Raw genomic sequence first — 61,573 nt, forward strand, 5'->3', positions numbered from 1 at the left:
CGACCCAGTCAACTGCCCAGTTGGTACAGTGCTGGAGTTCCTGCAGGCTTGACTCTCCACAGGGTTAACCCACTCCACCTTGAAGGTTTATGTGGCGGCGATTTCGGCCTACCACACCTCTCTTGGTGGACAGTCAGTGGGCAGACACCCCCTGGTTACACGTTTCCTCCGTGGTGCGCTGAGGCTGAGGCCTCCAGTACGGTCCTGTGTTCCTCCATGGGACCTGGCTGTGGTGTTGGATGCTCTCTGTAGGCCTCCTTTCGAGCCTATTGAGGAGATCTCTGATAGCCATCTCATTCTGAAGACTGTATTTCTTCTGGCGATTTCTTCTCTTAAGAGAGTTGGGGATCTGCAGGCCCTCTCAGTGGCCCCTACTCATTTGGACTTTGCGCCTGGTATGGCCAAAGCCTTTTTGTACCCTCGTGCAGGGTACGTCACCAAAGTTCCTTCTGTCACGCCACAGCCTGTCGTACTGCAGGCCTTCAGTCCTCCTCCCTTCAGGGAGCCAGACCAGCAGAAGCATAACTGTATGTGTCCAGTGCGAGCGCTGGATGCATACGTCCACAGAACTGCCCTGTGGAGAAGGGTGGACCAACTGCTGATTTGCTATGGCCCCCCTAAGAGAGGTTTTTCTGCTTCCATACAGACCCTCAGTCGGTGGATTGTGGAGGCCATTATCATGACCTATGAGTCCTCTGATTTCCCCTCGCCGATGGCCTTTTTCGCAGGTGTCCCATTACAGGACATCTGCAACGCTGCGGGATGGTCTACGCCCCTGACCTTTGTCAGGTTTTATGGCCTTGACATGGCCATGACGTCCTCTCGCCCTAGATGTGCTCCGCAGGGATACACACTGGGCAGGGACTTGGAAGCCTGGCGGCATGGGCATCTCGTTCCCCTAGCGTTTTCGGACGCAGCTCGAGTTCCTGAAGAGGAACGTCTCTAGGTTACGTATGTAACCCTAGTTCCTCGAGGGAGCGAGACGCTGCGTCTCGAGGCCACACTTCCGGCATCCGCGCTTGGTTTCACCGCACATGCTTTTATACCAGCTGGTCATTACGTCACCTCGCCCGTGACGTCTCGCCCATCTATTGGACAGATTACACTTGTATTCAGAGCCGGTCATGCTAAAGATGTTCTCCTAGCGTTTTCGGACACAGCGTCTCGTTCCCTCAAGGAACTAGGGTTACATACGTAACCTAGAGACGTTTTTCAGCAAAAAATCAAACCTCAAAGAGTATCAAAACTGGCTGTCATTTGCACATTGCTTGTCCAACACACATGACAGCATACCGTATTTCAGATACATATGCATCATGTTGTCTACAAGTAAATTTTTTTTTTTGATTTGTGCTTTTCAAGACTAATTTGTGTGTGTGTGTGTGTGTGTGTGCGTGTGTGTGTGTGTGTGTACTTCTTTATGCTACATTGTGGGGACCGAATGTCCCACAAGGATAGTAAAACCTGAAATTTTGGGAACCGGCCTGTGGTCCCCACAAGGGAAAAAAAAAATTATTAAAACTAGTGAATTATGTTTATCTGAAAGTGTAACAATGCAAACAGGTTTTCTGTAAAGGGTAGGTTTAGGGTTAGGGTTGGGGATAGAAAATATTGTTTGGTCTGTATAAAAGTAATAGTCTATGGAAAGTCCCCACAATTTACAGAAACAAACGTGTTTGTGTACTTACCTTCAGAATCACAAAGACTAAACAAATTATGCACAGTAACAAAATGACAGCACTCAAGATCTTCGCATGAGGAACATCTGGGCACACTTTTTTATCTCCTTCTCCTAGTCCTTCTACATTTCTTCTTGTTTTTTCCATGACAGAATAGAAAATCAAGGCCAGGGAATTAGATCTATCCTCTATTGGATCTTCATTCAATATTAATCAGAAAATGATTGTACTTCTCAATCTCTGCATCTGAATATAGGTTTCCTATTAATATAGTTTACTTAGTAATACATGTGTTACATTCATATAGACCACAATAAACCCATTATGTTTGATAATAAAATTATTTACATGAAGTGTAAGACACACTTACCTATCCATAACCATGTGACTGTGCCAACTGTAATTTTGTCTTCCAAATTAAATTCACACCAGTAAAGCCCAATGTCTGTGACATTCACATTTGAGAAGGTGACATTAAGGTTGGGAATTTTTCTATCTACATGGACTTTGGCTTTGTACATCGTTGATTTAGGGGTAAAACTGTCTTCTTTGTAATAGTAGAAGACTTCCTTTTTATTTGCTCCTTCTTGTTTGTACATGTATACCCCATCTCAGGGCCGTAGCTAGTGGGGTGAAAGGTGGTGACAATACTCACCGCCCAGGGGGCCCCACAAAATCCAGGAATTATACTATATAGGCCCATGTTCTGTGAATAATTCTAATATTTTATTAGTTGTATAACTGAGATATTATGAAAACCACAAAAAAGCATGCAATTTGTTTAAATAAATTTTCTAATATCTGCTCCTCTACCCTCCCGAAAAATGGTTTAGTCTGATACGAAGTATCCTCAGAAGTCCCACCCCAGATCGTGAACAAGACGACCAATCAGAGTTGAGACGTCAGATGAAGTTAGCGATGTACATTAGTGATGGGAAGTTCGGATCATTTTACTGACTCGGACCTTTGAGTCTCGTTCAGCAAAATGAACTAATCTTTTTTCGAGTCATTTCGTTAATTTTAGCAAAATATAATTAAAATGTTACATGCTACTTCCCTAACACATCTACTACTTATGCAAAAGTTGATCACACTACAAACAATACAAACTATAATGCTATAAGAAACATAAAAGATTAATTCATTGTTTATCTGGGTCTGTCTATTATTAGCTCACCTGACCTCTTATCTGACAAGTCTTCGGGTTTGAGTCGTTCGTTCATCACGTGACAGCCTCATAAGCTAAACCAATGCAGTCAGAGCCGGAAAGAGAATTGATTAGTTCAACGACTCAAACTCGAAGACTCGGGAGACGAACTAATCAATTCTCTTTCCGCTCTCACTGCATAGGTTATGCGATGGGGCTGTCACGTGATGAATGAACGACTCAAACCAAGACTCAAACAGGTGAACTAATTCAGTGCAGAACCTACAGGATGTTGCATGCACGACTGAACGAATCACTCTCCGAGACGACTCGTTCTTCCCGAGTCACATTAAAGATTCGTTCAAAAGAACGACCCATCACTAATGTACATGCTGACTAACAATGTCGGGAAAAGAAAATATAAATCAGGTTACCAGAAACAGAATGAAAAGAAGGAGAGAGGCCAGGAGAATTGCTGTATCCCAGTCTATCAAGACCTTCTTTAAGACAGGTTAGTATGTTGTCATGTAAACTATTGACCACTGCTGCCGCCACCACAATTTTATTTAGGCTACTGGCGCGTATCGGCCGCCGACCATATAGTGTAGTCGAGAAACTTGGTCAGATGGTAGTAGTCTGGCTCGCTACTCAGGCGTAAAGGCATTAGGCATTAGGTTCAGTAAAAAACCTTTATATGCATTTATTTGTTAACTGTTTTGTTATTTTGTAATAAACACCTATTAGGATATATGTGGGCCTCCATGCTTGTATATTGTACAGTATATGATATGTGTGTGTGTGGGGGGGGCCCACATCAATATTTTTTCAGGGGGCCCCCAATCCTCTAGCTATACGGCCCTGCCCCATCTTGAGGGGTTTTATCAGTAGCGCACTGGACGATGATCTCATTCCCAACAGCTCCGATTAAAGGTGTAACTGTGTTTAAGAAAAACTACGGTGACGCATTGCTGCTAGGGATGGGCGATATGGCCTAAAAAATGTATCACGATAATTTCAGGTATTTATTGCGATAACGATACCAATGACGATAATATATATATATATATATATATATATATATATATATATATATATACACACACTAACTGGGGGGAAATCCGGTCCTGTTCCACTCCCGGAAGAATTACTCCCATTCCCTCCCACTCCCATTTTTTTTTTTTTATTATTTATTTATTTTTTTAAATTAATTTATTTTTGGCCGAAATCTGTCAGTTACAGTCACAGCGTGCCCACCTTAGTTGAATAAAAACCCAAAATGTAGTTTTTTGTTATTATATTGAACTGAAAGCCAGTTTATGCAAAGTGTAGGCTACGTTGCACACATAAAATTTTATGTAAATCATCCATGCTAACACACACGTTTTGTATTTGAATTTTGTTCTTTCATTTGAAAGTAGACATTTCACTCTCTATAGATATATTTTTCAAAGACGGAAGTTTCTCGCTCAGAGACCTTAAAGCGCACCCTGTTTGCTTTAAAGCGCAACGTTTCGTTGTTATTCTGAGTGTACACAAATAAACGTAGAGTCTTTACAGATTCGAAAGATGTATTAGGCTACTTTTATCTGTATGACCAAAAATTACGGATATTTTAAGAGCAAGTGAGCGCACCGGCGCCTGTCCTGCAGCGAGCGCTACTGTTCAGCTCCACTCTCCACACAAACACTTCAGTAGCGCACATTTCTCTATATTAACATCATATTGAGCGGCCATGTAAAGTTGCTACTACATACATCTTTCAGATGAAAAGCCATATTTGAGGTCGATGAATGATAGTGTGTATTACCACACAGACCAGCCGTTAACGATCTGTCCGTCACGGACTGCGTCATTCACTTAACCAGCCACACCCAAGCAAACAGGAGGAGAGCGAGACAGGGCAACTAGTTCCGAATTAAAATATACAGTTTATAGTTTATTTATATAAAAGGTATATTTGTGTATAAAGTTGGGTATCATTACTATTCCCGGTCCCGCCCACTCCCGATGACATTTTTTCCTGTCCCGTCCCAATCACGTGATTCGTAGCGATTTTGTTTCCCATCCCGCGGGATTCCCGAAAAAATGTCAGCCTCTACTCCGCATCTGATTTTCTAAACCAGTTCCAAATTGTGGAGGTAGCTCCTTGCTTAACAACAAGCTCCTCCTCAGCCTCACGTCCGCCTTCCGCCATGCTTATTTTCACTCCGCACGTGAACAGTGAATCGGTCGCGCGCAAAACTACGTCATCAACTAGACTTATCGTTATTATCGCGAGGAGACACATTTTTATTGTGAGGAGAATTTTCAACGGTATATCGCAAACGATAAGATATCGCCCATCCCTAATTGCTGCCGCACACATATGATTTTTTCCACTCAATTATGTCGTAATAACGAGATCTTATGTCGTTTTAACGACATCTTTTCTCGTTTTAACGACATCTTTTCTCGTAATAACGAGATGTTTTCTCGTTAAAACGACATCTTTTCTCGTAAAAACGAGATGTCGTTAAAACGACATAATTATCTCGTTAAAACGACATAATTATCTCGTTAAAACGACATCTTTTCTCGTAAAAACGAGATGTTTTCTCGTTAAAACGACATAATTATCTTGTTAAAACGACATCTTTTCTCGTAAAAACGAGATGTTTTCTCGTAAAAACGACATAATTATATCGTTAAAACGACATCTTTTCTCGTAATAACGAGATGTTTTCTCGTTAAAACGACATCTTTTCTCGTTAAAACGACATCTTTTCTCGTTAAAACGACATCTTTTCTTCTCATAATAACGACATATTATGTCATAAATATTTTCCCGTTATAATAGATGGTAGCCTACATTATGTGAGCTGATTGTCCATGCTACTGTCCTGACATAATCTGCACGCTTCTGAAGTTATGAAATGTATTTTAATGTAATGGTTTTAATTTGTAGCGGCATGTTTATTAAGATTAATCTCCAATCTGTCTACAATATAGTGCTATCCAATAACTGCACTCAGACCCATGACTCATTTAGGCTATATGATCAGATCAAAACAGCTATTTTTGAATATCCACTCTGAACTTGGAATATTTCTTTATTTTAATGACTGAAGTTTGATTTAACAACAAATCGAAATACGAACAAAAAGAAATAAAGACATTTTCTAATAGGCTAATAATAATAATAATTATTATTATTATTATTATTATTATTATTATTATTTCGTTCTGTTTGGCAAACGGGAAAACGAAAATTAACGGTCTTGATACTTTACTCTGATTATATATGTCTTAATGATATTATTAAATTATATATTTAGCTGAATCAAGCCTCGCATCGCATCGCGTTCCTCTTCTGGGTTAAATTCCATGCTTCGCTTTAGGCCGCGTGTGCACCAAAGCGTTTTTTTGCCAGCTGAAAACGCTCGGCTGTGAGCCCTTGACAGCGCAGCGTTTTTTTCCGTATAGACTATACCCAGACAGCAAGGAGTGTCGGCTCAGATCCGGCCCACAACTGGCCCGCATGGATTTCACACGGGCCAGGGCTGCGTTTCTCGATATTGATTTTAGCGCTTAGCGTTTTCTGCGAGTCATTTTACGAACGTTCGTTCCCCGCTAGAAATTTTACGTTCCCAGAACGTCCTCAGAACGTCCCCGCTGGTGTCAAGGACGTCATCTAGTAACATCCCCAGAACGTTCTGAGAAGGTCACGATGTCGAGTTCTTTAAAGGGTTGGGGGACGTTATTTGGAGGACCTTCATAGAACATTCAGGACGTTCTCGGGACGTTTAGGGCACCATATTTTATTTGAAAATTTGGCGTTCCCAGAACGTCCCGCTGGTGTCAAGGGCGTCATCTAGTAACATCCCCAGAACGTTCTAAGACGGTCACGATGTCGTTCTTTAAAGGGTTGGGGGACGTTATTTGGAGGACCTTCATAGAACATTCAGGACGTTCTCGGGACGTTTAGGGCACCATATTTTATTTGAAAATTTGACGTTCCCAGAACGTCCCCGCTGGTGTCAAGGACGTCATCTAGTAACATCCCCAGAACGTTCTAAGACGGTCACGATGTCGTTCTTTAAAGGGTTGGGGTACGTTATTTGGAGGACCTTCATAGAACATTCAGGACGTTCTCGGGACGTTTAGGGCACCATATTTCATTTGAAAATTTGACGTTCCCAAAACGTTTTCAGAACGTCCCCGCTGCTGTCAAGGACGTCGTCAAGTAACGTTCCCAGAACGTGGATGTGGAGTACTTTAAAGGTTTGGGGGACATTATTTAGAGGACCTTCACAGAACATTCAGGACGTTTTGGGAACGTTAAGTGGACCATTACTATAGGACATTCATTATTGGTCTCTATACTACATTCAACCTTTGCAGGACAAACCTACAATGTTTTTGTTGTTGTTGTTGTTTTGGTCCTATTTAGGTACTTCCATCATATGAATGTTTTCAGAAGATTTAGTAACATTACAGAAAACTATAGGGGATCAGACAAAACTATCTTGGTCTACAGAACCTTAATAAGGCACTGTGTTCACGCTTAACACATTCAAACATAAAATACAAAGCAGGAAAGCATCATTAATTTATTTTGAGAACAAAAACGGATTATAAATGAATATTAAATATGGTCATGCATAGGAAGGGTGGTAGAGAGGGGGGAACTCGGACAATTCGATTCAGTTCAAATTGGCTTTATTGCCATGATAATTTCCACAGTAAAGCATCAAAATGTGTCCAAATAATGGAAACAGTAACAAGAACATAATTTATAGTAATTATATATTTAGTGTGTGTGCGTGTGTCAGTCACTGTCTCCATCTTCAGGAGGTGCCCCAAGTTGTTCTTCCGCTGCCTGAAAAATGAACACATTAATTACTAATGTAAAAACATTACTACTACTGCTGCTAATAATAATAATAATAATAATAATATCCAGCTGGTTTATCTGAGTTCTATCTAATGCTCACAGTTCTTTGTTAATCCGCAGACAGTTTTATTTATTTAACGGTGCTGCTAGTGGTGACGAGTTTACAAAATTTGCAGAATTTGTTGTTTGATGAGCATGTGCTCACTAGGAAAATGTACCATATTTAAGTGCTGAATGAGGGATTGACAGTCTAAAGTTTCACCAGTGAAATGCTGACCAAAAATAAATCAACATTGATTCAATATTTGTCTTTTCAACACTGAAAAGCATTGAATTATCAACATTGATCCAATATTATTTAGCATTGAATTTTCAACCTCAACCAAATGATGATTCTGATGGATTTTTTTTATTTTTTATAATATTTTTAATAATTTTATATAATATTTTCTTTTTTAATATAATATATTATAATTTAATATTTAATATTTTTTGTATTATTTGGCTTTTTAAAATTTAATTTATTTGATAGTTATGTATACATTATTTTATTAACAGGAAGAAAAACCTGTTTTTGACCTCAGAATAAAGCACTTTCCCGTTGTACATGGCTGTGGGGACGAGCAGTTTTGTGGTGCTTGGAATTCTTTATAATTAATTAAAAACAAATACTGCCACATTGATGGCTCAAGAAGGTGTAATTATTCAAAAAACACATTGTCATATTGGGAACGTTATTATATGACTAAAAGAGGACCATATGGGAACGTTCTGTTAACGTCCCAAATGTCCTCTTTGTAACGTTGCTATATGTGACCATAGAAAAACCAATATAGAACGTCCTCCTAAAGTCATATCTGGAACGTTATAATATGACTAAAACAGGACCTTATGGGAACGTTCTGTTAACGTCCCAAACGTCCTCTTTGTAACGTTGTTATGTGACCATAGAATAACCAAAATAGAACGTCCTCCTAAAGTCATATTGGGAACGTTATTATATAACTAAAAGAGGACCATGTGAGAACGTTCTGGTAACGTCCCAAATGTCCTCTTTGTAACGTTGCTATATGTGACCATAGAAAAACCAATATAGAACGTCCTCCTAAAGTCATATCTGGAACGTTATAATATGACTAAAACAGGACCTTATGGGAACGTTCTGTTAACGTCCCAAACGTCCTCTTTGTAACGTTGTTATGTGACCATAGAATAACCAAAATAGAACGTCCTCCTAAAGTCATATTGGGAACGTTATTATATAACTAAAAGAGGACCATGTGAGAACGTTCTGTTAACGTCCCAAATGTCCTCTTTGTAACGTTCTTATGTGACCAAAAAATAACCAAAATAGAACGTCCTCCTAAAGTCATATCTGGAACGTTATAATATGACTAAAACAGGACCTTATGGGAACGTTCTGTTAACGTCCCAAACGTCTTCTTTGTAACGTTGTTATGTGACCATAGAATAACCAATATAGAACGTCCTCCTAAAGTCATATTGGGAACGTTATTATATGACTAAAGAGGACCATGTGAGAACGTTCTGTTAACGTCCCAAACGTCCTCTTTGTAACGTTGTTATGTGACCATAGAATAACCAATATAGAACGTCCTCCTAAAGTCATATTGGGAACGTTATTATATGACTAAAAGAGGACCATGTGAGAACGTTCTGTTAACGTCCCAAATGTCCTCTTTGTAACGTTCTTATGTGACCAAAAAATAACCAATATAGAACGTCCTCCTAATGTCATATTGGGAACGTTATTATATGACTAAAAGAGGACCATGTGAGAACGTTCTGTTAACGTCCTCTTTGTAACGTTCTTATGTGACCAAAAAATAACCAAAATAGAACGTCCCCCTTAAGTCACGTAAGTAACATTGAGCACCAGCACTTTCATAACCAAACGAGGACGTTTTAGGAACATCCCTAATGTTCTGTAGAGGTTCGGGACTTTCGTCACCTTTAGGGAACTTTTAGGGAACGTTGCGCAAGGTTGCGAGAACGTCCCCTCCTACGTGGGTTATTGTTTCACGTGCGTTTCCCAAAAATGCACTTAACACAATCGCACGTAGCCGTGCTTTAAGTGCTACTTAGGAGTCGTTATCCGATGGTCAAGTGCTGAAATGTCAATTTATAGAATGGCTTGTATTTGTAGTACACGCTCGTTTATTGAAATGTTAACCTAATGCTGCGTTCCAGACAGCTCGGATAATATAATATAATATAATTTACATTTACATTTAGTCATTTAGCAGACGCTTTTATCCAAAACGACTTACAAATGAGGACAATATAGAAGCAATCAAAACCAACAAAAGAGCAACAACATGGAAGTGCTATGACAAGTCTCGGTTAGCCTAACACAGTACACGTAGCAATTTTATTTTTTTAAAGAAAACGAGAAGATAGAATATCGAAAAAAGTAACCTAATGTTTTTTTTTTGTTTTTTTTATTATTATTTTTTTTTATTTATTTATAAGAAACAAGTAGATAGAATAGAAAAAAAAGAAAGCTAGTGTTAGTTTTTCAAGAAAAGCAAGCAGAATAAATATGCAATTGATAGAGGGTCAAGTGTCTGTGTGTGTGTTTTTTGTTTGTTTGTTTGTTTTTTATAAAAATAAGACAGATAAAATAGAATTAGAATAGAGAGTGCTAGAGTATATAATATAATTTAATATAATATAAGTAAATATAATAAATATATAAGTGATAAGTATAATATTAATCTACTTTATATATTAATATTGTATTATATATTATATACATATAGTACATTAATATTATATTTGTAAATTAATATTATTCTATATAGTATATAATATCTGTAGAGACATTATTTGGTTTTCGTGCATGTCATCAAGCCATTGACAGATTTTTATGAGTTTATGAGTCTTTGAAGCATTTCCTACATTACTTCTTTTATTCTTTCTTTTTTGTTGTTGTTCAGTCATTTAATTTAGATGCGTTGTTTTTTTGTTTATCTGCCCTTTTTAATTATTTTTCCTAATTTCATTTTATATATATATATATATATATATAATTTATTTATTTTTATTTTTTAAAACATTATAAAGTGTGCAATAAAGTACAATCAAAAGCTTTAATTATAATCGCATTGCACAATAAAGTTAAAAGTCTGCCGATTGTCCTGCAGGTGACCTCATAATTCTGTCTTCTTACGATGCACGTAGGGCTTTACGATTACTCCAGAGTACTCGTAGATCTACGATGATTTTCAAGTGCTAATTAAGTTACGATGCTTTTGGGAAACGGACCGTAATATTAAGATCAGTCGTACGATCGTTTTTACGAACTTAGGCTTCTGTCTGGGTAGACTGTACTCTTTGGTTGCTTAGATACGGAATCCGCTGAAGTAATGGCAGACACATCGCGAATGAAATGTTTCTCCAAATATTATATTTCATAACAGATTAACTCTTCTGTGTGATGGGATAGACATGACTAAGTTGAAAAGTGGCGTTTTTAGGCTGGCCCACGCACAAATAGCCTATAGCTCTTTTTTTAACCCACGAACAAAAAATACGAAAAATTTTTCCCGTTTGCCAAACAGAACGAAATAATAATAATAATTATTATTATTATTATTATTATTATTATTATTATTAGCCTATTAGAAAATGCCTTTATTTCTTTTTGTTCGTATTTCGATTTGTTGTTAAATCAAACTTCAGTCAATAAAATAAAGAAATATTCCAAGCCCAGAGTGGATATTCAAAAATAGCTGTTTTGATCTGATCATATAGCCTAAATGAGTCATGGGTCTGAGTGCAGTTATTGGATAGCACTATATTGTAGACAGATTGGAGATTAATCCTAATAAACATGCCGCTACAAATTAAAACCATTACATTAAAATACATTTAAAACAGTGTATTTCATAACTTCAGCAGCGTGCAGATTATGTCAGGACAGTAGCACGGATAATCAGCTTGCTCACATAATGTAGGCTACCATCTATTATAACGGGAAAATATTTATGACATAATATGTCGTTATTATGAGAAAAAAAGATGTCGTTTTAACGACATAACATCTCGTTTTTACGAGAAAAGATGTCGTTTTAACGACATAACATCTCGTTTTTACGAGAAAAGATGTCGTTTTAACGAGAAAACATCTCGTTATTACGAGAAAAGATGTCGTTAAAACGAGATAAGATCTCGTTATTACGACATAATTGAGTGGGGAAAAATATGTGCGGCAGCAATGCGTCACCGTAAAAAACAACTAATGAGACTTTTTTCCTTAAATACATTGATTAATTTGCAGGCTATCTTGCATCTGAAATAATTTTTGTAGCAATAAGTACAGACTTAATTAAGAAAACACAAATAAAGCATACTTTACAGCATTTCATTTACATACACTTGGTGTTTTCTTAATGAATGCAGACTACAACATTTTCTACTACAGGGTCTAGCGTAGAAATATAATCAATGAAAGTAACATTTTTAATGTTGAAATGGAAAGCAAAATGTAGCTACAAATACATATTCGTACCTTGCACCATTGTGTCTGCCCATGAGGTGCTTCTTAAACAGATACTGATCAATAGAAAACTGTATCTCACAACACACGCCATCTTTGCAGCTCTCTGTGAGTGGAAGGTGGAAGTGGTGGTCACATGCAGTGCTTATCTAAAGGAAGCTGAAAATCAAAGATTGACATTGTAAATACAGTATGTCAACCTAAGCCTATACATTCATACATTAAGCAACTCTGCAACTGAACCTGCATTACAACCAAACCCCATGCTCCGATGTAGTAATGAATGACAGGAACACATATTGTAGTGTATTTGCAGTATTTTTTGTCATTCTGGTCACAAGTTTTAGCCTACAAAACATATATACCATTTTTGGTTGTCAGAAGGTGTCATTGCTGACCTCAGTATGAAGACAAGGGCTCAGTTTCCCTTAGTTCCCCTTTCCAAACATCTTTGGAAGGGATTATTGAACATTTAACCATTTGAGTAAAAGTTTTTAGTGTTTATTTAAAACGAGACAAATCCGATATTACTTTAATCTCAAATATGTTATTTAGCAGTTTAGATCTTAGTCAAGTCAAGTCAAGTCACCTTTATTTATATAGCGCTTTTAACAATACAGATTGTGTCAAAGCACTTAACAGTATCAAATTGGAGGATAGAGTGTCAGTAATGTATAATGATAAGATTAAACACTCAATTTTCAGTTAAAGACATTTCATTATTGAATTCAGAGATATGTCATTGTCTAGCTCAGTTTAGTTGAAATAGTATCTGTGCAATCAAATCAACGATAATCGCTAGAAATTAAGTGTCCCCAACTGAGCAAGCCAGAGGCGACAGCGCAAGGAACCAAAACTCCCTCTGTGACAGAATGGAGAAAAACCTTGGGAGAAACCAGGCTCAGTCGAGGGGCCAGTTCTCCTCTGACCAGACGAAACCCGCAGTTCAAAAGTTTATATTTCTATTTTAATTTTGTTGCAATTTCTAACAATAGTAGTATTATGTAGTTAGGTATTTTATTATATTTTTAGTTTTATTGTATTTTAATCGAGGTCTTCACTGGGGATATGTCTCTGGGGGTCATCTGGGTGTCCTGGTCTCCGCTGACGATCAGGGCTGTAGACATCATCTCTTGGTGCTGATCCACCATCTGATCGGATACGGACTGAGAAACAGAATAGGAAAGAAACAGACAAATATTAGCGTATATGTCATTCTACTTACGATGTAACGAGTACATCGTGTGTTATGGGGAGTGTTCCCGGTTCCGGTTGATCTAATTAATGCAGCCTAACAACCCTTTAACGGATTTGAATAATAGAAGCGTATTAGTGTGTTATGTGTAAGCCAGGCTAAAGACATGGGTCTTTAATCTAGATTTAAACTGACAGAGTGTGTCTGCCTCCCGAACAGTGTTAGGTAGATTGTTCCAGAGTTTGGGTGCTAAATAGAAATAGGATCTGCCGCCCGCAGTCGATTTTGATATTCTAGGTATTATCAAACGGCCAGAGTTTGAGAGTTAGTCCTTTATTGCTTAGCTAACTAGCAATAATTCTATTGAGAAACAGATTAATAAAAACTGAGAGGTAGCACTAAATGTTCAGAAAATATTTCACTAAATGTTGTAGCATTCTTACCCTTTCGTTTTTTTTTTCACCTTTGAGAGAGCTGTGTGGAGAGAGGTGTCCAACTATGTTTTCCCAGCCCCGTATAAGCAGCTAGCCTAATTTTAACCCCAACCATAATGCTAACCCTCACCAATAGCAGGTCTCTGCAGGAAAGTAATGGGAATTACCAGATCAGTGGGCGAGGCCACAACAGAGGGGCGTTTTCAACCATGTTAACTGATTGGCTCACGTCACAGTGATGGGTATGCTTAGGGGTGGGGTCAGGTAAGGGGCATCATTTTTATTGCATAATAGAAACACCCACCAGTTTGAAAACACCCACAAAGTTAGAAACGGGTACTTTTGTTCTGCAGAGACCTCATTCATAGCAAAAGCATAAATTATTTCTTGACAATTAAAAGTACTATAGCCTATTCAATTAATCTTAGACTTAAAAGAATAGTTCACTTCAAAAATGAAACTTCTGTCATCATCACCCTCATGTCGTTCCAAACCTGTATGAGTTTCTTTATCTCCAACACAAAAGAAGATATTTTGAAGAACCAAGCAGTTTTTACTATGGAAGTCAATGGGGGCCATCAACTGTTTGATTAGCCTACCAGCATTCTTCAAAATATGTTATTTTATGTTCAACATAAGAAAGGAACTCACACAGGTTTGGAATGACATGAAGGTGAGTAAATGATAACAGAATTTTCATTTTTGAGGTGAACTATTTATTTAATGCTGACAGTAACCGTACCACTTGTGAGACAAATGTCAGAAGACTTATTTCTTTGCACAAATAATGGCATATGTTACATCTATGAGGCCATGAGGATTACGTTGTTGTAATTGTGAAAATAGTAGCAAAAGTAATACACAAATGCAGCTTGTCAGAATCAGAATCAGAAAGAGCTTTATTGCCAAGTGTGCTTACACACACACGGAATTTGTCTTGGCGACAGAAGCTTCCAGGTCACAGACAGGATGACATGTGACAAAACACAGATAACAAAATAAAGAAGTGAAAACAATAGATAGACAAAAAGACAATAGGGAGCTAAATTAGTCAAGCTTTCATTTTCAGATAAGAACAGGAAAATGGCAGACAAGTGTTTCAAAGCTGGCAAAAGCTATGAGCTGAGTGACTGTTTCATCTAACACAGTCAGACCCAGCAGTGAAATGTTTTTTGTTTTTGTTTTGTTTTTATACGGGAAGTACCTGTGAACAAATCAAAAGAAATGTATTCAGCCTTTTCTAAAGCTCATATTAACAAAATGAAGTTTCTGAAAAATCCACAGTCTGGTCTCATGAAGCCAAGTCAATCATTTTGGATCTAACAGCACCCAGGGGAGCAGTACAGTCAGAAGTTCCCGGTTCCCACAGTGAAGTCCGGTGGTAGTAAAGTTCTTATAAAGGCATTTCTGAGTCCAGAAAGTGTGGGGGAATTGTGCTTTACCAATGGTTAATGGATTCACAGATGTAATGCACAATTTTAAAACAGAAGATGCTACCCTCATCTCATTTTCTGAATTGTTTGTCACTTTTTTCAACATGTCTTGAGAAGTTATTCTGGTGCAGCTTCACAAAACCAACAAGGTACATTGGAAAATTAAAAGTACTTAGCTAGCAACACTTGTGGAACAGAGAAATAAAAGAGTAAAAAGGAAAACCAGTCCTTTATTATGCCAACACGTTTGTAAACATACCTTTATCAGGACTGAAAAAATACATAAGCTCCATTCAAATACAAACAAAGACATGTTGCATTGAATCGAGGGTGTAACTCATCTTTGCAACCCTTCATTTAAGCAAAATTGCCTAATTTACTTAATTCGAAAATTATGATATTTCTCTTTTTATTAAGTATGTTTAAAATATTTAAATGTTGATCGGCCCACAAATTGTAGGGTAACAGTGATAATTAAGAAATAGAAATGCAGTATGTGTTTATATTCAGAAAGGGTGTACTCATTTACGCTGTTCTGTATTATTAACTCTTAGTATTATCAATAGACAATGCATTAATTTAAGTTAACATATGAGACCTTATTTGTCAAGGGGTTACCAAATAACCATTAAAAAACTAGGTCTAAAAAGAAACTAGGTCAGTTAGTTATACTGTAAAACTACTAGAATGTTATAAATTGTTCCATGGAAGATACCCCACTGCCTCATGTTTTTAACAAGATAGCAAGAAGACAAAATGTCTTTTTTTTTTTTATTACAGTAAGGTTAAAAACAAAACAAGAAATACAAAAGTGCTCAAAGATTCAAGCTCTCGCCGCAGGTTACATTTTACAAACATGCATATCTTTCTTAGTTTTATTCCAAATCAAGAGAGAAAACACACACATCCTTGATCCTGACCCCTCCTACTTCAAAACCACAGCATTCCTTGTATTAACAGAAACTGTTCCTCTTATTTGTACATAGTTTTATTCACAGTTGCTGTACTTGCTGAAAAATCTCCACACTAGAAATCATGCATCATTCACTTCACTTTTAAATGAATAGAATCTGAAAATTAAAGGTGAATTATCATTGAGGTGAAGCGTTAGTGACCAGTGATCCAATCGCAGCAGTACAGACACAATTGCATAAAATTTTATGTGCATTAACATTATGAATGTTTGATGTAGAAAGCTGAGAAGCTAAATTTAATTCAGATATATTTGTATAATGCTTACTTAATAAGCATTAATATTGTTACTAATATTGACAGACATTTCCCAGTAACAAAACAGTTTTTATAAAAGTAGATTTAGATTTGGATATTATTCCTATTGCTGGAAATTATAGCTGTCATTTTGTTAAATTTGTTAAAGTAACCTTGAATAATGATTTGTGATTTCTGACCAGGTTTAAGAAAAAAGAAACAGTAATAACATTGCTTGTTATTGTTTGTATAAGCTGGTTACTGTTATAAAGTCATTGACATATTTAACCAATTTTACATTAACCTTGACAGCCAAAAAAAAAAAAGAAATTTTTCCTATTTTCAGTGACTCTCCAAGTAACTCTTTAATAAATCTCTGTGTAGATAAATGTAATAAAACATTGATGTAGACATCAATTTGACAGTTATTAGTGTACATTATCTCTAAACCCACATTTGATTGTAAATGCAAAGAGAACTGATTAAGTCAGTCATTACTCCAACAGCTGCCATTTTCCTCATGGCTTCACTTTTGTTTCAGTCAAATGGCTGCTGCACTGACCTCAGTATGAAAATCAAGGCTTATAGTTTCAGTTTCTACTGCTGAGGCTTCTCAAGACTAAAATAAAAAGACAAACAGAAAGTGAAAATTTCAGTCATATAACTGAACTTAAAGGCCATAACAAATAAACACACTATTAAGTAATATTAAACCATGTGCAGTATTGTTTTGATCTAAGCCTAAACACAAATGTGAACTGTGGGCCTACCTGCTGTCACCATTTTCCAGATCATCCTCATCAGGCCTTCCTGATTCATAACCTATTTAATAACAACATTTCATATATTAATCATTGATAAGAACATTTTAAATGTATTAGCTCAGTCTATACAGCTGCATTTGTTTCCAGTCACAGGGGTTGCACAAGTTACAGCACTTTAAGTGCCAGGTGCAAGCCCAGAAAAAGAGAGTCGCGTCAGAAAGGATAATTAGCTTAAAACCTGTTCCAGATAAACTATGCAGATAATCCACTCCAGCATTCCTTCATATGAGCAGCCGAAAAAGAGTAAGAGTGAGAGTGATAGTAAGAGAGAGAGAGAGAGAGAGTTTCCCATGTGTATCAGAACGACCCAGACTTTCTGTACTTTCCCACAAAATATGCTTTCAGATAAATCTAAATAGATTGTAACTCATATTAAACATCTGGCTGGAAAAGCGAAACAAATTATCCCCATGGAGAAACAATTCCAATGTGCAACTAACAGGCCCAGTTGAAACAGAAACAAAAAAGTCTTACAGAAAAGATGTTTAACCAAACACCACTTTTAAGAATAAAAAAAATCACACAATTTTAACATACTTAAAATAGGCTGGGCAGAAGGTCGTCTACCATCTATGAATAAATATAGGGCAAAATCATGATATCACTTCTGAATGACAAACCTATATTTATAAATAGCTTTAAAGGGGATGTTTAATGTTATTTCATGCATTCTGACTTATTTACACTATTGGATTCTCATGCTAAACATGACCAAAGTCTCAAAAAACGAGTTAGTCGTGCTGTGCCAAAGACACTCCTTCAGGCTTTGTATAAGTTTTTTTTTTATTTTATTTTTTATATGACATCATAAAGGGCAGAATTCCTTATATGGGCATTTCTCCCAGAAGAGCGCATACACACATCAACCAGAGCGAGAGCAAGAGCACGTCCATCATAGTTAATTTAAGTCCATAAAGTTTTTGTGCCTCTTTTAGTTATGTCCACGTCACAGCATGCAGATGATCGCTTCACAAAAGTTGCACTTGCTCGTGACTCTTTTCGGACACTTTTCGTAGAGAAGTGGTACAACTTTATCCGTCTTTTATAAATCTGATAAAACTAAAGACTCTTGGGAGATATGAAGGATTCAATACTACTCTATAGGTACTCAAGATTAACATGAGATTGGCAGAAACTGTGTTCATAAGTAAAGAATTGTAGAGAAGTGAAAAGATCACATCACAAAATCTAAGTCAAGAAACATAGAGAAGTGAAAAGATCACTTCACAAAACGTAGTTGACTGCAGTTTAACCAAAACAAACTCATGGCAGTCATACTGTGTCTAAATACATTTAGCAAATCATGATAAGGAAGTAAGACTGTGCTATTTGATGTCTTTCAGTAACACAAGCATTCCCTGATACAAGCACTGCTGAGGCTTGTTCTTTCTAAATTTAAGCATGGCCACACTTCCTCTTTGACAGCCATATAAGTAAGCAAATAAAAAGCCTGTGTTACAGAAATCCCTCCTGCGCACTTAAGTACTGAAATGTGTATGTAATATAAAATAAGAGTAAATATAAGTAGTTAGTTTGTTACCCTTAGAATGAATGTTAAAGGTATACTCACCTTTAGCTCTTCCTTTTCTGAAACACAACAGAGCAAACAGCAGGCCGACAATAAGCGATCCAATGACCATCACACCAGCGACAATGTTTGTTGTATTAGATCCGGAAGAATGCTCGTTAACATCACCTGGAAAAACAAAATACATACAATTCAGACCAGCACAGATTCTCCCTGACAGTGTTGTAAAAATATACTACTTACTACAAGATTATCTTCAGTACAACTGGCAGTTTTAGAACTTAGCAACCTGAGATACCTCTAGTAGACTATTGTGTTGCAGTGTCAGTCCTTTATTGCACTACTGTAAATTGCATTGCTAAGAAAAATATAGACTCCAATGATACCAGTGAAATTGTACAATATAATACAATACAATTCCAATCTCAGTGTGCTTTTTCTCAAAACTTTCATTTTGAGAATACATTTCTTCACACCCGAAATATAATTATGTAAACACTCCTTAAATGGTGCTACTGCCAACTCTGAGTTGGCATACGTCTAGACATAATAGTAGATCTTTTCAGCAGATCATCTTTGTTGCACAAACTGCTTGCTATGTAAAATAAGCACTAATAGAGATAATAAGAAAATTAAGCTTAATTACTTCTTGCAGATGTGATCTCCAGTGTGTTGTCTCCATCTTGTTCGTATTTGCTATTAAAGACGATGCATCTAAATGGTGCCAGGTCCAAGTTGATAGTCTTGAAAGCCAGTTTGCTAGACAAAGCCACAGATTTTACACCGCTGATGTCCTTGGGGGCTTTTGTCAGCTCTGAATTCACTGTCCAGTTGGTTCCAGAACGGTCAAACCAATGGATGAAGCCTTCTGGGTATCCGTCAGTAGCATTGCAGTAAAGGCTGACAGGTCCTCCATCTGTTACATGTTCAGGCCATGTGCTTGTGACGGGATTTTTGTACTTCGCTTTATTGAGAAAGAACAAAACAATGAGTACCAAGATTCTTGCAGGGCAGTCTGCTTGTATGTATTTTTAGTCATATGTATAGTTTTATATGTTAGTTTTATAGTTTTATATGACTAAAGAAATTGAATCTCACCTTCGACACTGATGCTAAGTTGTACTTCTTTATCACCACTGTTCGTTAAAACACGGTACACGTATTTGCCCTCATCAGAAAACATTGTGTTTGAGATTGTCAGAGATGGACCCGCTTTGAAGTTTTCAAGTCTAAAGCGTGGCTCTCCTGATCTTCTTGATTTTTCTTCAGTAAAACATGTCTTGTTCTGTTCAGCTTTTCTTAAAGAAACTGCAACCATGTTAATATTGCTGATGTCTTTGAAAACGCATTTGATAGTTGTGGTCTGAGCAAAAATTCCAACTGTAGGTAGACATTCCAATTCAAACAAATCTGTTGAACACAAAATTACAAACATAAAATTTGGATTGTGGTACTTCAGAGGAAGCAGAACAAATTTCATACAGTTTACATATTTGTAATTAAACAAATGGTCATGGTTTTATACAGGTAAAGTTCTGTTGACAGAATCTGTGACATGCTGTTGATTTACCACAGACAATAATTAACAGTATAATGCACTTTACTTGTATTGAGCCTGGAACATAAACTGCTGTAAGCACAACAGTCATAATCTCTAGTAACATGGGCACAAACATTATTGTGAAAATTATATTGTGTTCCTATTCCTTAAACCCAAAAGTTCCTTTTAACACTCAACAACAGCAAACGCAATTAATCTGTGTATTAAAGCATGTACCTGAATTGAGCCTCACAGCAGGGATGAAGAGAGAAACTACAAGCATAACCTTCACTGAAGACATGATTACTCTGCAATGAAAAGTAAAAAAATAGACTTAACAATAACGATTTGTGTGTGTGTGTGTGTGTGTGTGTGTGAGTGTGTGTAAAAGTTGTATAATGACAAGGGTATACAAGGAGAAGGTGACTTTTCAGGATATTACCCCATGTCCCCACTTTTCAAAACGCTTATAAATCACACAGAATGGAGTGTATTGAAAATCTGAAATAGCACAACGTTTCCTGTAAGGGGTAGGGTTAGGTTGGTGTAGGGCAATAGCAAATACAGTTTGTACAGTATAAAAACCATTACACCTATGGCATGTCCCCATTTTTCACAAAAACAACGTGTGTGTGTGTACTTGTTGAGATTGAACCCTATCTGTAAATTCCTATTGTAAAATTTTGGACTGGGTTTCAGGAAGCATGTACAATGATGTTTACAATAAAACCAAAAAATTAAAATTAAAATTAAAATTCACAGAGGGTAGACAACCTTCCATAAAATTACAGATTACCATCTTAGATTAGATGGTAGAAAATGTCCATAAGTAACTGATTAAAGTTGAAAAGATATAGAAAGATATATTCTTACTGCTGATAGTGATTTCAAAACAAACAAAAAAAAGGATCTGCAAATGTTTCTTTGTGAATTTACATCAATAGCCACATTAAATGAAACATTGCATTTACAGAATTGGTCATTCTCCATAAACTACGGTAGTCTGTTCTGCAGCTTCATTCTAAGTTTTGGCCATATTCTTTGTATTTTCTTAACACATTGTATGTTGTAACATATATAACATCCCAAAACCAAAAGTTGTATATAAAGCTGCCTTGATAATCCTATTGTTTCTTAGCAGAGAACGTTTTGTTTCCTTGTAGCTATAATTCTACTGTTTACAAAGTACTGACTTTATACCACTAAATGACAAATAAGAATAAACAATAGTTCACCGAGCCAGAGTTAAGCCAACTTGTTGAATTTTAGTGTGTTAAAGTGTACTGTTCTCATGAATATGTATTTAAACGCATGCGCACAAACAGGTTTTAGGATATACGTGAACAGTTCCGTGTTTGCATTGATAGAAATTATACCAAATATGTTAAGAGCCATTGCTCACGACAAATAAGCATAAGAGAGAGATACACTTCCTAATGTGCCCAAATCTGCCGCTGTCTTTTGGTTAGCATATTCTAAGCGGTATTTGACCTCATTGTTTATATCAGATTTTACGTAAGGTAAACCATTGCTTATAAAGAGTTCATGCTAACAAATATTAAAATATAACACAATCGGATTTAGACCAAAACAGTAGAGAAAACTTACTGTGTAAATGCTCTTCAAATGGACAAGGAGAGGGAAACACAACCGAACGAAGCATGAAGGACAGGCTTCGTGTAAAACTGAGCTGCTTTCACTTTCAATTTGAATGTTTTAACCACACCTATAGGCTGCTACATAAATTATAGCTACATAGTTTTACATGCAACCCTTTATTATTCCTTTTCAATTCGTTCTTAATAAAATACTGGCGCTATTTCCCCAAAAACACAAATTATATAACCTAGCTATATACAATAAAACCAAATAACAAGTATAATTTTGATGGCAAGTTGCATGGGGCTGTCAATGTTTATTCGTTTGAAGTTCAAAAAATAAGGAGACTTGCCTTAGCATTTTTATTATTAATTAACTCTAACAACTCTGCAATATCGCATAGGTTTTCTTTTCCCTTTACTGTCATCTAAAGGTCGCTTAGAATTAAAGAATTAACTTTTAAGGGTGCTATATAAAAATAAATGTATTATTATTATCATTATTATTATTAAAATATGAGCTATAATAATAATAATAATAATCAACTGAAATAATATATATATATATATATATATATTAAAAATGTAACTGTTAACTGCTTGTGCATATTTGTGCTATTGTTTTATTTTCTCATCTGTGTGGCCCTAGGATGACCCAGAGCTGTACTTTTTCACTAAATATGTTTTGAGTTAAAATCCGAATGATTGTAACAATCAAAAAGATTGCAATTCGTAGAAAACATCTGGCCGGAAGCGTGGGAAACTGGATAGAAAAAAAAAACACATTCCATGCAGCATCTATTCAAAGTCCTTTCAAACTGGCTGTTGAGCTGGGTGTAAAAAGTAATGTTATGTTATATTATATTATATAATGTTATAAATGAAGAGTCCAGATGCAAAAGGCTCTAAGTGCCATCTGAAATTTTCTTCTAAAATGAACATTTTTTCTAAGGTTCCTATATTTATGTTCAGTTATTTCACTTTAATGGCAATGAAAAGAACCTATTCATTGCCACTAAAGTTAAATTACTGAACCTACACATGAGAGCCTGAGAAAAATGCTCATTTTAGAAGAAAATTTCAGATGGAACTTAGAGGCTTTTGCATCTGAACTCTTCAAATATTGTTATATTGTCCTTATCTCCTTACTGAAGTAAACTACAAAACTCTATCTGATCTCAGAAAGCCTAACTTATTTTAGTAGATATAATTAGACTGATTTCTTCATAATATTGTGTACAAAAAGTGCATTGTGCCCAAAATATCTTTAGCACACACATATCTAGATTTTCCAGGTTTAAAAATGACTGATGATTGTAGCCTGGCTGTGACACATATTGCACTTTATTTAATAACTTTGTTTCCTCTTTTGACAGCCTGTAATACAGCCTTTTAACTTTTTTTTTTTTTTTTTAACTAACCTTAATTACATTTGATTGTGAACTGTAACTCCATTTTTCATTTCTGGACATATTAGGACAGTGCTTATACTAGAATACCAGAATTGAACATTGACAAACAAAGCCATAGATTTTCTTAGATTATCTTATAGCCATATAAGATCTTTAGCTTTTTTCATGATTGAATTAACAGCCCAAATAGTTTGATCGGTCAGCCAATGGATGGTACAGCAGCACTGTAAAGGTCAATCTGTTACTTTCAAGCTGTAAGTTTGTAATAGGATCTTTGTACTAGGTTTTAATTGAATGATTTTCAGCCACTCATTTTGAAAGCAAAACTAAGTCTTAAACAACTGACATTTGAATATGAATGTTGTATGAAACTGAAACATAAAGACATTATAAAATTGTCAATTGTTTTACTGTTAGTAGAAATAAAAGTGAAAATTCATTAAGAATGAATCGTGCCCACTGATACCACAGTTTACCGTCAGTGTGAATGTTTGCTTTTGTAAATAAGACCCATCTAAAGGATGTCTGTTCGGGCTGAAAATAATACAATACTCCATACAAATGCATAAGTCTGTATCAAATCAGATTAGACTGTTGCTGCACCCACTCCAGTTTTGTTCATAGCAAAACTGAAACATGTAGACATGGGTGGTTTTGGCTTTTTAACAACACCCATAAAATAAAAATGCCAGATATTAAAATTTTAGTTGGAAGTACTTCTATATGTGCTCTGTTTCCCTGCAAAAAGACAATCCATATGATATTTTACGGGGTTTTAGGGCACCCCCAACAATAAGCAAGCTATGAAATAATTTGACACAGAATAAATAATTGAGAGTATTTGCAGTGGAGGATTCATTCAAGACTTAAACATGAATCTCATTATGGTGTGCTATACGTTAAATGTTTAAAATCTTTATTTGTTGTTGTTGTTGTTGTCATCTTTCGCTTTTGTTAAAGACACTTTTAATCTTAATCTATTTATCTTGATATATATACAAATATAAAGGCATGCTTATAATGTTCTGCAATTAAAATTAAAACGTGGTCCTGAGGGATGCACAGGGAATCTACTGAAAGGAACACAGCCATACATTCAAAATAAAATTACTTGTAGGATTTACTTGATAAAATCTTCATAACATAGCATAGCACTAATACATTTTAAGCAGCCTGGTTTAAGTTTTACTGCTACTGCTCTGTATAATTTACCTGTTATTGTGAAGTGAAATACACTTACAAAGAAAATAAGTAACTTTAGCTTGGCTAGTAAAAGTTCAAGTATTTTTTACTTAATTGGCAATACTTTGATTTTACTCAATATAGCACTGAATTAATGTTACGTGTTTGCCCTTCTAGTTTCCTGTTTGCCCTTATTTGGTTTTGTTCAAATAATCATCGTTTATCATTCCCACCTGATTTGCATTTATTATCTTGTTTGCTCCTTTGTTCCTTTTCCTTTATAAGTCCTGAGTTTTCTTTAGTCCTTGTCTGAGCTTAATGTTGTTAAATGGAATAAGTGTGTTGAAGCGTATTAAAAAAAAAAAATCTGTTTCATTACTCCTTCGTCGTGCATCCCTTTTATCTACAACCACAACCGGTAGCAATTAAACCAAATGACCGTGATTTTAATGGTAAAAAACTGTGAAAAAGCTACGGTAAAAACCTGTTAAATAGTTAACGGTAAGTTCGCCTAATATATACGGTGAAATACTGCTTTTGGAAGTGAAAAAGAATGTAAAATTTACAGGGAAAAACCGTAAATTGACGTTCCCAGAATTCTCTGCGTTTCAAATTTTGTTTGAATTTGATGTATTTCTTTGAAATAACTAGGTTTCCCTTTCGAGGGAACTTCGAACTGTGTCCTTTAAGGGTCGCTATGGGGAACGCCGTCAGCGTGACCCGTGTCTGAAGCATATATACAAAAACACCACGGCTGTATCCGAAATCGCCCCCTATACGCTCATTCACTATTCCCTACATTAGTCCACTCATACAGTTCACTTGAAGGAGTGAATGAAAACGAGTGAGTGAATTCGGACACTCGGTGCACCGGAAGGACTGCCGCTTTTGCATAGTTTGCTTGCTGTTTAATAATCATTTGAAACAGGCAGCTCCAGTAGTAAGATTGAAGGATTTATCTTGAACTCTGTCATGGAAATTATGTATAAACCCTAATAGTCAATTTACAATTAATTTGTACCTTTGTTGTATTACGCCGTGGACGAGCGCTTCTAAAATTAATGAATGGATGATTCAGCTGCGGGCGCCATCTTTTGGCGAGACGCGGGAATTCATTCGGCGCGACTCTCACAGTACATTATGGGGATTCTCTAGCCGTTGAGTGTACATCGGTTGTACACTCATTTTTGCGGTGCATTGTGGGATTGAATGAGTGCAATCAAGAACATCCACTATGGTTTCGAATACCACTTAAAATGGCTGTCCACTCAAATAGTGCACTATTTGAGGGTATAGGGGACGATTTCGGATACAGCCCACATGTTGGCCAGCGACAGCCTATGACGACACTACCGGCAGGACCACAGTATAAAGGGGCGCCGGGAAAATACGTCATTCTCTTCTTCATCTTCATTGACTGTTTTGTTTGAAGCGTGTATTCTACAGGTAGGAAACGATTTTCTGCTATGGCGAGCACTAGCAAGGCGTTTAAGAGATGTGTGCGTCCGTGTCCTCGTTATTTGACACCTGATGACACACACGATCTTTGCGTCTTTTTGTTTGGGTGAGGAGCACGCACGCGATGTCCTCAAGGGGCAATCTGCGTGCACTGTGAGCTTTTTTCTATGAGAAAGCTCCCCTCTCGTCTGTCTCTCTTTTCGAGGAAGGAGGGACAGCTGTCTGCTTCCCGCGGCTCAAGACCCACTACTGCTGAGGCACGGAGGAGAATGAGCTCATGGGGCACGCAGGCGGAGCTGGCTCATGAGTTAGAGAGGGGGCTTTCCTTCTCGCGCTCGTCGGCCGCGAACGAGAGTGAGTCGCTGGATGATGATGATGTGATCTCTCTGACATCATCTGATCCAGCGGCTAGTGCTTGGCTGGGTTATGCCCAGGAAGAGCAGGAGATGTCTGAGGGTGAAGAAGTTGAGACTGAGCCCTCTCAATCCTCCTGCCCTGAGTATGACGAGCTGTTGGAGGTTATGGAACGTGCCAAGCGGGCCAAGATGGTGGCGCTTTCTGGCCATAGCCCCCCAGCTCGAGTGAGCCTTCCATTTCTTCCTGATCTCCATGCGGAGGTTGAGAGGGAATGGAAAAAGCCCTTTTCCTCTTGCGTTCATAGGTTTCAGCATACCAGTTATGCTAACATTGAGGGGATGCGTGAAAACCACTATGAGGGGATGCCCCCTGTGGAAGAGACGCTGGCCAGCTATCTCTCTGTGGGCGAGACATCCTCTCTCAAGGCTCCCTCCTTGCCATCTAGGCCCTTCAGGAAACATCTCACTTAAATGGCAGGGCATACGCAGCAACAGGTCAGGCTGTTGCTTCGTTGCACACGATGCCGGTGCTTCAGGCATACCAGGCTAATCTGTTGAAGGACCTGGATAAGTGTCAGGGCTTGTCACCTGATGAAGTTGCTGAGCTGCGCCGCACCATGGATTTGGCTCTCCGTGCAACTAAGCAGGCCGCCACTGCTACAGAATGGGCACGTCTATGGCGGCCATGGTGGTAACGGAGAGACATCTGTGGGTGAATCTGGCAGATGTTGGGAAGAAAGAGAAGGGCTTTCTTCTCGATGCACCAGTCTCGCCTTCCGAGCTTTTCGGTACCTCCGCCGAGACGGTGGTCGAGAAATTTAGGAAGGCGAAGGCTTCCAAGAAGGTCCAGGTCTGATCCCGAACAACACAGGGGTCCTGGCCCATCTCCATCTGGGGATCAGAGATGGGCACAGAAGGCTAGTGTCGTGACTCGTGCCCCTCCCCCGCCTGCGGGCAGGGCTAGAGGGAGGCGCGGGTCAAAGAGAGGTAGGCAAGACCTGAGGGAGGTGATCCAGACAAGGCGTTCTCAATGCTCTCGTCCGGACTAGAGTAAGAATTGAACATCTACTCCCTTCCCTCGGGGGGCCTGTCATCAGCCCTTATCTTCCCCTCTCTAATTCCCCTGCAACCACCATATTATTACACCTGACCGAGGTTGGGTGGGGACCAAAATAGAAACCTGCACTTTAAAATCATTGCAGTCTCCATGCTGAACTTATGATGTTTTGGTTAAGTTCTATGTTTCATAGAAACTACCTTACTGATGGTCTGGACCTGACTCTTCGGATTTCGCCTCCGGGACTGATCTCATGCGCAGGAACCATGGATGGGTGAGTACGAATCCAGTTCTACGGTTCACTGGTATTTATGTGTTCCACTCTTGCAACACTGCAGTTCCAGGACCTGCGGGTCTTTTTACTTCAGTTTCTATGGTTTGAGAAGGTGCATGGCTATCTGAGGATATCTATGTGCTAGCTTAGGGACTGCTCCCCTTCCAAGGGTTTTTAAGTAGCAATCTCCCTGAGCCCTTGCCTAGAGTGTGCGTCTCCCCTGTCTGAGTTTCCTCTCTTTCTGAGAGCTGAGTTCTCTGCTCCTTAGAGCTCTGTGATAGAACCCCCCACCCCCCCACTATTGAGGGTCACCTATGAGCATGCCGCCCCCTTCTGAGCGTCTGAGATCCCTCTCATGCTGAGAGTTGAGTTCTCTGCTCTCCAGAGCTATGTTGTTGGTCGAGCTAGCATCTCTACCCTCACCACTGAGGGTCACCTATGAGCATGCCGCTCCCATCTGAGCGTCTGAGATCCCTCTCATGCTGAGAGTTGAGTTCTCCGCTCTCCAGAACGGTGTTTCAAATCCATGTTATGGTAAGTGCGCACGCTAGTCTCTGTGCACTTTCTGAAAGCCACGTTGTGGTAAGATCGCACACCAAGTGTTTTGCGATCTTTCTAAAATCCTGTATGGTATGGGTTACACGCTGCGGCTGCGTGCCCTTTCTTTGAGTCGGTCAGGTCCCGGTTTTCACCTTGGGCCCCACTCTACCTATGTATCCCCAGTGATACTGACTTGCACAGGGTGTTGCTACCAAGGATCTGTTGAGGCAATTCCTTCAGCGAACTTATGCAGAGCAAGCAGTAGCCCCTGGGTGGCAGGCCAAGACCTAGTTACTATCCTAGGCGCTTTGGTCGTATCCCCTTAAAGGAATCTCTGCTTCTGATTCTGATTCTGGGGTATGCAGCTCAGGTTTTGGCCGAAGGGGATAATGTCACTGACAGCCGTCGAACCGTCCCAGGGGCAACTCCCTTAGCCGGGTAGAGTTGGTACTTAGTGCTTGCCTTTTGTGCTTGGCTTGCACACCCCTCAGCATGGTGGCATGGATATTCCGTTCCCCATAGCGATCCCTAGAGGACGCAGTTCGAAGTTCCCTTGAAAGGGAATGTCTCAGGTTACATATGTAACCATGGTTCCCTGAGTAGGGAACGAGACACTGCGTCCTCTAGGCTTGGTGCCATGCTTCAGACGAAGAAGTAAATGACGTATTTTCCCGGCACCCCTTTATACTGTGGTCGTGCTGGTAGTGTCGTCATAGGCTGTCACCGGCCAACATGTGGTGTTTTTGTATATATGCTTCAGACACAGGTCACACTGACAGCGTTCCCCATAGCGACCCCTAGAGGACGCAGTGTCTTGTTCTCTACTCAGGGAACTATGGTTACATATGTAACCTGAGACGTTCTTCTTAGTTTTTTCTTATCAGTTATGTTTATTAGGGTTGTATGTTACATCTAATGTTGTTAAATTAATGTGTATTGCATATTTCAGTTTAATGAGTCTCACCATGATGATGTTTAGTGCTTGTGTGAATGACACTGCACCTTCTATATTTGTTATTATTTAAAAGCTGCTTGTGATGGGCTTTGGTTCATGTGATTCATCACCTTCTGCATTTGGTGGTTATAAGTGTATTTAAAAGCTACAAAACAGATTTCAGTACTTCAATAGGTCGGTATATTAACATTACATCAGTTAATGAAATTACGGTATTTAACTGTAAATTTAAGTTAAAACCTAAAATGTTTCTACCGTATATTTTATGATAGAATTCCAGCAACCACAGCTGCCAGTTTTTTTTACCCGTAAATTTTACAGAATTGTTTTTTACAGTGAGCGCTTTAAAGTGTATGTGTTCTAAGCAAACATCTAAGCAAATAATACAATAGATATCATGTAGACGCCATATCTGCATAATCATTGTAGCAATGCGGCACTGACTCAAACACAGAGACTTCAATATTTGGTACACAATACACAATGACAATTTACTTCACCACAGAATCTTTTTTATCAGTATAAAGCAATGTGGTGACATGCTTAATTTAATAAAATAAAACAAGCTTATTTTTCTTGCTAAATATCCTTGCAATTAATGTTCAGTAAATTAAGCATTTATTTCACAGGGCACTTCCATAGCAGAAGAGACTGACAAATGGTTTATGCCTCTGTTTAATGCACTTTTGACACTCTCTATAGTATGTATTTGTTTCTTTGGACCAGTTCCTCACAAAGCCACGAGAATGTACTCTCACAGCTGCAAATTTACATTTGGGGGTGGACTGAGAAGGATTCATTCATTCCAAGAATTCTGAAGGCAAATTATGACATTTTCATATGGGGATTGACATTTGGGATTTGTGAACTTCTACACATAAACTTGCAGAATAATGATCTTTTCACTGATGTTATGTCCTCACTGGTTTTCACTCTTACTCTCCTGGGCTTCTAATCACTTCCATCCATCTTCATCCTGCCTTCTGCTTTGAGTGCTCTTGTTTGCCCTTTCTGGTGTTGATCACTGTGCTCTTGTTTATATTTTCCATGTTGTTTCATTGTATTTTTTTTTGTAAGTCCAGCAGCTGGGTTCATCATAACAACTTGTGTTTTACGCCTACCTGACAGAAGACTAGATCAACAAATTAAACCCAGCAGTATCTGAGTTCCAACAGTCCCCTGGTTTCTCATAACGTGTTTGCAAATTGACAAATGCCTTTATTCCATGGCAGTAAATAGAGGCAAAGTCTTAAAATAAGTGCTGTATAAAGCATACATTGGTTTTTAACCAGATTCTCAACCAACAATTGTTTTGTTTTTGTTTTTGCTCCCACTGTCTGGAAAAACTAAAAAACAACCACAGAACCACACAAACTACAAATATTATACCTGGCTAGGAAAAATGTCCTCAACATTTACAGGTGCTGGTCATATAATTAGAATATCATCAAAAAGTTGATTTATTTCACTAATTCCATTCAAAAAGTGAAACTTGTATATTATATTCATTCATTACACACAGACTGATATATTTCAAATGTTTATTTTTTATTTTATTTTGATGATTAGAGCTTACAGCTCATGAAAGTCAAAAATCAGTATCTCAAAATATTAGAATATTACTTAAGACCAATACAAAGAAAGGATTTTTAGAAATCTTGGCCAACTGAAAAGTATGAAAATGAAAAGTATGAGCATGTACAGCACTCAATACTTAGTTGGGGCTCCTTTTGCCTGAATTACTGCAGCAATGCGGCGTGGCATGGAGTCGATCAGTCTGTGGCACTGCTCAGGTGTTATGAGAGCCTAAGTTGCTCTGATAGTGGCCTTCAGCTCATCTGCATTGTTGGGTCTGGTGTCTCTCATCTTCCTCTTGACAATACCCCACAGATTCTCTATGGGGTTCAGGTCAGGCGAGTTTGCTGGCCAATCAAGCACAGTAACACTATGGTCATTGAACCAGCTTTTGGTACCTTTGGCAGTGTGGGCAGGTGCCAAGTCCTGCTGGAAAATGAAATCAGCATCTCCATAAAGCTTGTCAACAGAAGGAAGCATGAAGTGCTCTAAAATTTCCTGGTAGATGGCTGCGTTGACTGTGGACATCAGAAAACACAGTGGACCAACACCAGCAGATGACATGGCAGCCCAAATCATCACTGACTGTGGAAACTTCACACTGGACTTCAAGCAACATGGATTCTGTGCCTCTCCACTCTTCCTTCAGACTCTGGGACCTTGATTTCCAAATGAAATTTAAAATTGACTTTCATCTGAAAAGAGGACTTTGGACCACTGAGCAACAGTCCAGTTCTTTTTCTCCACAGCCCAGTTAAGATGCTTCTGACGTTGGCTCTGGTTCAGAATTGGCTTGGTAGCCCTTTTGCTGAAGACGTCTGAGCGTGGTGACTCTTGATGCACTGACTCCAGCTTCAGTTCTCTCCTTGTGAAGCTCTCCCAAGTGTTTGAATTGGCTTTGCTTGATTGTATTCTCAAGCTTGCGGTCATCCCTGTTGCTTGTGCACCTTTTCCTACCCAAATTCTTCCTTCCAGTCAACTTTGCATTTAATATGCTTTGATACAGCACTCTGTAAACAGCCACACCTTTCAGTAATGACCTTCTGTGACTTACCCTCTTTATGGAGGGTGTCAATGTTCGTCTTCTGGATCATTGCCAAGTCAGCAGTCTTCCCCATTATTGTGGTTTCAAAGAACAAGAGATACCCAGAATTTATATTGTACACTGTAAAAAATTTTCCTGTAAAAAAACGGTAATGTGCTGGCAGCAGAGTCGCCAGCAATCTACTGTAATTTTACAGTATTCGTACTGTGAAATTATTTTACAGTTTATTACCATAAGAATTAAATACAGTATAATTGTTTTTTTTTTAATTTACAGTAAAATACTGGCAGCAGAGTCGCCAGCAATCTACTGTAATTCTACAGTATTCATACTGTAAATTATTTAACAGCTTTTTTCTGTAATAATTAAATGCAGTACATTTCTGTGATTATTTCAATTTACAACATCATTATGGTTACTTTTAATTCACTCTTTATTGTACAAAGGCATAAAATGGATAGAAATAATTGGACTGGAGATTCATTACTTAATTTATTTCAAATTTTTTTAAAATATATTTTTAAATCTAATGCTATTTTATGCCTTTGTAAAGAGTGAATTTAAAGTAACCAATGATGTTGTAATTAGATTTTTCAGTCGAACATTATTGTTCTGTGGGCTACACACATCTACTTAAAATACATTATATTGAAAGATCTAAAAAAGCAAACACTTAAAGGATATATATATATATATATATATCAAAATAAAGTTTTATTTAGAAGAGCAGTCAACAATTTAACAAGGATTCAAAACTAAAAAAGGTAAAAAAAACAGAAGAAAACAGATTTTGGCTAACAAAAAAAAAAAAAAAACGTATAAATAAAAACAAATGGCAATAAAAAATAAATAACAGACACAAACATAAAATAAGTTCCAAACATGACAACCTGAGGTCAAACACATTAAACATTTAACATGTTTTGAACATTTTTGGATCTGCACTAACATGCAACAAATTTTGTGAAACATTTTAGTGAAAAAAAACATTTGTTCAGGGTTTTTTCAGCACTTTTTTAAACATTCCAGTGAGGAGGCTCGTGTACCTTTTGAAAGAGTTCTAGTCCTAGGTGAATGACTTTGTCATTTTACACCCACTTAACCATGACGACCTGGCTGCATGTTGTCTCCTGAGGTATTCCAACTGGTACCCCTGTAAAACATCAGCAAACAAAATATTTTATCAAAATAACTCTAGAATTGTCAATGTAGAACACAACATAACAAGGAGATTGCTGATAGTGTTGACTAACAAAACGCTTCCTGCATGTCTCAAGTCAACTCATTTTTCCATAACACTGACTATTTTTCTTTTTTTTTACACATTTCTACTGTTCAGATTCACTGAATGGTCCATGTTTATATTACAGCACAAAATTATTCCTAAGATGTTGCCTTTTGTATAGATGGTAATGAAACTGAATAACTAACACCCAGACAAATGTTCAGCTACAAAAGAATCAACTGTTGTTGGTCTAATTCAGTGGTTCTCAAACCTGTCCTAGAGTACCCCAGCACTGCACATTTTGTATGTCTCCCTATATCTGACACACTTCAGGTCTTGCATTCTCTACTAATGAGCTGATGAGTTGAATCAGGTGTGATAGATTAGGGAGACATGCAAAATGTGCAGGGCTGGTGGTTCTCCAGGACAGATTTGAGAACCACTGGTCTATTGATTTGATAGCATTTAATTTTTTTGATTTTCATTCCTTTACTCTCCTGAAACATTTTTTAAAGGTTGTATTGCTTTTGTTCTTTTTAGCACACTTTTACTTTTTTAAATGAACTTTGTGGTTTAATGTGGAAACATCAGTCTGTCAAAACAACACAGACAGAAACAAGAGGAGAGCTCACTGACCTATATGAAGTCCCACTGAAAGTCGATTAGGTTCTTCAATAGTGTGGAGACATGTGCATTCACTGTGGAGAATTTTTTCGGGACAACCTTTCCCCGGGTGGCCTTTGTGCCTTTTTCGGGATTGATGCCAATGAAGCACCTGCAATTACAAGCGTCAGAGACTGAATGAAAAACTATAAGGGACACCTTGTAAGCTTAAAAGGGTAGTTTGGGTTTTGCACATTATGTTAATAACTAGTACTGACATCATGAGGTATTTTGTCAAATTTTGCTGCCTGTTTTTCAATATCTTGGAAGTAATTTACTTGTTAAAAATTACAAGTGTATTACTATGCACAGGAGACAGTATTATGCCTCTATTCAAGCTTATAAGCAGTGTGATTTGAAAATCAGCTCCACTGCAGTAATAATCTAGCATAAAAAATAAATAAATATAAATAAAGATGCAGTGAGATCAGACAAAGGCATAAAGCAGCTCATGTATTTCATTTGTATTGTTCTTTTAACGTTTTTGTTGTGTTGTGGCTTGCAAAGTTTTTGTTATCTGACCCCCTGTTCTGCTACTCATTTTTGCCCAGCAATTACCTAGCTGGCAGGGAGATTTTTGATCACAAGCCTGACATTAACTAAGGCAGGCCTGTGATCAGAAATCTCCTAGTCAGCGGGTTAAATGTTGGGCAAACAAATAGTAGCAGAACATGGGGTCAGGTAACAAAAACTTTGCAAGCCACAATAAGCAACATAAGATGATTTTTAACATAAGATGGTATCGCTCACAGGTATTTACTCAAAATAGGAAATACCATCTTGGTATAAATGCAAACTATCCCTTTAGGCAAAGTAATGGTTTCTGGTGATGCAGGTTTTAGCAATTATAACTCAAGAAAAGCTATAATGACGAAAAGGAAATTCAAGCAGTCTCACCTCTAAATGAATTCCAGAGTACAGGCTGCTTCTTCTTGATATTGGAGGTTAAGCATATAGTATATTGCAAATACAGCAGCAAGTCCCATCAAAAAGGTTGATGTGATGCCTTCAGATATGACACGACCCTCAAGCGTGATCATCCAGCGCCCAAAAGTGACTTGCCCAGTTCCACCTGAAAATTCAAGTAATAGCAACATGCATCTCACCTTGCATAAACATCTGTACATTCAAAGAAAAATAGAAATGTAATATGTCAATCAATTAAATGTATACCAAGTAGAATCAGGCGAGGACTTGCGGGTACAGTCAGGGTTGTCTCAACGTCAGCTGCAGTGGCACACACCTGTAGGGAACAGACATTTTTAAAGAGGTTTTTAAAGGGTTAGTTCACCCAAAAATGAAATTTCAGTCATTAATTACTCACTCTCATGTCGTTCCATACCCATAAGACCTTCGTTCATCTTCGGAACACAAATTAAGATATTTTTGATGAAATCTGAGAGGTATCTGAACCGCACATAGGCAGCAAAGTCATTGCACTTTTAAAGGCCCAGAAAGTTAGTAAAGACATAGTTAAAATTGTCAGCGTGACTACAGTGGTTCAGCTTTAATGTTATGAAGCGACAAGAATACTTTTGTGCGCAAAAACAAAACGGCGTTCTGGCGTTAAAATACGTCAGAAAAAGACAAGTATAATGGCTGATTTTGGTTACAACCCGTATCAATCTTTGCACCTAAATTTCTAATCGCAAATCAAGTTATCAAAATATATGTTTTTGCTGTGGATATTAAACACTAAAACTATTCTCATTTTAAACATATGTCACCTTTAAACTAACTTTAAATAATCGACATTTCATACATCAAGTTTGTTTAGTGATTTTCTGTGGAATTTGAAGACATTAACAATGAGCAACAGATTGTTAACTGGCCAGTTTTCAACAACGACGTCTTAGTTTAGAGATGATCTAAAACAAACTTGATAAAACCTGGTGACTAAAATGCGTGTATATGTTTGAATTATTCACACATTTTAGCGTGAAGAGACGCTTTACAACCTCGTGACTGTAAATGTGTGTAAATATGTATGAAATGTTCACATTTCAGCACTGAAGGGCCATTTTAAAACCATACACTCACTAGCTCGACAGCTTGCTGAGCATCGATGTCATAACATTACTTCTGGTAATAATACCTGAATAAAATACTGGTGAGGAATATAAGAAAATGCTTTTAATTACCGTGTAGGTACAGATGCAGATGCAGGTCAGTGCAGTTGAAGGACTTCGGATGGCGAATGGCGATGTAAAGCAGATGTCCTTCGAACTTTCCTCTTCGTGAAAAAAGTGCTTTACAAATGACGTTTGTAAAAAAATGTCATCACAAGTAGGCTACCTGACTGAAAATTATTTTGGATGCTAGAAAATTGCAAATTAACCAAACTGACAAAACATAACGCACTTTGACCAAACTTGTACTCGCAGTTGTACACCCAATTAAAAAAAAAATATATATATATAAAAATACTGCATTGTACTGTATTTAACACAGCCCATAAAGCACTGCAAACAGCAAAAAAACGTATTACTTAAATACAGTAGAGTACTGTTAAAAATTGGCTGTAAATTAACAGCAATTTCTTAAACTGAAAAATATTGCCCATAATGCATTGTTTTCTACAGAACATTACTGTTTTAATGGAAAACAGTATGTTACTGTCAGATTTTGGCTGTTTTTTTACAACAATTTTTTACAGTGTAGGGATGGTCATTTATTCAAACTCAAATGTAAATATTCTAATATTTTGAGATACTGATTTTTGACTTTCATGAGCTGTAAGCTCTAATCATCAAAATTAAAAGAAATAAACATTTGAAATATATCAGTCTGTGTGTAATGAATGAATATAATATACAAGTTTCACTTTTTGAATGGAATTAGTGAAATAAATCAACTTTTTGATGATTTTCTAATTATATGACCAGCACCTGTATAAAAAGGGACTCAAAATGGGGGGATGGGGGGGATCATTTAAAAAAAAAAAAGACACATACGTCATCTCATTTATAAATTAACTTTTTACATTCCCTCTCAGTGGAATCAGCTCTATCCTTTGGAGTGGACGCTCGAATCAAATAATCTATTCTTTTGAAACTGTCTCTCAGCCTTATAATTACTCCAAAAATACATTTACAAAAATTGCTCAGTGTTCCAGTCAGATGGAAAGCAAAACTGAGCCTTGAAGATGAACATTTTAGTAACATGAGGATGTAACTAAAACATAACTACAAAGATAACGTCAGAGACTAAATCTTGCATAAAGTGGGGTGTAAACTAGCTTTTCCTGTTTAACTGTAATGCAACCTGACACTATTTATTAACTTAAGGTTGTTGTAAAGATATTTTTGATAAGCCATCTGGTAACATGTCTGAACAGCAGTTCCTACTGTAGGTTGACATTCAAGCTTGCAAATGTTAGGCCCTAGTAACCATTCAAAGCTGGATTTTTGTTCTTTAGTGAAGAGGGAACATATGCTTTAAATAATCTTAAGTTATTTTTGACAGTATGTTTAAATGCAAACATAAATGTGCCTGTTTCTGTTAATTAATTTGAACAGCAATATGATTATAATATGAGCCTGTATATCTCAAACATAGGCTCAGCAACCCTTACAGATACATGGCGACACTTGAAGAGTCCACCAATTATTAAAAGGTGAAAATATACATTAAAACAATTTAGATTTAATCAAACTAGATTTAATCTAACTTTCAGCTAAATGTTCCATTTGTCATGGTTATGTTTCATCTCTGGATTATGCATTACTTTTATTTTAAAGTTTAGTTTCGTTATTACAGAGGTTTTTGTTGATAGTGTTTAAATTTTTTCTTGTTCTCCCAGTTTGGCCTCATGTTACAAGTCTTAACACAAGGCAAGAAGAAAAGGCAAAGAAAAGGCTCATAGGCAGGGGCTGTTTCTTTGTCCTTTTGTAAGTGTTGAAACTACATGGTTCCCAATGCATAATAAAAGTGCACTTGTACTTGCAATATTAGGGCCTATAAAATATATTTGCTTATAATTAATATTAATTAAATAAATGGTCACTTAGGTGTAGCTACATAAAGAGCGTACACTTTCATGATTGTTTCTTAAAGTACACTTTGTCAATTTCATAATGTCAATTTAAGGGTGTTTTCACATATAGTTTGTTGTATAAGAACTATAAGTAACTGTAATTTAATTACATATTTTTCTCAGTAACTGTAACTGATTACAGTTACTTTTATTTTGTAATTAAATTACGTAATTCCGTTACATGTAACTAGTTACTTCCCAACACTGCTCGTCTCGTCTCGTGAACTAAATGTCTCATCTCGCAGTGAGGATTCTAAATTAAACACCTCTGATTTCGTCTCATGGTGACGAAACCCGATCAAAATCAACCCACCTTCTTGAACCTAAAACCTCAGTGTGCCCAGACTAAACACACACACAGAACATTCTGGACCTTTGTCATCTTCTGGACCTTGTGATGATGACTGCCTCTGTGTGCTTTTCCAAACAAGCCTCAATGACTGCGCTAGGGACACTTGGAGTATGTGGAGTGGGTACTCCTCCACAACAATTCCCCCTTTACCATTTGTGAGAGTGAGGAGCAAGTTAGCGCTCCAGCCACTACTACCAGAACCGCAACAGCAAAGTTTGAGCCCACCGCAGACCATGAGACTGAGCCTGCCACGATACGTGAGCCAGAGCCAACAACAGAGATTCTGTGTTTCTGCCCAGCCCTGAATCTCCTTTGTGTCTGCTAGTTCTGCCTAGTCCTGAATCTCCTGTGTCTCTGCTGGTTCCAGCCAGTACAAAGTCTGTGTCGTCGTTGATGCTTCCGCCCAGACTCCCTCTCCCGCCTCCTTTTCCAAAACCACCCAGTCTTTTGGCTCTGCCTCCAATGGTTCCCTCTGGCTCATCGGCTCCTCCTCTATGTTCGCCCCTTTGCGATGTGGATGAGCCTCAGATCTTCTTGTCTCCATCGCTGTCCTGGGGTGTCAATCCCATGGCTCCATCTCAGTCCTCCGAGCCCTGGACTCCACACCTCCAACACCTCAGCCTTCTGACCCTTCAGCACCTCATTGACTTTACACTCCGGCTTCACCTTTGTCAGTCGTTGACCTGCCTCCACTATGGTCTCCACCAACTCCTCTGGACATCTCATTCCTCCATCCCTCTGGCTCTGTCAGGCTTATCCTTACCTCCAGCTCCTCATTGGTCCTCACTCCCTCTGTCTCCACCCTGTCTGCCAAGCCCCCATCTCCACCATGGTGCTCCAGGCCTTCACCGTCACCCTGGGTGTCTGACTCCTTGGGTTCGCCTGGGTCTCCACCGCCTTTGGCTCCATCTCAGTCCATAGTCTCCTTGATTTCGCCTGGCAAGGCTCCACCATGGCTCCTCCCTCCCTTGAGTCGGGAATAAATATTTTTCTTAGGATTGTTCTTAAGACAAAATCTAAGAAGAATTTAAATTCTAGAAAAGAATCTTCTTAAAAATCATTGTAAATAACTTCTTAAAGTTAGGATAGCCCCAGACAAGAGACTGCCTTTCCGGCGGTTGCCGCCGGACATAGGCATAGCGCATGAACGTGTGAGTCTCGCGAAAACCAACGTTTGTTTACAGGAGCAAGGAAGCAAAGTTTGTGCATTATATGCACGTCAAACACAGGGAGTGAATGTACAGTGCTCTTCTAACCCTCAATACCACAACTGAGGTGCCCTTGAGCAAGGCACCGAACCCCCGACTGCTCCCTGGGCGCTGCAGCATAAATGGCTGTCCACTGCTCTGGGTGTGTATTCGCGGTTTGTGTGTTCAATGCTGCATGTGTATGTGAGACCAGGCTCAAAAAATATTCTTGTATTCTCATATAACATTACGTTTGAACCACTGATGTCACATGGACTATTTTAACGATGTCCTTACTACATTTCTGGACCTTGAACCCGGTAGTTCCATTGCGGTCTATGCAAGGTCAGAAAGCTCTCAGAATTCATCAAAAATATCGAAATTTGTGTTCCGAAGATGAACGTAGGTCTTATGGGTTTGGAAAGACATAAGGGTGAGTAATTAATGGCAGAATTTTCATTTTGGGTTAACTATCCCTTTAAGCTATGGAAATAGACCTCATGACAGAGAGGGCATCGGCCACCTCCGACAGCATCGGCCATTCAAAACACTGGGTCTGAAAGGTGCCAAAATGCAAATCCCTCCTAAGATTAAGGGATTGTAAGGAGAAACAAAGAAGTTCTGAAAGAAGTGAATGTGGGGAGTTTGGAAACAGCAACAGAAACGACGACCAAACTTAGTGCCCCCAATCTTCTGCAACAACTTCAGAACCTACACCTTCAAGGCTCCTCCTGCTGCGGGTTCTAGACCAAGGACCTTCTTGGAGCTCAGAAGTTCATCGTTCACGACTGTGAAACGGATCCCACTCCTTTCTTCACTGTGACGTGGCCCAGATGCACAAGTGGAAGACATCTTTGATTTATAAGACATCTCCATGATTTGTTTATTGAATCTAGGATATGGTTTACCTTATTACTTTCCAATAACTACTAAATGGTTTCAGAGAAAACATTTCAAGTGACTCAAAAAGTTCGGGCGCCAGACAGGAATAAGCCTGTCAAAAAGGAATTTAACCCAGATAGCCTTGAAAAAGCCACCGGTTACATACAATACACACAACTGCAAGGAATAAAAATGAATGGATAAAGTGCAAAAGATGGATAAATGCAAGTGTTTGATTTGGATGTTACTATTGGCATTATCTTATGAAAAGACGGATACAACAGGAAGCATAATAAAATTCTTTACCACACCAACTGAACCGCACCCAACCAAAATACACACACATGCGCTCAAGCATCCTCCCGTACTCTGAAAACCTGGACAGGGACTGGTTTCCGATTTACAAACGACTGACAATGCATTAAAGAAGCTGTAGCCTATTAATTACTCATCAATTATGTCATTAATTATGGGTTTCCGTTTGGGGATGCTGCAGTCAATTGAGGCCGTGTCACAAAGCCTTGCGAGTTGCCTGCCTAGACAGCATTTTGGAGCATTATAATACACATCGAGCTGACTTGAAAAGCGACAGTGATGCCTCAAAAATGCAGCACGCGCTTCTGGCATCCCCCAAAAAGATGTCTAGATAGCTAGCTAACCAGATTTTCAGACACTGCCGGAGGGATGCACATGTTAGTACAATAGAACAGGCATTTTATAAACCAGAAAATGCTGCTTTGATGGGCTTTTAAAATCCAACAAACTTTTTCCTTTAAGCTAGTGCCTACCATTTTTATTCCGAAATGCAGTGTTTGTACCCAAGATGGTGTTCATTTCTCATCAGCATCGCCACCCGTTTTTACGCCAATATCGTTTAGCTAGAGAGTAATTTCGTCTTTTGTCAGAAATATTACATTTCAGATAACGTATTTAGACATCACAACGGTTAAATAATTGGCCGGTTTACTACAGCCTAAAGCGCTTGAGCATTATCTTCCTATAGACATCTATCAGCACCTGGAGCTGCTCCTCGCGGTCGGGTCCATGCCTTGGTAAGTGGTGGTGGTCGTCATCTTGAACACTCAAAGCTTCTGTTCGCGGCTTTCCCAAACTATATTCGACAGATTATTGTCATCAAGCCACAAAGAGCGTCTCCTGCTCAGGTCATCAGTCTCTTGGTGCTGAATCTGCGCTCCTGTACACGCCCATTAGACGCGATTAGTGCTGCACTTCTGCAGATCCGCCACTGAGGCGGCGCCAGACAGCAAACTGTCTTTGTGAAAAGTTTAGAAGATTCTAGTTTAGATTCTAAACTACTTTAGATAACTACACTGGAGTCCTTCACTTGTCGACAGGTTTTATTCTAAACTTTAGAATAAAACCTGCAGAGGTGTAAGATAGGCTACTTTTACTTGATTGCTGTACTTAAGTATTATTTTGGGGGATTTTTACTTTATTCGTACAATTTAAACTGACTACTTGTCCTTTTCCTTGATTACATTTCTGAAGGAAAAAACAGTACTTTTTACTCCTTACAATTTTATTTCAACTTAAAAAGTACATTACATTTTTATTTTATCTTATACACATTAAATATGGGAAACGGAAGCTCAAACGCGCGTGCTTGACGTGAGAACCAATGTCTGGTCTGGATTCAAAAGCTCACCATCAAATCTGAGGAAGCATGTTGAGGTAGCAAAGTTGCGTTTTCCCCCTAAAAAATGTATTCATTCTTTATTTTGATAGAGCCATTAGTTGTGTAATATATTGGCTGAATGCACAAGACTGAGTGCAAATAAAATCAGTCGTAAAAAGTTAAATATAATTAATATTTTTGGTGAAATTATGTTTTTTAAACTAAATGTTACAAATCTCCAAAAAAAAGTGAATAAGTGAACATCGTATGTTTGCTTAATTGTAATTCATGTTTAGTGAAGTTCTTACCAGATAGGTTGTATTAATAATATATCATTATATAACACATTGAGTAGGAATTTGGACTTTCAATGAATATTTTTTTAAATCTTTAATAATTACATGATTTAATTCATATTAGTCGCAAATAATTATGTAGCAATATTTGCTGAGAAAAAGCCCCCACAAAAATGCCCCAAATAAACAATTAAAAGATTCATTATCATTTTAGACAGTGATGTAGACAACACAAAGTGGGCTTTAAAAACGTTAATGTTGTATGTTTTGATTCTATGACTCTCCTCGTTAATTCAACCCATTCTTGCATTCTGTCGGGAATATGTTTCTAACCTCTGCATCACATTGTTATTAAAAGTGATAGTTCACCCAAAAATTAAGATTCTCATGTCGTCCCATATGTTAATGACTTTCTTTCTTCAGATGAACACAAGCAAAGATTTTTAGTCCGTAATGCAAGGGGACAGGACCACTTCAGAAACCACACAAAGTAAACACGACGGTCAAGTTTAAAATGTTAGTATTTGTAATTTTCATTGTTTCACTTTAGACGACACTGATTCATTAACAGGGGTTGTATGAGTTACTGTCATATTCACTTTGTGTAGTTCTTGAAGTGTCATTTTTGGACGTCTTATTTTTTTTAATACTTGAGTACAATTTTAAGTTGTACTTTTTTACTTTTACTCAAGCATGTTTTTGGCCAGATACTTGTACTTTTAATTGAGTAAAATTTTCACTCAGTATCTTTACTTTCACTTGAGTAAAATGTTTGAGTACTTTTTACACCTCTGAAAACCTGTCGACAACTGAAGGACTCATACAAAACTATACAAAATGTGCAAACATTCACTATTGCTCAAGATGGCAAACACGATCATGGTATTTATTCTATCTTCTGGGTAATATTGAAGTATTTAATGCAGAATCAAACTCTGCTGGGAAGAGAAAAAAAGAAGTCAAACAATATGCCGTACCTGGAGGATTTTTTCCTGAAGAGCAGCGAGCGATTTAAACTGCTCAGGACAAACACGACACTCATGAACAACCATAAAAAAAAACAAGTTATTGATCATATATGTAATAATAAAATCATAATTTTTTTTTCAAATATTATAACTTAAATGTATATATTTAATATAACACACATATACAGTATATATATATATAATTTTTTTTTTTTGTGTCAGCTTTAGTGCAACACTAAATCAATATTTCTTTTTTCATGCGGCCTTGTTTTGTTACATTTTTTGGATTCTGCAAGGTGTTTGTAAACCACAACTGCTGTTAGTTCTATTAAGAGAAATAATAAAGGAGTTATAAAAACGATTATGATTAAAAGCAAAAAAAAGATCCACCTCAAGTGGTTTTGTAAAACGTTTTTATTCCAACACAAAATCTTATCAACATTTCAATTCACAACACAAGTTACTGAATAAAATTGGCCTGAGTACAAAAGAGAAATACATCAACATATATAAAATATATATAAAAAGCCCAATGGCTCTGAGCAAACAAAACAGTACTTTAGCACTGACACGGACCAAAATTCTATCTACCAAACCAAAAAAAAGATCTGATCACTGAGCATTTTAGTCTTGACACTCTTAGGACCACATCTGATGAAATACATTAATATGTTTACAACACCATTCATCTGATTTGCAAGAGCTGATGGGCATTTTAGGCAAGCTTTTGGCAATGAGGGAGGTCAGCCTTAATTTATAGAGAAAAAACAAAACAGGAAATGGGGAGGACTGTGATGATGGAGGGCAGAGGTAGTTGTTATTTACATCAGGCCCCCTGTCTGTTGCTGAAATACATCAATTGTATCCTCATCCTCCATTTCCAACTGGAAATAAAAATTAAAAAAAGAAATCAAACTTTATATGCTTATATGCTTAAAGGATGGTGACATTCAGAACTGGTCATATCAGTAAACTCTACCTGAGCTGGAGTGTCAGTCTCATTAATTGGCTGCCCATCAAACCGGAACCGAATTTGCCGTATTGTTAGCCCCTGTTCAAAACAGAGAAAATGTGGACCTGAGAGTTAAGTGAAGTGTAAACCATAGCATTACCTCCAGCATGTCTTCCAAAATGCAGTCAGTGACGCCTCAACAATTCATGTATTGTATGGCTTTGGAATGACAGAGCCTGCTTTTAACGTTAAATACGTCTTACCTTGCTCCTGTAAAGCTATAGCATCCTGCAGACTTCAGTTCCAACCCTGCTCTAACACACCTGCCTGTAATAATCAAGGAACCCTGAACACCTTTAGCTGGTTCAGGAGCCTCATTTATAAAATGTTGCGCAGAAACCATCCTAAATTTTATCTTACGATCATTTCTTAGATTTGCGTACGATCGATTCATAGAACGAACGTACGAACAGAAATCGCGCGTACGCCTCTCTTTCAGATGTGAAATCTATGAATCGCAAATGATCTTAAACTTGCGCGCAATTGACTGGTTTCAACTCTCTGCCTTGTAAACGACTCCTAATTAATGTCATTAACATATAAAACCTCACCAATCATCATAATTTAGAACAGCGAGCTGCAAGAACAGCTTACATTTTCAAAAACCTGCAGTACTCCGACAATAAAAAGTGCGTACGTCTGCTCAGACCCTGACGTGACGCTAAGCACTTTTCCACGTCAAAGACAGTTTTTATAAATATGAGCGCTGGCGTGGATTAGGGCTGCACGATATATTGCATATATTCAAATGGAGCGCCATTTAATACACAGAGCCGTAGTTCACTGACAGTGAACTGCGGCTCTGTGTATTAAATGCACCTCCATTTGAAAACAGGTGACGGAGATTTACCGCTAATCATGGAACTGGCTTTACTGACGAGATGCGCATGACAATCGCATGCAATATATCGTGCAGCCCTAGAGTGGATTTAAGCATACGCACACTCAAGATCAAATCTGAGCGTACGCACGCTTTATAAATGAGGCCCCAGGTGTGTTTGATTGGGGTTGAACTGAAATCTGCAGGACGAAAGCTATCCAGGAGCAGGGTTGGAGATCCCCGTCTTAAAAACTCTCAAACTTGGACAGATCTTGAATGCTTCTGAATTTACATTTATGCCAAATTGCCAACTATTTTCAATAATTCACCTTTTCTTTCTCCATACTTATAACTGATGACCTTCAACATTTTACCACAACGGATGAAGACAACTTCCTGTACTAAGCTCAAGAAGAAGTTTTCACATATACACTTCCTGTTTTCTTGCAACCTACCAACCTTTTCTATAGATATAGATATATGCTACCAGTTTTTCTTTTTCTTTGTTTAACCACAGTGTAATGGTGTTGATGTTTAAAGAAACCTCATCTCAGCTCAGGGTGGTCGTAGCTTCTTAGAACACATATTTTGCACATTATTGTTCCTAATGCTGAGTTCACACTGCAGGATTTTCAAAGTCATCGGATCACCGTTGTTTTCACACTGCACGACTATCTGGGGTAGCAGTCAGTTGCTGCTGTGTTCACATTGCATCGGTGACAAGAGGTTACACACTGCATGACTTTACAATAGGAAGAATCGCCTACAACTGTCTGATCCGAAACCTATGGGTAGGTTTAAGGGTGGGTTTAGATGTAAGGGACGGCTCACCAGTGTAATTATAAATGTAATTACAGAAATTAATTACGGATGTAATTACATATAGGTATTTTTAAAAAATATAAGTACAATGTAAAAACATGTATGTACACAATACGTGCATTGTACCAAATGATTAATTTAAATGTAAGTACATATTAGTTAAGGCCACCTAATATAAAGTGGGACCCGGGCATTTGTTGGCGATTTCGCAAAACCTGTTGGCAAGTGAAAACTTGGGCTAAAATCATGCAGTGTGAACTTGGCATTACACTTAAAACTGAAGTCGTTATAAATGATCAAGTCTGTAAATCGATAGTAAATTGAGTAAATTGAGAGCTAAGTCCAGCTGAAATCTGGTGGAGATCCTACATTGTTCATGCATTTTGAAAAATGAACAGATGTAACACAAAGCAGGCTTTCCAGAGATGTATATTAGCCCTAAACTCTGGGACTTAAGGTACATTTCTTGTTGCTTAGTTTTACGTGCTACAGAGATGAGTTTTTCTTCAAAGGATCTAGGACCACTCTGAGCTTTTGAGGTTTCTGCAAACATCTATAGAACCAAAATTTGTTGTGCAATGAAGCCCTACTAGGAGTCATGAGAAAGGGCCTCATCTTTTGTATGAGTCTCATAATTCAGAATTAACTATAACTAAAGTTCAATCATAAAAATTCAGATTAGTTTTAGCATGTTAAAGGATTTGAGTGTTCATGCATTTGGTGCACTTGCAGGGCTCGAAAAATCGCTAGCCTGACGTCCCGGGGCTATTGTGTTTTCCAGTCAGGCTACCAAAATGTATCACTGCCTGCCCGACGGGCTCCTTAAATACAGATCTCCCGCGGGTCCTTATAAACTCTGAAAGTGAGTTGTATCAAACTTAAGGCCATAAAAAGTTTTAAATACGTTAAATGGTATAAGAAATGTCTTAATTATAATTTCTAGACGTCTTACAGTTGGGGACGGAAAGACATGAGTCGCGATACGGCGCGGATGTCTTTATGTGAATGTATCTGAAGGGAACCGACTGTCCTCAGAAACGTGTCGTTGGCATTTTAATTTCATATTACCTATAATTCCTGATAAAGCAGCGTTTACGAGCGCGGAGCTGCTTTGTGTACAGCGTTTCCAGGGAAACCGCAATATTTCAGCACTCCTAAAGCGCCACCTCGTGGCAAAGAATGAATTTGCATTTCTAATAAGCCTTTCTTGCTGTTTATGGTCAGATCAATGCAAATATCAACTTTTTACGCAGCAAACACATAGAGTTGTAAATGAGAAAGAAGTTATGCCTTCTAAAAATTTAAACAATTAAGACAGTAATATTTATTCGTTTAAATTAATATAATAATTTATATGCTTGATTTATCCCTTTTCATAAAAATGGTCTATATAACCTGAAACGCTGTTGTATAAGATTTTTGTTTTTGTGAAAACCTGTATCTGAACTGTAAATCATGTAATTTTATGGCTCAATACTGTATGTTACCATAGACATTGTCCAACCCCGCTCATTGTGTTCATTTTACTTGTACAGCTCTTAAAATTGGTCATAAATTGCCTTAAATTTATTTTTTTAAAATTCTGCAGATACCCTGTAAATAGTGAAATAAGATTCCTTCCTTCATATTTGTTGATATTTGTGTATTGAAAATATTTTTGATTGACATTTAAACTCCTATCCGATTTTCTATATTTAAAAAAAAAAAAAAAATTTGTTTTTTAATTTGGGCTAGTTAAATTAATTTTCGGGCTACCAAAATCTGATGAGTACCTGCCCGAAGGGCTACCAGGGATTTTGAAATTTTGCGAGCCCTGACTTGGCAGACTAGATCTACTACACATGCTGAGCATGTTAGCCATGTCTACAAGAGTTTCAGAAGAACTCTGATAATGCAATACAGGACTAACTTATTCTAAATATAGAATATTTTATTTAATAATTATAATAACGAAACAGATTATTTTAAAAATGTTGAACAAGCAAGCTCATTTTCTGCAGATACATACAGCTGACATTTTTATCCAAATTATAGCCAATTATTTCCAGACATTCACATTATCTTTACCAATCTCTTATGGCAACATAATCCTGTGCACCTAAAAGGATTATTATTTTTGTCATGGAAGGTAAATGATCCAGTTGCACGTGCATAAAAACCCTTACCTGTCTCTCACAATATGCTTTCATCAGTTTGCTGAGGGGTGTGTGCCTCTTGATTTTGAACTGAACCACTGAGCCGTCCTGCCCCGCTACTTTTAAATTTATGTGGTCATTTTCTGTTTTCACACCCTCCTGAAATGAAAAGTGAAATAAAGCTACCATCAATAATTCTTGTCCAATGGAAAAACATACAAAAACAACAACCTTAGCATCTTAGTGATACTCAAGTGGTACGCAAACAACCATAAACAGATTTAATGTTTTTATGCACCCATCTAAAATAATAGCCTACGTTGTCCTGTGAAGTCTAAGCCATTTAACAAAGTAATAATGCATTTAACAATATAACAGTAAAAACATACAGTTCCATACGATAGTGACACGCCAACATTGATAATGTAGGCATTTCAAATTAAGTGTTTACAGCACACAATCCAGTAGCAGAGTTTGTCTGTCAGTAAAGCAAACCGCCTAGATTCCCATTATACTCCAAAAATGCACGAGCACACAACTTTTTTTTCTTAAAAAAATGATTGATGATGCAACAGTTAAAACAGAGATGAAGGAAGTCGAGTAAATCTGAATACAGCTTATCATATACATTGCAAAAAAACAAAATAAGTCCGTTATAATTATAAATCAACGCACTGAAACGGCACTGATTAACGTTAACGTTATGTGTTCGAGAGAGAAGACCGCTTTGCGCGCGAAAGTGCAATAGACCCCATTGGTACAGCGTTTCGTTTACTGTAAGTTTTGTCTTATAACTTGCCGTTTGTATGAGCTGCGAGCCACATTAGCGAACTAGATAATTAGCATGTTAGCTTTATGAAAGACCATCAACATTTTACTGAATTACTGAACAATAAATTAGAGAGAGAGGGAAAAAAAAATCTTTATAATGTATCAAATAATTGTTGTGCTTATTAGAACACTTATAAAGACCCCAACACACGCACCTTTGGCTTCTCGTCTGCCATGACTGCCTCTGCCTCAGACACACGAGACGCGCGTAATGCAGCCGGACATGACGACGTTTAAAAAGGTCCATTTCCGGAGTCCCATTACTGACCTTTTTTTTTATTGAACATATATAAAGGTAAATACACATATTTACAGCTCAAAACAGATAATAACAACAATAATAAATATATAAACAATATACAAAGAAAAACATTAATCCAGGGGTAATATATAAATTAAATTTAAGGAGAAAGAATAAATAAATAAATAAACAAACCCCACCCTCCTAACACAATAGCACATTATAAAAAAAGTAAATAGCATTTTATAAAAAAGCACAAATAGGGGAGAGTGGGAACGGTTGCAACACTTTTTGCATTTCCTAGTTTCTCAGAGACTGTATTAGAAAGGCAAAATTTTAATACAATAAAGCCACATCTGTCAGCTACTCGCCCACTTTGCTGTAATGTGTACATATGATAATATACGTACAATTTACACTTGAATAGACAAAGTGAAATGTTGCTACTGTCCCCACAATAGGGGATGGTTGCAACATTCATTAAAATGCAATTAAATCATTCTTAAATATCATTTTTCAATTTCTTTATTTTATTTGTGCACAGACAGGGTCTTCAATAAGGTAAATCGGCTGTATAAAACCAAAGAATAGTAAATGGAAAAAAAATATTCTCAAGTAACAAGTAGGTTTTTAACCTATTTACTTAAATAAAAAAAGAGAGTTAACTAACTTTTGAAAGGGGTTCTTTATTAATCCATAAAATTACAATTATGTAATGTTATGGCAAGCTTTTAAATCAATGTGGTGGTTCAACTGTTGCAACTGTCCCTACACTGATAAAACTTGGTATATTAGCTTGACACAATATCATTGACAAATGCTATGCCTATTATAGCTCAGAAAAGACTGATTTAAATGTTATGTTTTTATAATGTGTCACACAAACAACTAGACACTATGACAAAAAATCCGATCTTTAAAAAAAAAAAACTTTTTTTTACCATGAAAATGATCTTTTGTAGAAGGAATGGTCACATGTGGCTGATTTCTTCCAGGAAGGATGAGGGGATGATAGAGCACATAATAGAGCATGTGCAGTATGAATATCATCACTTATTCCTGCTTGAAGAAATAAGCCATTTTGCAACTGCCCCTCGTTGGAACCTTCCCCACTCTCCCCTATACTTTGTGCACAACATATAGGATTTTAAGGCTTTGACATTGCTGGAAGAGGATATAGTATATTTTATCCAAATAACATTTCAAGTCTTTAGCTACATGGACACAATGGATGGCATCCATCACTATATGGCAAAGTCACGTGGGGTAACAGGTAAACAGGTTTTAGTTAAGAATTCAGAATAAGAAAGCAAGAAACCATTTGAATTTACAAGTTGAGAAACCAAAATAATATTATTAAACCAGTCTGGAAAAAAATAAGTTTTATTTTTATATCGAATATTTTGATTTTTTCAAATAAAATACCTGTGCGGACTAAAATTGTGTTCGTAAATTAAATGCCAGGCCAAAGGCACCTGCTTATGAAAATTTGATGAATATAATTACATACCAATAACCATTACTAACTCTTATCCTCCCTGCTGCCTATAGACAAAATCAGGCAGGGATGTCACCAGCTGTAGTTTTGCTGAGTGTGCATAATTGGACCAAACAGAAAGCAACCAGCAGACACATTATACCACTATGTAAAATTCAGACAATTGTTCAAAACAATATATTTATTTGTCTTTAAAACCGTATACATTGCGTTGAATTGCAATTTTTTTTTACTTAAAATCTAAAAACAACAGCATCATTGGAAGATTCATGAAGCTCTTTGAAATAATTTAGAAAGTCAATTTTATTAATATGATTTTCCCTATCTCTTTCTCTCTCTCTCTGTCTTTCACACACACACTAAAATACACTGCTGCACACATCCAGTAATGCAAAAAAAATAAAAATACTGAGGCAACTGCTGTAAAACAAAACAAAACAAAAAAAGTCTTTCATTCCTTCCATAATAACACACTTTTAACAGTTTTAACAGTCAAAGTTGATAATATAAATAATGGCATCTTTAATAACCCCAAAATGTATAGTTTCCAAAACATCAAAACAACTTCCTATCCAATTATATACATCAGAAAAAACACTATAAGTGATTCCTTCAAGCTCTGTAAAAAAAGGAAATGAAGTGAAACCGATACTTTGCATTCATCCAAAAACACAGAAGTCAAAGTATGCTTTGCACCATCTTTCACACACTTCTTTGTGGGACTGTTATCTGATGTAAAATCATTAAATTTGGATTTAAACCAGTGAGGCCAGCCATGTCAAACACCACAAATCTGAATAGTAATGAAATAAATATGTAAAACTCAAGAAGAACATCAACAAAAATTACAAAGCACAAAAACACAACTAATGCATCACATCAAGGAAAATAGATAAAAGAAAAGATGTAACATGTCCAGTGTTATCACATTACCCTCCACTGCTTTCAGGGTGAGGTATGAGTTGAATAGTTTAGTTGTGGCTAACAATAAAATGACCCATTATGACTCAAATGCTCATAGACAACATATTTATACTAATGACAACAGTACCTAATGACCAAGACCAATACATTAAGACATTTGTGGGATTACTCAGAGATTGGGATTCACAAGTTTAACACCCAGTGTGTCAAAGGTAACATCCTGGACATTAAATCTCTCTGCAACACTGCTGATGGCTCATCCATGCATTTACACAATGAGTTTTTCATTTGTCTTCATGAGTATTAATGCTTACACAGCTACAAATGACCCCATAGTTCCACTGGAGGGAACTTGTCTATCTCTCCAGACTCTGTGACCTGTCGATCTCCAAGGATGAATGTCAGCTTGTACCTCATTCTCACTTTCTCCTGCAAAAGAAACACAAATACATTTAACACAACCATTTAGTTTATCATAGAAACTGTATCATGCAAGCACACAAGTAATTGCTTTTTAAATGACACTAGTTAAAGTCCTTTTAGTTCTCTAAATATGGTGACAAACATTTCCCTTTTCAGTGCTTCCAAGGTCAAAGCTCAGAGAAGAAGACTGTCCAAATATGCATGCATTGAAAAATCCCATATTAAATTTAATTAAATAAAAAATGTCACGCTTGTTTCCACATGGATGTGTGCTACTGGTGATACATCACTTTATGTTAGTGTGTTAGTACATTTTTAATGGTTTTCAATGAAAAAGAGAAATAGATTTAATGGCATAATTTATTGATTTTGGTGTCATTTTTGATCCTATTAATCGATCTTAGAAAATATATGTTTTATGACAATTTGTAACTGGTGTTACAACTTTATTTACAAAATTTATTTAATTTTTTTTTATTATCATTTATTTTTTATTTCATTTCATTTCATTTCATTGCGACAAGTCAATTTTGATCATTACATTTAAAACCGAACCTTACTTCATCAGAAAAGTAATATTTTTTGAAAATGACCCATTTTATTTCTACAGTAGATAAATTTGCACCCAGAAGTAAACTACATCTCACAAATCCAACTTTTGAGGACATCCTCACTCATTAAATTTGTTAAAAATAAAAAAATTTTTTTTTTTTTTTTAATTCTTGTTTTTTTAATTATATTTTTACTTGCATTTGTAGATTTTTATTCATTTGTTTTTAAATCTCAAGCTCTGTTTTTCTTTTAGATTTAGGGTTAGATTTTAGTATTTATAACTAATTATATGTAAAAACTGAAGTTTATGGATTGTCTTTATAGCCAAGTAAACGAATGTTAGTGTGTGTGTGTGTGTGTGTGTGTGTGTGTGTGTGTGTCTTTCTTCACCTTCAGTGGGTTAGCCAGCAGCATGATCTGAGTAATGGAATTGGGGGGCATGAACGGGTTAAAGGGGGCCATTTCTGTTCCAGAAGGGGGCTGCAGCTTCACTTTCATAGACTGTCAATCACAAATTATAGAGGTAAACAAAATTAATGAACCAAAACAACTGCAAACATGTGAAACCAAAAGCTATTCAGAACTGTAAACTCCATAGGGTAAAAATGCTTATCTACTATCACAAAACAATAACTGTGTGCTGTTAGGATCAATTTAAATCATATTTGATAAGTGTTATTGTTAAAACTTCAGCAGAACATTAAAAAAGACATTCTGTGCCTCTCACCTTTGGCACAGCAACCTGAAGCACTACGTTCCTCACCAACAGTGGCGCTGTGTTCAGCATGGACACCACAACCACCAGAACATCAGGACGACCAGGCGGGTGGTCAGTAGCAAAGTGCAACAACACACGAACACCATCCTTATCATAGGCTGTCACTGGACACTCCTTACCTGTGAAAACATAAAAGTAAATGACACACAATACTAAGCCTAACAGGCAAGTAATTAATCTGGAATAACTGATATAGTCTGGTATGGATTTAACTAATATCAGAACAAAAGGAACCTTTTATCAACAGCATCCACATTCATTTATTGGCCTTACTTGGTTTAATGGCCTCCAGTGGGACAAAGACACTGGTCAGGGAGATATCCGAGCCTGAGGGTGACTGACTGGTGGGTAATGTAGGAGAGAGGGATCTGAAGAGAGGGCTGTCCGGCGCAAAGCTCTGAGGTTTGGCAGAGGTTAAAGCAGAAGGCACTGGTGTTATTCCAGCGGGCAAACTGAATGTGGTTAATGCAGGATGGATGTTCTCTTCTCCAGCTCTAAGTTCTCTGCTACCCGAGCTTGAATAACTGGACTGGCTGCTTCATACAGAAAGAACAAACAATTAGCTGCGTTTAAAAAACGAGCCATTCCACCACCAGCACTTTGATCATAATTAAAGGCTCTAATAATAGGGTGTGCTCTAATAATAGAGTGTGCAAGCTGTGCCCTTTTCCTTCCATGTATGAATGCTACTATTAAACTGAAGAACTAGCATTTACCAATGGCATCAATCCAACACATTAGAATATATTTTAAAATGTATTTATTCCTGCTATGAAAAAGCTGGATTTTCAGCAGCCATTACAGTCAGTCTTCAGTATCACATTACACTTAAAAAATTATTCTAATATGCTGATTTGGTGCTTAAGAAACCGTTCTTATTATTATAATAGTTGAAAATGGTTGCTAATAAAGTGTGACCATTCTTTCTGTTTCTGAAAACCACGATGCTTTTTTAATTGATACTACTTTACTACTAATTCTACATTATTTTATTTAATTCTTTCACTACCAATCAGTCTTGTCCAGGTCCAGCATGGCAAAATCTTTGCAGCTCTGCTGGAGGGAGTTTTCAAAGACTGAGGTAGCTTCAGAGGCAGGTGGCGCTGTTGAGATGAGAGGATTTAAGGGAGCAGAGCTGCAGAGTAGGTCAATCACTGGTTTGGAAGTCTGTCACCAAAAAAAAAAAAAATAAAATAAAATATCATAAGATGCAGATTTTTATAGGCATGTTTAACCTAAATGTCAAGCACTCTTGTAATCTTACTTGTGAAGAAATCCACTGATTGCTTTGGGCTTCTTTTGTATTCTTTTCTGCTGACTTGCTTGAGTTTGAGTCCAGATTAGTAAGGCCTGCAAAGTAGTCATTTTAAAGTGTGAGATTGTCTTAAACTAAAAAATGAAGCCTGGGTTTCTTTGTTTGATACTTATTATATTTAAACACATTCTTATATAAAACAAATGTAAACTAAAAAACTGTTTTCTATTTTAACATATTCTAAATGTTATTTTTCCTGTAATGCCAAAGCTCCATTTTCAGCAGCTATTATATCCATTTTAAGTGTCATATGAACCTTCTGCTGTATTCTAATAAAGTTTTATGCTGTAAAAAACAATGAACATGCTTTTAATTTCTAAATTAAAGTTTTATATTATAAATAGTGTTATCAGGATTTTGATGGACAAAGTTTGTAGAACAGCATTTATTTGGAATGGAAATCTTACTGACACCAAACATCGGAAAAATAGTGTATTCCATTCTTAATAAAATATCTATCTTACATTAAGTACTATCTAAAATATCTATCTATCTTAAGTACTATCAAGCCATTTTTACCTGATGAACCAAGTTCGTCATCTAGAAGAGAGACACTGCTGGGAAGCTGACTTGGTGGGGGACTGGTTTGGAAACTTGATGAACCAGAGGATGTGTTGGAAGAGGAAGGCTGAGCTCCAACTAAAGGAGTAAGTGTGAGGAGGTCAGCTGGTAGAGAATCAGAGTGCTGAGGTGAAGTCAAAACATGTTTAAGGGGTGAAGGGGTCCCAGAGTCCAAATCAGCCAGATCAATCAAAATTTCAGAAGAGGTTCTGTCAGTGGTGCCTAAACAAATGAAAAACATGAACTCACACTGAATTGCATTTTCAGGGCAGTAATTTGATAAATCCTGCAAGCTCTTTAGATTATTCAGATGCCAAAAAAAAATGTAATTAGTACATTAAGTCATGAAGTGTAAGAATTCTGGTGCATTATTATACATACGTTCTGAAGCTGTTGATCCTGGTATGTCAGTCATAATGGTCTGTCCTTCAACAATCTTTTTATAGGAGTTGATGACACGTGAGAGATCATCACTAGCATGCAAAATATCACCTGCACCAAAGATGACCAGAAGGTACATGCAGATCAGAGGAAGTTTTTTTTATTATTATTTATAAATACATTATTGGCTCAAGACCTAAATGAGTTATTGTTTACTAGTGTGCATTACCTAAGGCACTGTCATCATCATCTGTCTCAGTGGCAAGTCTGAAGACAGCAGTTCTAAGTTTGTCACAGTCATTATACAGATCCTATGAACATAAAGCAAGTTGCACATGGTCAGATACATTTAATTACAGGTTAAGTCCAGCAATGACTAGATCTAAACTCAGGTGTCTCACCTTTAGAAGTTCTTTGTCTTCTTGTGTTGACTCATCTCTTTTGAAATGACTTAGCATCTCATTGAGGAGCTTCACACTGTTGTTCACCTCCTCAAGGGTGCTGGCACGATGGGAAACTTTCTGCTGTAGAACCTCATCCTGAAAGCAAAGCAAGAGGCCTATGAGCCATGTGATGAATCTATTCTTCTTTAAAGCACATCGATAAAGGGAGTAAACAAAAGGATCAATGACATGATGCAAATGTGAATTTATTTAAAAATACATTAAACAAGATTTTAAAAACAATGAGCATGATTTTTTTAATTAAAATGCATTTTTATATTCTTTTGGTTTAGTTTGGTATAATATCTTCTTATTATTTCTTAGAAAAGTACCAAAACTACTAATTAATTACCAATTAAAACTACTATTTAAAAAAAGAAAGCTAATAGGCAAAAAAATATACCATATAACAGACCATGTGTCAAGGTCAATAAGTCTCTTAAAATATCAAAAATTTGACTATGACAATATTTTATGAATATGTCATGTGGTGCATCTCCCCCAAGACATAGTCGTGTTTCTAACAAATAATTGTTACTTAAAAATATATGTTTATAATATACAGTCATGGCCAAAAATATCAGCACCCTTGGTAAATATGATCAAAAAAAGCTGTGAAATTTAATCTGCATTGTTAATCCTTTTGATCTTTTATTTTAAAAAAATTCACAAAAATCTAACCTTTCATTGGATAATAAGAACTTAAAACGAGGGGGGAATATCGTTATGAAATAAATGTTTTTCTCTAATACACATTGGACACAATTAACGGCACCCTTTTATTCAATACTTTTTGAAACCTCCATTTGCCAGTTTAACAGCTCTAAATTTTCTTCTATAATGCCTGATGAGGTTAGAGAACACATTACAAGAGATCAGAGACCATTCCTTCATCCAGAATCACTCCAGACCCTTTAGATTCCCAGCTCCATGTTGGTGCTTCTTCTCTTCAGTTCACCCCACTCATTATCTATAGGGTTCAAGTCAGAGGACTGGAATGGCCATAGCAGAAGCTTGGTTTTGTGCTAAGTGACCCATTTTTGTGTCGTTTTTGAGGTTTGTGTTTGGATTATTGTACGGTTGGAAGGTCCAAACTGAGGTTTTCTGACCCCGAGACTCAACTATTTCTGCAATTCTCCAGTTGTGGTCCTTGAAGAGTCTTTAGCCACTCAAACTCTACTTCTCACCGTGCATTAGGACGATATAGAAACACGTCCTCTTTCAGGCAGTTTTGTAACATTTTATGTTGATTGGAAATTCTTAATTATTGCCCTGATGGTGGAAATGGGAATTTTCACTGCTCTAGCTCTTTTCTTAAAGCCACTTCACTAATTTGTGAAGCTCAATTATCTTTTGCTGCACATCAGAAATATACTCTTTGGTTTTTCTCATTTGATGGATGATTAAGGGAATTTGGGCTTTGTTTTCCCTCCCATTTATATTTCTGTGAAAAAGGAAGCCATGGCTGGATAATTTCATGTCTATAATCACCCTGGAGTGCTCAAAATTGTGAATATGAATGGGAATATACTTCAGAGATATTTTATTCATAGGAATTTCTAGGGGTGCCAATAATTGTGTCCAATGTGTATTTGAGAAAAACATTTCATAATATTTCCCCCCCATTTTAAATTCTTATAATCCAATGAAAGGTTAGATTTTTGTGAATTTTTAAATAAAAGATCAAAAGGATTAACAATGCAATTAATTTTCACAGCCTTCTTTGATCATATTTACAAGGGTGTCGATTTTTGGCCATTTTATTTTAACATATATTCTCTAAAACATTAGCATAAAATTATCCAAGCCCTCACCTCTTTGACCATGTTCTTAATAATGCGGTTGGCTTCTTGAAGATCCTCCGGCTTTTTACTTTTAAGAAGTTCTGCAAGACGCTGCAGGGACAATTTTTAAACAAAGACAATGGTTTACAATTTAACAAGATGGATCACAAGCATTGGCTCACACCGTGGTCAAAACAGTTCCCCTTAAAAGAAAATTCCAGGCTCAGTACAAGTTAAGCAAGAGCTTAAAAGCAGAACTGTAAAAAATATTATTTCATAAAATCACACACATTGACTTTTCTGCTAAACTTTAAGCTGTAAAATTGATACAATTATAATTTTAAAGCCATTTTTAAAGGGGTTTTTTGGTTTATGGCCTGATGTTGTCACAGCAACAAATTGATAAACTGGATGTAACTTCTCCCAGAAAAGGTTAGTGAATAATTTTATTAAACTAAAATCATTTTAACACACATTTGTGGCTACACATTTGAAACTGTAATTATTTTAACATTTACTTCATGTATTTGCCTCATTCAATTCTACAGAAATTGTGAAGATGTATCACTTCCATTGTAGGTTCCACTCAAAGCTTTGTAAACAGTAACAAGAAACAAATTTAATGGCACAGTTTAAACTTTAATGGTACCGAACCCAGAATATGTGTTTAATCTCTGATACTCTAATGTGCTTCTTCACCTTACTCTTTTCCTCATTGTCAAACACTGGATTCTTGGGCTTTGGCGAGGGAACGAGAGTCTTGTCCATAGGAACCACTGGGTCTTCTGCTACAATGCCTGAGAAAGAATGTGGTAAAGACTGAACAAGGCAGGCTGGCAAAACTGGAACACAGAAATGAAGTAGGTGATATTCTTATAAATGTTTATATTTGTGGTGAAAGAACCTTGCTTCTTTAGCATTTGATAGGCCTCTATAATCTTTGCCTCATCTGGTAAAGCAACTGACCAGCTGTAAAGCAACTCTATTACTTTAGTCTTCACTCGTTCAGATACTCTCTCTCCTAAATACTGTAGGATAAAAAAGCATAAATAAGGTAAATGTGTTATTAAGGAGACATTAAAACATTTCATGTGTTGATTTTGCTGTATTAAATAGATAGTTTACTTAAATTATTACCTTTGGTGAAACTATTTTGATGAGTTCATTTAAAAATCTGAATTTTCCAACTTCATTATGAAATCTTCTTCCACAGTTCTTCATGCAAGCTTCTAAAACCTGCAAGAATGATCTATATTTAGTTAGTCACTATATTATTATTATTAATTTAAGGGACTGAAGGAGATAAACTCACAGTCAGTGCTTGTAATGATTCCCAGTCTTGTGGTGACTGGATTTTATGCGCTAATAATCTGACCGAGATCTGTGGGCTGCAAGATACAGACAAAATTCTCACTTGATTCATGAGAAGAAACACAGACATGTATAAGAAGACAGTTTCATGTACCAGTTATAAAAGGTCAACATACCCCTCAAGTTCCTTATTGATTTGGTCGCAGAACCCGATAATGTACTCCCACTCCTCCTGTCTGTTGGAAGGATTGGTGGCTTTGTCTACCAAGAAAAAAAGTCACACTAACATCACAATTTTCAAATTGTTACTCTTATACTTTACTCTTTTGGTTTACCATATTTATAAAATAACAAAATGTCAAATTGCATTTAAATTTGTGCAATTAGCAGATGTTTTTATCCCAAGAGACAGGATAGAAGAAAGTAAGCAACACCAATCATAGTGTGTGATTCCAGGTTTGCTTTACAGTTTACATTTAGTAAACTGTGCAACATGCCAGTAAAGTTTTAGACAAAATGATTGATTGAAGTTTCAGAGATAGCTAAGAAGTGTTAAGTTAAACTGTTTTAGGCAACAGCAGTTCAGAAAGAGTTTAATAAATGGTAGATGACAGATGAGCTTGCTAATCACAAATGCTTCCGTGTCTCAAAACCTAGTGAGCTGCCTACCTAGACATTTAGGTGCATAATAGACGCGTTCTAACGTTCGTCCCATATATTCTGCTGAATTGGAACGCACCTATCACACCTAAAATGCTGTCTAGGAAGGGTCAGTTTATATTCCGTCTAACCATCATGGCATCATGTCAGTATAAATATCACAGACACTCCAAGGCATGACAAAACAACTGGTCACAAATAGCATCTGGATGTGACTGCTTATCTTAAGGACGTTACAGAATCAAATTAAATCGTATTCTGTGAATGTATTAGCACAACAACTCACTTAGCCATGACTCCAGTGACTCTCCTTCCGGATCCGCCATCATCACACAGTAGCACAGCTGACTAAAGCGAGCTACACATTCCAGTCATGTGACATTCTCGTGCTTCTGTGATAATTAGTGGCGTGTGGTCTTCCGAAAGGAAGCGAGGTCATGAACGAGAATGAACAATCACGTTCTATGATGTAAATCGCGGTGGCGGTAATTACATATAATAATTTCTGTCAGACATTTATTAAATGCCTTTTAAAGAATAAGATAAGAAATTATGTTAAAAAAAAAAAAAAAAAGGTTGTTTAGATGTTTGTACAAACTTTAACAGACGCCTTGGAGATTTGCTATCTATCTTAAAATTACACATTTTTGTCATCATGGTACACTGTAAACCATTGAATGTTAATAAAATACACAATATAATCATACAATCGTACATAAAAATAAATAAATAAATACATATGAGTATCATATTAAAACGTAATAATTAATATATAGTTTTCTGAATAAAACAATACATTCTAAAAGTATTAGTAATTCTAAAAGCTGCTAAATTAGATTTCTACATGTTTACAATTCAGTTTTGAGACACTTAATTGAGCTTCTTTCTGAACTTTTAACCACTGGTGTTACTTTTGGACAATATTGCTTTGTAAAAATGAGTGCTCTGTGTGAATGTTTTTGTTATTTATTTATTTGCTTGCTTGATTGATTGTTTGATTACTTTATCTTCTGATTTTTATTGAGGATTATATTAGACATTTTATTCGCTTTTCAAAATAAATAAATAAATAAAATAAATAAAAAACCCTTTCAAATCCGATTGTATTTTGTCAAAGATGACTATATAGAATCAGATTTATAAACATTAAATGCTTTTGCAGAGTCATATTGAATGTTTAAATAAGTGTTACCTGGAAAATGGTTGGGGACCATTATTCAAAAAGACCAAGGTGAAAGAAATAATTTTATAAGATAGTCTACTAATATAAGAATAACTTTTCAGCATTATCACAGATCAGATTTTGTTCATATTTTGTCATCTTCAATTTTTCTGTACTTTCTTCAACTTTCTACAATTCTTTTAAAGTAAACCTAATTTTATTCAGTATTTATTCAGTATTCACACCTTCACAACAAATGTAAAATGTTACTTTAAAGTTAATCCTGGCTAAAATTCGTAGCTATTTTGCTTTGAAAGTAGTTTTATATAATTCTTTCTGTTTGTCCCAGTACTTAACAATCAATACTGTTTTGTTGTCTCCCAATAAATTAAAATACAAAGATCCCATCAAAAGCACATGACCTAAAAGCGTAACAGATGGAGGACCTGTAGATCTTTTATTGCATTGCTACTGATGGCTACCCTGCTTTTTTTATCCACTGTTTTGGTCATTCTGGAGCTAATTTGGCCATTCATTCAGACCTTAGAAAAGTCAACAAGGACATTAAAGTCCTTTAACATGAACTGATTTTCAAATCTGTTGACTTGGGCCTGGTGCCATTTAGATGCACATAATTGCCATTCAAGGCGATGCAAAATGAACAAAGAACTTTGCCTGTTTGGTCCAGTTTCTTTACCAGATCCCATTAGAGGATATTTAAAACAAGTTAACACAGAATTTTGTCTGATATCCAAAACTAGTTAGCTCTTCTATCAGCCCAAGAGGCAGGGTAAAAGCAGGAAGGAGATGAAGTGATTCAACAATTGTTATCAAAGCAA

General features: G+C 36.9%; 3 protein-coding genes and 2 long non-coding RNA genes across 6 annotated transcripts; all 5 read right to left on the minus strand.

Annotated features, from left to right (window-relative positions):
- Positions 1 to 7,400: 7,400 nt before the first annotated feature.
- On the minus strand, positions 7,401 to 14,274 carry LOC131542501 (uncharacterized). Its single transcript, XR_009271720.1, has 3 exons — positions 13,860 to 14,274; positions 12,234 to 13,387; positions 7,401 to 7,684 (listed from the first exon to the last, which is right to left on the minus strand). It is a non-coding gene; the product is annotated as an uncharacterized LOC131542501 (long non-coding RNA).
- A 457-nt stretch (positions 14,275 to 14,731) lies between these two features.
- zgc:174863 (uncharacterized protein LOC100136852 homolog) lies at positions 14,732 to 22,114 on the minus strand. Its single transcript, XM_058777743.1, has 7 exons — positions 21,993 to 22,114; positions 20,622 to 20,692; positions 19,943 to 20,254; positions 19,491 to 19,808; positions 18,887 to 19,012; positions 17,263 to 17,314; positions 14,732 to 17,111 (listed from the first exon to the last, which is right to left on the minus strand). Exons 2-7 carry the CDS (start codon positions 20,683 to 20,685, stop codon positions 17,090 to 17,092), a joined length of 894 nt encoding a protein of 297 aa, XP_058633726.1. The 5' UTR covers positions 20,686 to 20,692; positions 21,993 to 22,114; the 3' UTR covers positions 14,732 to 17,089.
- A 10,459-nt stretch (positions 22,115 to 32,573) lies between these two features.
- LOC131542853 (uncharacterized) lies at positions 32,574 to 36,115 on the minus strand. The gene is made up of 5 exons (XR_009271800.1): positions 35,866 to 36,115; positions 34,898 to 34,967; positions 34,622 to 34,796; positions 33,698 to 33,836; positions 32,574 to 32,989 (listed from the first exon to the last, which is right to left on the minus strand). It is a non-coding gene; the product is annotated as an uncharacterized LOC131542853 (long non-coding RNA).
- Positions 36,116 to 43,477: 7,362 nt separating this feature from the next.
- Positions 43,478 to 48,954, minus strand: sumo2a (small ubiquitin like modifier 2a). The gene is made up of 4 exons (XM_058780229.1): positions 48,857 to 48,954; positions 47,901 to 48,029; positions 44,061 to 44,132; positions 43,478 to 43,965 (listed from the first exon to the last, which is right to left on the minus strand). Exons 1-4 carry the CDS (start codon positions 48,875 to 48,877, stop codon positions 43,903 to 43,905), a joined length of 285 nt encoding a protein of 94 aa, XP_058636212.1. The 5' UTR covers positions 48,878 to 48,954; the 3' UTR covers positions 43,478 to 43,902.
- A 1,635-nt stretch (positions 48,955 to 50,589) lies between these two features.
- gga3a (golgi associated, gamma adaptin ear containing, ARF binding protein 3a) lies at positions 50,590 to 60,011 on the minus strand. 2 transcript variants are annotated; one of them, XM_058779604.1, is made up of 17 exons: positions 59,859 to 60,011; positions 59,089 to 59,173; positions 58,914 to 58,989; positions 58,739 to 58,837; positions 58,506 to 58,629; positions 58,301 to 58,398; positions 57,632 to 57,712; positions 55,776 to 55,913; positions 55,604 to 55,685; positions 55,375 to 55,485; positions 54,952 to 55,215; positions 54,382 to 54,467; positions 54,127 to 54,284; positions 53,391 to 53,650; positions 53,067 to 53,236; positions 52,730 to 52,840; positions 50,590 to 51,793 (listed from the first exon to the last, which is right to left on the minus strand). In XM_058779604.1, the coding sequence occupies exons 1-17, from the start codon at positions 59,899 to 59,901 to the stop codon at positions 51,683 to 51,685; spliced, it is 2,097 nt and encodes a 698-aa protein (XP_058635587.1). In that variant the 5' UTR covers positions 59,902 to 60,011; the 3' UTR covers positions 50,590 to 51,682. The 2 variants fall into 2 exon arrangements, with proteins under 2 accessions (XP_058635587.1, XP_058635586.1); XM_058779603.1 differs by having other exon boundaries at positions 53,391 to 53,653.
- Positions 60,012 to 61,573: the final 1,562 nt, after the last annotated feature.

This window comes from Onychostoma macrolepis, chromosome 06 (assembly GCF_012432095.1).
Source record: "Onychostoma macrolepis isolate SWU-2019 chromosome 06, ASM1243209v1, whole genome shotgun sequence".
NCBI classification, from domain to species: domain Eukaryota; kingdom Metazoa; phylum Chordata; class Actinopteri; order Cypriniformes; family Cyprinidae; genus Onychostoma; species Onychostoma macrolepis.

Excerpts from the sequence above, each read along its gene's own strand:
- gga3a (XM_058779603.1), bottom strand. The coding sequence starts at position 59,901 with ATGATGGCGGATCCGGAAGGAGAGTCACTGGAGTCATGGCTAA. Across the intron at positions 58,399-58,505 it reads TCAAATGCTAAAGAAGCAAG|GCATTGTAGCAGAAGACCCA; the intron begins GTTCTTTCACCA and ends ATTCTTTCTCAG. Across the intron at positions 55,486-55,603 it reads TGATGATGACAGTGCCTTAG|GTGATATTTTGCATGCTAGT; the intron begins GTAATGCACACT and ends TCTTTGGTGCAG.
- zgc:174863 (XM_058777743.1), bottom strand. The coding sequence starts at position 20,685 with ATGTCTTCAGTGAAGGTTATGCTTGTAGTTTCTCTCTTCATCCCTGCT. Across the intron at positions 17,315-18,886 it reads CAGAAAAGGAAGAGCTAAAG|GTTATGAATCAGGAAGGCCT; the intron begins GTGAGTATACCT and ends GTTATTAAATAG. Across the intron at positions 17,112-17,262 it reads CTGGAAAATGGTGACAGCAG|TCTTGAGAAGCCTCAGCAGT; the intron begins GTAGGCCCACAG and ends TTTTTATTTTAG.
- sumo2a (XM_058780229.1), bottom strand. The coding sequence starts at position 48,877 with ATGGCAGACGAGAAGCCAAAG. Across the intron at positions 48,030-48,856 it reads TGGCAGACGAGAAGCCAAAG|GAGGGTGTGAAAACAGAAAA; the intron begins GTGCGTGTGTTG and ends TTTTCATTTCAG. Across the intron at positions 43,966-44,060 it reads AGACTGACACTCCAGCTCAG|TTGGAAATGGAGGATGAGGA; the intron begins GTAGAGTTTACT and ends TTTTATTTCCAG.